The 72,089-nt window shown below is 39.8% G+C and overlaps 1 protein-coding gene across 1 annotated transcript; it reads right to left on the bottom strand.

The window, feature by feature from the left end:
* Positions 1-25,889: 25,889 nt before the first annotated feature.
* Positions 25,890-60,169, bottom strand: PCP4 (Purkinje cell protein 4). Its single transcript, XM_010172177.2, has 3 exons — positions 60,161-60,169; positions 56,599-56,650; positions 25,890-26,691 (listed from the first exon to the last, which is right to left on the bottom strand). The coding sequence occupies exons 1-3, from the start codon at positions 60,167-60,169 to the stop codon at positions 26,564-26,566; spliced, it is 189 nt and encodes a 62-aa protein (XP_010170479.2). The 3' UTR covers positions 25,890-26,563.
* Between the last annotated feature and the right edge of the window lie 11,920 nt (positions 60,170-72,089).

The raw sequence follows: 72,089 nt of genomic DNA, 5'->3' as shown, positions 1-72,089 counted from the left end.
GTCTCCATCCTTGGAGGTACTCCAAATTCAAGCGGACAAGCCCTGAGTCACCTGAGCTATGCTGGCCCTGCTCTGAGGAGGGAGGGATAATCCCTGAGGCCTCCTCTGGACTAAATTATTCCATTATTTCAAAACAGAATTTCCCATGGGAGCAGAATATGTTCCAAATATGGTAATAATGTGGGATCCCAAAAATCAGGTGAAAGTTTGGGCCTCCAACTCCCTAAACCTTAGTTTCCTGCCATAAAGGGTACAGGTAATTGCTACTTCAGCTCACAGTGACCTCGTGCAAAGAAACTCAGAAAATTTTGTGGAGCATTTGGACATTGGTGACAGCATTTATGAAATGCAACTAAAAATCATTAAATTTCCAGGGAGCCAATGAATAATTTTGTGTTCAGTTCAGCTTCTGAACAGTGAATTCTAAATAAAATACAGGTAGTATAAACAAAAATAAGGAGAAACTTCCCATTCATAGAAATAGGAGAGGGCTGGGAAAGAGGGGGATATAGGCTTATGAAGTCAAAACTTGTGTCATAACACATTTCATCACGGAAGAGCAAGTACCATTAGTACTGCAGGGGTATCTAATTCTGGCATTTCCAACTTCAGATGGTTGGCTTTGCAACCTAGTTATTTTTGATGTGTTATATAGTGTGCAGAAACTTCCTGATGTTTTGCTAACGAATGACCTTGTTTGAAAAGAGCATCCAAGGTATCTTAATGACTTTCAGATAACTTTTATAGCTGATGTTTTCAACCAGCAGGATACTCTTGGGTCCAGATCTAAATATATTCTGTCAGAAGAAGCATCAAATTTTTTAAAAAATAATGCTTTACATGTTTACAATGAAGGATGTCAATTATATCTCAACATTCCCCAGAGTACTTGAAAATATCTGCTGAATCAATACTTTTTTTTTCTTTTTTTATAAGGAAATTTAAAAGACAATACTTATAACAAAGTATGTTGCTCTGGAAAAAAACCTGTAAAGTTGACTGATTTATATAAAAATTTCAACATTTCCTACACTTTTAGCAAAAGCTTGCTATTTATCCTTCTTTTTCTATTACAGTATTTACTATGTGATTTCTACAGATGTTATTTTTCTTCTGCAGGTAATTTCTTATGCTGTTTGAATATGTCCAGAGTGTCAGTGGGTTTTTACTCCAAGACACCTTCATTCCAACACTCTTTATTCTCAAAATAGCATTTCTACAGATACAGGAACATCCCAGTATTTTCACAAACTAAGAGTATTGACCACATCAGAAGATGTCAGGTATAGCCTTAATTCTTCAAATAATCCCCTTAAAAGAAGATTCAAGGGACAAACACAGAAATATCTTTGACATGTACAGCCAAAATGCTTTCCAGATGCAAAGACAAAACTGTATTTATGGTGCACTTCTATCATTAAAAATGAGTAGTGTGGTCGTGCTGTTAGTTGATGGTTTGGGGTGGGCTGTGATGGGTTTACCTGTGTGGTGTGCTCCAGAGATGGTGACCAGGGCAGTGGTGCAAACCTACTCCTGGAGTAGGTTTGCACCTACTGGGGACACTCCAGGAGCAGTGACTGATGCTGCCCTGCACACAGGGGGTCCCAAGGTCAGGTATCACTACAGAGCAGCAGGACTGTGGGCTGTGACGCTGAAGTCATTGAGGGCTGAAAACACTGCTGCAGGCTGGTACATGCACGTGGCTTTTTTGCTGGGTTTGGGGTCTTTTTCTTTTTTTTTTTTTTAATTCATATACATTTTAAAGGTTATGAGCTTTTGTGACATTTCCTTTTCTCTTTTCTTGCTGGTGGTGGTGCAGCTGACAAATTGAAGCCCAAGTGTAATCCAACTAACCAGTTACTGAAGACCTCTGATTTCTCTTCTTGGCTACCTCTGAGACCTGGGCAGCGTTAATGTGGTTGCTCACAAGTGCTTCTGAATGCTGAATTTGACCACAGTACACACAGACAGCATCTGTCAGATGGCAAAAACCAGCTCCTGACCGACAAATAGAAGTGTAGTATGACTAAAAATAAGGATGTTAGGTACAGCTTTTAAAGCTAGTTGATCATATATCACAAGAGAACATCCCATGAGGCTAATCCTAATTGACACTAATTTCCATCCTTTATGAAACCTTTTTAAACTGTCATTACACTTTTGGGACCTGTTCAGAGCTTGTCTGTGCTGAAGTTAACCTCCCAAGAAGCTACAACTTGTTCAAGAAGGTTCTTTCACCAAACAGAGGGAGATCCCTGCTCCCCTCCCCTGGGTCCCATATAATGGGAGCTCATGTAATGGGCCCCAGCTAGTAATATCAAATACCACTGTTTTTCCAGCCAGTGACATGATATTGATTTACACTACTAATAAAACTGGTCTCCCTCTTTTTTTTTTTTTTCTTTTTTTTTCTTTTGAGGGCAGGGGTGGGGGAGCAGTGAGGAGAGTGATGACTGTCTACAGATACAGACACAGATTTGTATCTCTATGTATAACGCACACTGTTTAAGTTACAGGCACCTATGTATGTGCACACATATTTAAATTCATATATGCTTGTAATATAGCCAGTATGTCTTCAATTCAAATACAGGAATTAGGTATTATATTATTTATACATAAATATATTTTAGGTAAAGTGTATGGGGAATACCTTTTATTAGACCAAAGGCTGGAAAAATAGACATATTTTCAAACAGATGATTTATTTTTCAGGTCATTTTCAGGGCTCATGTACCCCAGACTTGTCTTTCTTCCCTTTTTTATGCCAGCTACACCAACTAATGATCGTATCCTTCCCTGCAAACCTTGCTTCACCTAGTGGCCTTAGCCCATCACAGCTACAACAGAGCTAGTGTTACCTGAACACAAACTGCTGCTTTCTCAAAGCTTTCTCAGGGACACATCAGGCTGCCCAGGCCTGAAACAGCTCCCATTTCTTACCTATGGAAAACCACTGGTATTTTCCTGGGTTGTCTTTGGTTTATTTGTTCTCCCATGATTCCAAATGCTGCAATGAATAACACAGCTCCTCTGTTCGGTGAGGACACAGGGGCTTGAGATCTGCAACTGCCTGTTGGGACTGAGGAGAGAAGGCTTAATTAAATCTGTCCATCAGCAGGTGAAAGGCTTCCCTTTTCTTTACAATGGGAAGATACACAGGTAATTGCCTTTTCGATTTATCAACTCCTGTTTCAGGGCTGCTGTCACAAGGCACAGTTGTACTGTACTCTGGGTGTCAGGAGGAAAAAAGGAGGGAAGATGTTGAGGATTTTCTCTGGCAGTCCAGTTTGGAGGACCATCTGAACAGCATCCTGGGAGAAATTCAACAGCTCTACAAGATGAAGCTCAGAAGCTGAACACCTTTTTTCTTCTGTAAAATCTAACTAAAAGTAAACCAGATTCTGCTGCAATTAATTATTAAGAAGAGTTCTTTTAACATCACTGTGATCTGGCTTAAGTACAGACAGGGCAAAGTGGTTTCCTAAATCTTATTGACTTCCCTAAGTGTCCTATTAGAGGACAAAAATGTGAGTTTATAAGCAAAAATATCTGCTGGAGGAAACCCAAAACAAAGCAAAATGAGTTTTGGTGAAGGAAAGTAGTTAAATGGGAGCTCCCGGTGCAAAAAAAAAAAAAAAAAATTAAAAAAAAAAATTGCAATGCTTTAGTTTTAAGTGGCTTAATAAAGAAAAATGTTCTCTGACAGTCCTGTTATATGCCAATGTCTGTGGGGCATAAGGGTCTGCATCTGGGATCATGTATATGTTCTATACACATGTAACAATATAGACAGCATGTATAGCCAACTGCCACAAGTCATCTCTGCACTCCAGAGTCAAGAGAGGTGATTCACCCTCTCCTTTACTCTTCTTATGCCCTGGTGAGTATTTCAATGAGTCACAGTTCACCATCTGCCTTAGGAATTGACTGTGCAATACTGTCCATGATAGAGTTCATAGAATCGTGGAATGGTTTGGGTTGGAAGGGACCTTTAAAGGTCACCTAGTCCAGCCCCCCTGCAGTGAGCAGGGACACCTTCAACTAGATCAGGTTGCTCAGAGCCCTGTCCAGTCTGACTTTGCATGTTTCCAGGGATGGGGCTTCTACCACCTCTCTGGGCAACTTGTGCCAGTGTTTCACTGCACTCATTGTAAAAAATTTCTTCCTTATATCTAGTCTAAAACTACCCTCTTTTAGTTTAAAATTATTTCCCCTTGTCCTACAGGATCTGCTAAAATGTTTGTCCTCATCTTTCTTATAAGCCCCCTTTAAGTCCTGAAAGGCTGCACTAAGGTCTCACCAGAGCCTTCTCTTGTCCAGGCCTTTCTTCATAGGAGAGGTGTTCCATTCCTCTGATCATTTTTGTGGCCCTCCTCTGGACCGGCTCCAGCAGGTCCATGTCTTTCCTGTGCTGAGGACCGCAGAACTGGGCCCAGTACTCCAGGTGGGGGTCTCATGAGAGTGGAGTAGAGGGACAGAATTACCTCTCTTGACCTGCTGGTCGTTTCTGGTGCGGCCCAGGATGTGGCTGGCTTTTTGGGCTGCGAGCGCACATTGCTGTCTCATGTCCAGCTTCTATCCACCAGTACCCCCAAGTCCTCCTCCACAGGGCTGTTCTCAGTAAGTTCATCCCCCAACCTGTACTGGTTGCCCTGATCCAGGTGCAGAACCTTGCACTTGGCCTCATTGAATCTCATTAAATTCACATGGGTCCACTTCTCAAGCTTGTCCAGGTCCTTCTGGATGGCATCCTGTGCCTTAGGCTTGTCAACTGCACCACTCACTTGGGCTAGTATACAGCAGCTGGAAAGCATCAAGCACACATAGGTTTGAGGATAAATAAGTTCAATAACTCAGTGATTTTGAGTATTCATCAACTGCTTCATTAAAGACTAAGGGAAACACTTACATACAATTGTTTTCTTTATGTAGTAAACTAAAAAGACAATAGATGAAAATATGAGAAGGCAACAAAGAAAGATAGCAGAAGTTAACATACCAGTCCTGCAAATGCTGCACCAATTTTTCTCTGTTCTTCCAGCAGAATTTTTATTTTCTCCAGTTGTTCTTCTGTGCAGTGCTGTGTAATTCAATTTCTCACAGCCTTATTAGTTTTGTTGGCAAGGCTTTTACTTCTAGTGGTTGCAACCACAAGCCTCAGATTACCAAGCACAATGAGGGTATGCCTAAAGCCCAGGCTGTGGAGTTCAGTCTCCAAGGCAAAGCTCCCAGTAATTCAGTACAGCCAGTACTTTTTGTAATGGATCTCACATAAAAATGTATGGGTAGTACACACTCTTAAGTGCTTTATTAAATGGATAATGATATAGAAATGCTTTAGGGTTCCTCTTCTCTTTACCTTCCTTCTTGTGCACTTCAATATATGACAGCAAACAATAGCTATGTCTAAAACAATTAATTAGAGGAAAAAAAAATGTAAATACAGTTCATAACTGAACTGTGTAATAGACAAAATTTAAAAACAGAGCCCCTGCAGAGAGTTTCAATATGTTTTGAATTAATGTTACTTTTAGGAAATAACTAAAATAAGCAAAGAACCATATTTAGTTCATACCTGACTGAAGATTTAAAAGGCCTTGTCAAAAACTATTACTGTAAACATTTGTCAAACTTAAAACACTATTTTCTTGAAAAATATTTTCTTAATTTTTTAAAATAATATTTTTTTTCATTTCCAGCAGGGCAGTACAAAAAATGTCTGTGGAAAACTGTCACAGTCAGTATTGGCACTGGGCTGACCTCTGTAACTGCAGAATTTGGGAACAAGAAATTACTCTTAAGTTTGTTTTAAAAGAGCTTCAAGAGGCAGCAAAATTAGGTGTTTGGTGGGCACATGCATGTGCACATGTGTCTATAACCAAGGATATAAATGAGAACATTTTTCTTTAATATGAACTGTTGACTTCAGTAAATCTAGTCATGGAAAAGGGTCTGAGTTTGTATGAATTATGACACTTCATGCCAGTTGAGTGAGAATACCTGCTTATATTCTCCATTTTCTTTTTTTTTTTCCTCATTTTTCCTTAATAGTATTTTTTATAGCATAAGTAATGGTATCTGCAGTGACTGCTTTGTTTGTATGTTCATTCCTAAAGAATGATGGTCAGTCAGGCTTTTCAATGTTTATAATCAGAAAGAACCTTGGAAAGCACTACAGCTGTAAACTATATGCTGTGTATGCTCGAGCTAGGACAGGTAGGTGAAAAGATACAGTGTCTTTAATTTCCCTAATGAACATGGTTAATCTTGTCAAAAATCAGTGTAAATTAGCTTCCTAAACAAACTGCATTTTACAGCTAATCGGAGTGCTTGGTTACCACACAATTATTTCCTAAATGGTGAAAATATATATTAGCATGAATATTCAAATAAGACTGTGAACCATTAATAGACCCAGTAGTTCTACAAATAAAATTGTGTGACTTTTAATATAAGTTCTTCCTGAAAAGAAGTTTTCTAACAGAGGGCCAGAAATTATATACTTACTCTAAGAAAAGGGGAGGTATCTGTTGTCTTGAAGGAAAGCAACTAAATAGAGCTAGGAGATCAATCAATTTTTCTGCCTGGATTTTCAGGATTTCTGTTCTTTACCATTTTCAAAAGAATAATCAAATCCCCAAATGAACTTGAATAAAACTGCTTGTTCTTTTGAGTTTGATGGACTAGCTATTTTTAGTCAGGTTTAGTCACTAGGAGCAAGTTCTTTTTTTTTTAGAGACATTTTGCACAGATCCTTAAGGATTTCTATAACATTTTAGAAGCACACTAAAAAACACTCTACAACCCTTCTGATGCTTTTAAAATATTTTAAACGCTTTAATGAAAAACTCCACAAAATCTCACCACGAAAAAATGTTATATGTGTAAGAATACTAAAACACTTGTATTTTAGCCCAGTTACTGAATTTTTTAGATATATATATATTTTATCCAAAATCTGGTACTTCACTTTAATGCACTACAAAATAGTTTAGCCGACTTTTATTGTATATCAGTAACTATCAATTTTGACTGTGTTTAATGTAACTGATTGATAATTTGATCCATTTTCAGTTTTATTTGTGCTCTGTCTAAAAACTGAACCCTAAGCCCTTGGTTCCTGCATACTACTCATGAAGCAGCAGAACGTTTTTGGTGTATGCATGTGTATACGTGTATGTGTATATATCTGTATGTACATATATGTGTATATATACACGTGTATGTCTACTTTAATACATAAACACATCTTTAAAAAAAAGAAAGAGGGAGGCATATGTCAGTATGCTCAGAGTAGTTCATACTATTTGGGCCTGCAAAAATGGTCCATTTGGGTTGATACCTTGCATATTGAACAGTTTTGTATAGCACATTTAGAAATGTGCTACATTTCTAAATCACAATCGTAGCAAATAAATATTGTGTAGATTTCTATTATACCCTGCCCCACAAATTTTCCTTCTATTATTTCCTTCTTATTTTCCTTCTTTTTTTTTTTTTTCACAGAGGAAATTCACGCACAGAGGTTTAAGCACCAAAACCTGATGTTTGCTGCTCCTTTCCCACAGGCAGGCTGAAAGTGCATGTTTTTCTTCTTAGATGGTTTTTATGACTTGGAAAATGGATATTGCAGTCTCAGTCTGCAATTGATGCATGGTGCACAGATGCAATGCCTTGGAAAACATTTGCATTGACTATCATGATGTTTTCCTAATTAGATGCTTCTGAATACAGATCTATTTCCAGCATGGTTTTTACGTGGAACTACACAACAAAATCAGTTCAAATGGCAGTTTAGCTTACCCAAATGCCATCAACAGAAGTTTAGCTGAGATAAGTTAAAGAGACGGTAATGTGCTCGTAGCGTTAACATTAGCATTTCATGGCCTTTAGCTAGCTCAGGCAATAAATAGACTTGAATTGTGAAAAGTTTCCTGCTTATGCGGACAGAAGGGTGTCTGATGGCTGAAGGTTGATTGCCACTTCTCATCTGACATTGTCACTTGCCTTTTCTGACAGGGTTTTGAGAACCTTAACCACAGTCGTAAAGTATCTTGCTCTCCAAGAGAGCGTTAAAGGTTGGAAGTAGAACAAAGGAAGGTAAAATGGGGGATGGATGTCAAAGAAAACTTGCTTTGAATAAGCTTATGGAAGAAGTAGCTTGGGATGCAGTGTCTCTCCCTCTTAGGTTACTGATTGAAGTGATGGAGGTTTGCTGATTGAAAACCAGCCAGCATGCATCATAATTAAAGGTTTTTCACTTTGTCCTTCAACAAACAGCTCATGTGAAACACAGGCTGTAGGGAGAGCAAGATAATCTCTGTTACAAGTTCTGGTGAAACTCAGAAGAGGTACCTATGTTTTCACATAACATCCTACTCTTCCCACCACTGCTGGAAGCAAAAATGCTTTTAAGTACCTGGAGCTGCATATATAAAGTACAGCTGAAGTATGATTTTAGTCTCTGCCTCAAGCTGGTTTCCTAGAGCCACAGACAGGCAGGGACCTAAGTGATTACACTGACAGAAGTGCTGAGCAGCCAGCAGCCCTCCCCACAGTAGACGAGTACTGATTGAAAGTGTTTCTTCTAGAAATGATCCATCACGACAAGAAACATGATTTCACCCAGCAATTAATGCTGTGACTTTACACACAGGAAGGAAAGGGACAGTGCAGAGCTGGTAGCATGTGCAGAAGTGATGGGAAAGCTGCTCTGGTAGGACAAAATGGTGCCAAAAGCTGAGTTGAGATGGGGTCTGATGAGAGGAGAGAAGAAGGGAAAAAAGAAAAATCTCACCTTTCTGGAAGTCAAAACTGTGTTGAATTGATGTCATTTTGTGTCAAATTGTGTCGCTTTCTGGTTTTGGGGTTTTTTTTGAAAAACATGGATTGCTGCAAGTATTGGGACTAAAGAAGTATTGTGGCAGGATAAAAGCTCAAAATGGAGGTATTTCAATAGGTGAACTATATCTTCCCTCAGCAATTGTGTATTGGTGACCCACACTAGGGGTATTGAGGGAAGGGAGGAATGACAGGGGTCATGGGATTTATGGCTCTCTATTGCCTGCGGGTGGCATATTTAACAAAATAAAAAATTGTCCAAGGTAGGAAAAATTTCTAGTCAACAGAATTTCCTCAAGGGGGAGAAAAAAAAAATAAAATAAAAGACACTTAAAATCTGAATTTTTCCCAGGAGCACTGTATGGAATGACATCTACCTTGCTTTAAAGGACCACACTTTCTTTCATTCATGTACCAAGGGGAAGACCAAATCAACCACGAACAACCTGCTGCAAAGATTCAGCCTATAATGTATGCCAAGACCTGAGCTTTCATCCATGGTGTCGTCCTTCTAGTGGGCTCCTCAGCAGAGGTCCAGGCCAGAGTTTTGCTGACTGACACCCAGGCTCCACCACCTTGAAGAGTGGAGATCAAGCTGCTGGGATCTCTGCTGTGCCCTACTGCTGAGCGCCTAGCTGATGGAGGACTTGAAGATCAGCTGGAGAGGGGCAGAGACTTGGGACTACCTAGGGAGTGATGGTGAGAGCTTTCCCCTTCTGCTACCACCTCCTGAGGGGCTGAGCTATCTGCCACATGCTGCTTCATTTCTCTCAAATGATGTCATTGCTTGAGAGCAAATACTAAGATGTTATCACAAAAAGTTTACACGTGCAGCCTTCTACCAAAAGGTCCTCCATTTTCCACATCATTTATATAAATGTGTCTTCAGCCACCACAAGAACTGCAACTACATAGAGCAAAAATTTCAATTCTGTTTCAGCAGATTGCAGTTAAACACCTGCTAGCTTTATCCTGGCAGGCCAGGCTAGGATTGCTCTGGTATTTTACTGTAGCTTAGTGTTTCATGAGCAGTTTGTTCCATGAATTTTTTCAGGCAATAAATACTAGCTGTGTGTGGCAAGGCATCTGGAGCCATTTGTTAGTCCAATACACAAGGGAAGCAGAAGAGTCAGCATGACCATGGTCTAATTTTGAGGATAGGTTTTATTTATGTCAGCTGGTCAAACTACATGCTTTCATGTAGTGTGATTGCAAAAGTAACTGCAGTAGTAATGATCCATCAATATGGGAAACTGCACCTCCAAAAAGAAGAAAAGGCACTGCACTTTCTGCAATGAGTACATAGATGATTTTGCATAGCAGAGGAGAGAATAGCCAGGAGATTTAGTACAGCTTCATCAGAAGCCATTCCAGTTCCTCAGCGTGGTACTGAACCATGGGGGATAATTGCAAGGCAGCCTGCAGAGCAGTTCATCAATATAGATCTAGCATAGCTTGTGAGAACAGCCATTTAGAAATCATTTTTGTTGCCTAGAAACTTCGGAATACAGAAGGCAATATGACTGCTGTAACATAAAAATACAGCACGGTATAGTTTGCTATACCATGCTTGCTCTCATCAATAATTAGACAATGACAAAAGGTTGTTTTCCGAGAATTTTCATGCCTTAAGAAGACAGACCTTGATAGCTAGTGCATTTCATGTGTTGTCATCAACATATCAGCTCCTTTTCTCAGCTGAGGAGTTAAGCAAAGACTTGTTGTAAAGAGTGGAGCTTGTTTTTTCTGATGACTTAAGCTAAAGCAATATCAAAATGTTTCTAAAGTTTATCTCTTGGTACACAATTAGTTGGAAGGGGAACAGGCTTGCATAAATATTTTCAAGATTGAAGTGAATTGTTAGCAGTGTTCATAAATACAATCAGTATACAACCAGAAAACTGTCTGTTGTTTGACAACATAACATGATGTGAAGCTAGTAACACTAGAGTTAGCTTTGGAAGAAACCACTCTGCCTTCAAAATATTAGGAGAAGGGATTACTAATGCTCATTTAGTTCATACATGGCAGAAACAGCAAAGCACACTCTCTCTAAGACATCCATTTAATTTTAAAGCTGATAAGACAGGAGTTTCCATCACATTTCCCTCTCTGCCAGCAGACTGTTCACGTCTGCCTTGAGAACTGTGAATTTTTGAGGCAGAGAGTACACAGCTCTGCACACAAAAGCACATGAAACTTAAAATATTCTGCAGATACAACAAATTACTTTTTGGTATTAGTTTATATTTGCTAAGTTGTAATTCTTAAACCTCTTAAACATGGTGAAGATGCAGATGGGGGAATGCTGCTTTTTTAATACTAAAAACTACGATAACCTTAAAATTAGAACAATCTCATCTTGTATGTGCTGAAGTTTGACATAATGCATTAGCTGAAGGTTAAATTACAACAAAGATGACAGATTACTTGTTCATAAGAGTAACTCTTCTCTAAAAAAATTATGCAAAATTACTTAATTGACTGCCGCACATTAGTTCTCAAATAGCTGGATTCACATTCTGATTTCTGAGAGGAAAATTTTTATTCAGTATTTGAACTACATTTTCTGAAGGAAGGAAAAAGGCAACTTTAAAAACTGTTGATGTGTGCAAAAGGGAGAAACTTCTGATTGATTTATGTTTGTTTGTGCCACGTATATGTGAACTGAAATACTAAGTAAAGGGTGTGTGTATGCTGGGTAGGACATGAGGAATCCTGTATTAGAGAAGGTCAGGTTCTATTTTCAAATGGCTTAATTTTTCAGAATTCTAGCTTTCTCTTGCACTTAATAATTATGGCATTTGCTGTGTAAATTCCTAACTCAAATACTTCAGCAGAAAGATGACCTTGCCAGATTGCAGAAATATGCTAAATATTAAATCCCTTAAGGCTTAGGCTTTGCTCACACATGCAAAGAAGTTTCAAGAAATGATTATGAAATACAAATATGCATTACAGTTAAACTGAACTTACATAATATCTTAAAGAAGAAAGTAAAATTTATAACTACCGGATTTTACATGTCACAGCTATAGGAAAATTCAGGAAAAAAAAATAATCCTGGGATGCTAAGGGAAACATACTTCTCCAAAAGATCCTCTATTTTTCATGTTGTTCCTTACTTTCACCCAAGAAAGGCAGTACCTCTCTAACCAAAGATCTCTGTCACTCATTTCTCCTTAGCCAGATGCCAAGGCAAACAGATCAGCCACCATTTCCTCCAGTTATTCCTCTCCAGGAATTCAATTAGAGCAAATAACTGTTTGGTGAATATACTTCCCATTAGCTTCCCCTGGACCTTGAACTAAGTTTCATTTGTAAAGCAGAATTAACTCACTCAGGAGGGTTCTCCAAAGACTAATTTCTTTATAAGGTCATGCATGCATTTTTGAAAGAACTGAAAACCTGCGCATGAGGAATTATTAGAGCTTTTACGTGAAATGCAGATTTTGTACATATCAAAATATTGAATATAAATGCTTTTGTCTTCCAGAATTTTTAAAATGTGCAATCTATATAGCTAAACATGACAGTTGGATGCACTGGCCAGAAACTCACCTCATATCTAAATATTTCACATCTAGCATCTTTTTAATTTGATCGTTTGTACACGGAAGAGAGCTAAAAATAACATGTTCTCTGACTGACAGTTTAGTTAATGAACTTGATTAGGTAATCCTGTAAGGTCTGAAGTTAAATACCATAGCTAAGAAAAGGTATTACCTCTGCTTTTCTTCTTACTCTGATGTCACTAAGTGTAACTCTGCCAAGACAAAAGACAAGGGTAGTAGCCCAGTGCCCAGAAAAAATCCCAACTACTTAAATTGTTCCATTACTGAAGTACAAAGACAATCATCCATCAACACGTCAACAAAGTTTTAAAAGGTGGCTCCTCTTTTTTTCCAGGAGAATAGTGCTTTCTACGTGATTCTGGAAACTATGCTAAAAAACAAAAGCAAAAACAAAACCAAAACAACAAAAAAAGGTGGGGGGGGGATAATAAAAAAAAAGAACTTTTAAGCCCAGAGAATGGGACTTGCTTCTTATTTTAGCAATGCAGCTGTTACTGAGGTAGGTAGCAGAGATGCAGTACACTTTTCTAAAACTTCAGCTGAATGCAGAGCTTCTCATGTTGCACTAAGTGGGAAAATAATATGGTTGTTCTGCTGAGCAGGGTATTTAGAAAGAAACCTCTCTGAGATCAATTAATTTTGCTGATTATATGTAGGTGAGAAACAGATTTCTCTAAAATTTGGTCCTGGATATTCAGAGAAACAGACAGTGTCAGGCTTTAGCAATGAGCTCTTTTTCCTTCTTTCTTTTCAGGTTAGAGGAAAAAGGATTCTGTAAAAATTTGAGATTTCTCACTGATGATTTTCAAGTGATTTTTGACTGTAGAATGAAAATCCCTATGGGGGATTCACCACGAAGTGAAGCCATAAATATCCTGGGTTATATAATAACAGCCGCATATCCTCATTAAAAGTGATGTCTTCAGAATCATTTACTAATTTCACATTTTCACCCAGTTTGGTGAAAACTGATTTGCACATAGTCAACCTCCAATGCCTGGCCTCTGTTGCTGAGGGATTTATTAGATGGGTTTCCAAGTCTCCATTAACTGTGACTTTCCAGTCTATTAACTATTTACATCTGGTATCACATAAGCATTTCTAACATAAGCACTGCTGTAGTGAATGTAGATACTACATAAATAATGAAAGAGCAATGGATTGGATCAACTTCATCTGGAAACGGGATAAACTCCTCTCTGTCTCAGACAGGAGCTCTTTCCATAGCACCACACTGAGGTGAGCTTCTTGCTGGAGAAAGAGGCTGGATTCTTTCAAGTTTGTTGGAAGGCGGCTTGCTTCAGCCACTAAAGCCTGCACAGGACCTAAATAGGCAACAGGTCAGCTTGGTCTGTCCTCCAGAAAAGAGAATTTCAGCACCAGGAAAAGGTCCTGTTCCTCCAGGGTGCAGCTTTAAAGCTGGGCTCTGCTGAGCGGTTGTTGTCCCATGTAACTGCAGAAGCTGAGAAAGACATGTTCCCTTGTCGAGCTCAGCCTTCTCTAATACAGCAGAGACGGCGGCAGCAAGCTCACAGGAGCACATTCACAGGCACGAAGATTACCAGGCTGCTGCACTCTTCCCCTGATGATTGTGGATACCTGACATTCATCTTGCACTTTGCAGTCCCAGAAAAATGTCTGTAACAGCCGTATCTCAGCAATACTACTGCGCCTGCCAGGAATTACAGGCACCCCTGCTCTGAGCTTTCAAGACACAGAGGAGGTTTGAGATTAATTCAAACAGCAGTGAGGAAAATACCTCTTCCATAATATCAATTCTTTCTCAAAACTCTCCTTGCAGGAAAATCTTGCACAACTGCTAATAGATGCAGATATATAATGAGACAGAAATTGTTTGCTTTTATTTTTGATGCAACAGACATATCAAAAAACAATCAGATGTCACTGCAGTTATGTCTATAAATGGATAACTAATAACTGGAAGCTGGTGCAAATTAAGTCAGATTTATTTTGCTTTAGGTGAGAGCTTGTTAATAACAGTGAAATGCACTATGAAGAGAGGCACTGCTAAACCTCCCTGCTTGGCAGAAACCCCATCCATCACAGAATTGCTGCTGTTGAATATAGCACATTTACACAGTCTGGGAAAGATTTGCAAAAGCACCCAGGAGATTAAAGTACATAAGTGCCAATGACTTTAAATGGTACTTGCTTTTGCAAATTTAATCCCCTGAGACTTCAGTAAACTTAATAACACATAAAAATACAGTCTGAAGTGTGATCCAGCTTTACATAGGCTTGGCAAGACTTGCTTTTGTTTTAATTTAACTGATATTGTAAGGAGAAGACAAAAATTATTGCTTTTTCAGAACTTATCAGACTGGAAAGTAGCCTTTATAACACTACTTAACTCTTAGGCTCAGTAATAAAAGTGTTCCTAAATGCTAACAGATAAGATGCTTTTCAGTGGAAATCAACAGGTTAGTTGAATACGTCAGAGAAGAGACAAGCAAAAGGAATTAACCAGCCTTGACTAATCACCTCACCTAAAGAATACTGCTGCTGACAGAGCACATGAAAATGGATTCACAAGAGGGAATAACATAGCCTAAAACATGCAAACAAAAGTAACCTTTTAAGGTTGATTTGCATCAGAGGCCTCAGCCTATTGTCTAAAAATAATAATGTTGACTCCAGCAACCCAGTCAAGCCTTATCCGTAGTGTATCAACAGAAAAACTATTCAACTGGGAATGTTTTAGCAAGAAGCATCAGGAAAATCAAAAGAGTGAACTTTGGTTGCTAGGACAAAGAAAAAGCAACACAAGTGCCTGCCTGTTCATGCCACAATAGCTAAGGCACTCCCTGAAAGACCCGCAGCAGCTAAGAAATGAACTTTCTGTGTAAATGTGTCTTCCTTGGCCACGTGGTTTTGTGTTCCTGAAATGCAAAACATTTTTCAGTGGCGTTTTGTGAGTCTTACATCCATCACCTACACATCGTCAGCTATTTCCAAGGCAGAGATCAAGAAGGACACCCCAGAACTGGCAAGCAGGCTGCTGCTCTGCAGCGATGTGAATTGCAAAGGGCACTGGGTGATGTCTTCAAGGTTTTCTGATTAATTTCCTTTTGAATTAAGCAGTTGCTTCCCCCCACACACACACACTTTGTGACCTATTTTGCTATGACTTAGGTCCTATTGTGTAGGAACAAACTGCCTGTGGGCTGTGCACCCCTGCCTGCTGGCACGCTGCACCCACCAGTGTGAGAAACTATGGACTAGGGTATTGTTTATTAAGATTTATGTTAAGCTCAATGTAAAGGTTAGGCAACAAAAGATATGAAATCGCTTATGCAAACAGCTACCAGACACCGCTTGTGTAAAGATAAGATAACCGCAACCAGATACTGCTTGTGTAAGATAACCGCCAGATTTCCAGGAACCGACAGAAACAGGACAAACAACCCCATATAAGGACATATGAGTGAGGGGTCAACTCGCAGAGTACCTCCACTACTTCATGAACACGGAAATAAAGATGTATAAAAAGGGACTGTTTGAACTGCTCAGTACGGCAGTTGGCGGAGCGCAGACTCCCCTGCCGTCCAGCGCTGTATTTGCTCATATTCTACTTGTTATAATTAATAAAACTTTAATTGGATTATGATCTGTGGTCTCAATTTATAACACCAGCAAGAGCAGGCTGTGAGGAGGCTGAGTTTTAGGGCACTCTCAGCCAGATGTGGAGTGATAAATTTTGAAGTGATAACTTTCACTACTGGCTGCAGGGAAGCACATCCAAGAGTTTTATCTTACCTTTATGCAGCACATCCTTGCTTGCGCTGCAGTCCTGCAGCCCAGCCCCCTGCTCCACACTGCTAGGCTGCTTGCGCAGTGAGATGGCACACGAAGCAAATAAAATTCAAGGGCAGAAATAAAGTGTAAGTCGCGCTGGTGCTCCCAGGGCTATTCTCCAGCACCTGCTTTCCTGTGTAGCAGCTGCACATTGCTGGTGTACGTTTGAGCCAGAGCTCTGACTGTGCCTTGGCACTGAAGGAATGCTGTGCAGATGAAAAAGGGAGGTTTATCATTTTATGTTTGTTTCCTCAAAGGAGAATTGTCTGCTTCTATGCAGGAAAAAAATGACATCAAGTGTATTTCCCTCCTCACTGGATACTTTCAGGATTTCCTTTACTCTTTTTACTTGTACTCTCTTTTTTCTTTGTTGCTAGTCCTAACCTTGAAGCTTTGGCAGCTATAATCTATAAATACTATCGAACATTACTTATTTAAATTAGTCTTACTGACCACAAATCTTGCAGGATTACAATGTCAATGTGCAACACAGCATCAAGATAATGGACTTTTAATTCAGATGATGGGCACTAACTCATGTATATATGTAAAAACGGAGCAAATGTAGGTAGCTCTCTAATGCCAAGAAAAACTTACATTAATGGAAAGTATTTATTTAACTATGAAACAATCATTTACTTCTTTTGTATAAAAGTATATAGAATATGATGCATAATGCATGTTTTTCCCTTGTGTGCCTCCGCACAGTAATACTGAAAAGAGCAGAAATGGAGGAGCTAATCATCCATCTTTTTGCTATGCAGCAGATGTCAATAAACTGGAGTTTGTGTTCCATTCTATTAAAATCCCAGTGTCCCAGGCAATAACCTATCTTTCAATAAATGCAGGTCTAATATCCATTGAGACGTGAGCTAATGCTGAGTGGGAAATGACTTCTGTGTTTACCTACTTCCAAATTGTATTTTATCCATTTTCATTTACCAGATAAAAACAATTGATTGCCTTAACTTATCCATTTTAAAGAAAAAGCCTCTATGATCAGGGAAACATTGATGGCAAAAGAATTCTAGTGAAATAAAATTGCTTTCCCTCTGAAAAATGATTTTAATTTATCCAAATATGATGTGTCCCTATTTGCTTTCTAAGCCCTAGATGCAAGAGATGTTTTGGGCATTCTCCAGAGACTGTGGGTACCATATGTCAGGGCAAAGTCTAGAGGGCAAACTACACGATGACTGATCAAACACTGAGATTTTTATTTTTAACTCTAAGACAGAATTTACACAGCACAGCTGTGATCCCTAAATGCCTGCCAATTGCCTTGCGTAACTTGAGCACATTGCAATGCCTCAGCTCTTGCAATATTGCCCAGGTATCCCCTAAAGACAATATTATACTGTTTAGTTTTACACAACTGAATGGGAAATATCTAAGTAATTCATTATATCAGCAAAAGTGTGAGTGGGAAATTAAATGCTCCAGCTCTTCAATATTAGGTAATCACTTCCCTTCCCCACCACCGCTCCCTCTCTACCCACCCTTCCTGCTGTAACTCTCTACCCACACACTATTCCCCCTCCTTAATGCAGTGTCATTACATATGTCCCCTTCACCTTTCCCATAACCCTTCCCTTTCCACCACAGCAATCATCTCCACTCACTGCTGCTCCCACACTTTGCTACTGTCTCTCACTTGTGTGTCCACTTTGTCCTCTTCCCCGGTTGCTGGGGCCGGACAAGTAGTGCCTGATGCTGGGACCACTCTGGTTTTTAGGGGAGTGTATTGACTCCACAGCCCTATGGTTGATCAACCAAAAAATCTAGTGCTGGTGCTTATTTTTGGACTGCCTGGTGTTTTGACATTGCAGCTGGCCTGTTCAGGTCAGCCAGCCGCCCAGCCAGGCAGGCAAATGGGTGCTCCCATAGCTAACAAATTACCCTGTAAGCAAGCCCCACCTCGAGGCTGTGCAGGACCAGACTGAGTTTTGTCTAAATATCTGATAATCAGAGATTTAGAACAAACAAACAAAACATAGCCCCACAAAGGGGACCTGTGTACCTCGAGGTGATATTAAAGTGAGGATCAGACACATTTTCCACATCTGTCTTGAGGGTAGTGCTGCATCACCTGTGCAGAAGAAGGGAAAGTGGAACTGCACCAACGCTGGGCAGGGCACAGCAAAGCAGGGACACAACCAGCAAGGACCCTGCTGCTGAGAGGAGCCAATCTGCTGCCACCACAACTACTGAGTTTGGCCACACAAGGAGGAAGATATGCCCATGCCACACAAAGAAATGTGTTACTGCAGCTTGTGTGTGTGATCTGGAATATTTTAATGTGTTTGGGAGAGACGCCACTCTTCTGCAGGTGTGTCAATTTTCCCCTTGCTGTAGTTGTTATTATTGTTGTTGTTGTTAATCATTGCCACCATCTTGTGGTTATTTTTTTATATCATTCACTATATTAAATGTGGACTTGGCTCCCAAGAAGAAATGGCAATGGTTAAAGAAAAAGAGTGATATCATTATGCCAAAAGCTGCAAAGTAAGTACAGAAAGCCACTATACTCCGTGTACTTCATGAGGCCAAAAGATCATCCCTCACACACCTTCCCTCTGTCACATTAGTCTTGAAGACTTCTGTAGGAATATTTATGGTGGAAACTACTAGTGAATGTGAGTAATAGTATCAGTTTGGCCTTTGTGAAAGAGCATTAAATCACAACGCCCTGAGAAGGGGCAAGAGTCCTCAGGCTTATTTCAAGAGCTATTTTTAGATATGGATATTCAGACTTTTCCTATCAAATAATTAGTCATTACAAGTAAAGGCAAGATAACTTTTGAGAATAAAATAGGAAGCATTGAAACCTTTTCTGAGCTTCCAAAAAAGGTTGATTCTCTGCACCTGATTGTAATAATTTATCAATAGGAAAGAGAAAAGCACAAAAAAATGTGAACCAGTTACAATTCCTGCCCAATTTGAAGGCCAAAGAACTGCAGATAAAGACATTTACCTGGATTTCTGCATCATCCTAGTATTGTAGAGGTGCAATGGGACTATAAAATTAAGAAAGCTGTTTTACATCCAATATAGTCTCTTGTGGAAAAGAAGGAGAAAATCCTGACTAGATAGAGAGACCGCAGAGAGGCCCCATATTTACGGGAAATTGTGTTCTGACTATAAGCCAACAAAATAATGCTGTCATAAAAAAATGCCAAAAGCCATATAAATTTGTGGCAAGGGGATCTTCAGTTGTAAAATAGTCAAGATAATTATGCTGCTGTGCTTGGCACTGGTTACGTTTCATTTGTATGGCTGCATTTCATTTTGGGCACACGGATAAATTGGCAGAGTTCAAAGGAGAATAACAAAAAATGATGAAAAGGATTGGAAAAGAAGACCTACAAGATAAGGTTAGGGAAACTGGGTATAGCTGGTCCAGAACAAATTAATCTAAATGGCAGGAGGGAGGATTTAGGTTAAGTACAAACCAACCTTTATAGCTTTAAGAAAAGTTCAGCCATGGAACAAGCTGCCAAGGAAGGTTTTACCATTACTAAAGATACTAAAAGGCAGGAGACCATCTGTCAGGGAGAGTTTAGGGATTAAAGAAAAAAAGAAGAAAAAAAAATCAGTGCCACAATTTAGAGTTGAGATGAATAACCCATTTTTGACTAGACTTTAATGGACTAAAAGTGGCATGGCTTCTCTTTTTAGGGTAACTTCCTAGATCTTTTCACTGTGAAGATTGTCTTGATCACATAAACCAATACAAGTCAATTCTGCTGATTTCAGATTGGGAGGGATATCTGCATTTGCATATTTACAGGAGATAGATGCCTAAATATTAATTTAATCATATGAAAATACACTCTTCTTTTTTTTCCCATCAGGCTTTGAACATACGTATAAAGCTGATATAGAAAAAAGAATATTTAAGTTAGGTTAAACCATAATTAAAATCTGAGGTATGTCATATCCCTTAGTATTGCAAGGAAATAATGGGCCAGCCCAGGCCTCCCTCTTGGCCTGGGATTTGTGATACCCATATTCACAAAGATTTCAGATCAGGTCCGAACTGTGGTGAGTGGTAAATAGTCAATAATAGATATAAAGGCGTTTCTGCATTGCCATTACAGTTATGGCACTGAGATGACACTGGGGTCTTGAGAACCTCTTGCAGCCTCACAGCAAACTGTTGACTGTCAGAAGACACCTTAGGAAGCTTCTCCTTGCTGCAAGGCACCTGCTAGCTTGTGGGTCTTCAGGAAACATCAAGCAATCTAGCCCAAACAGCCTTTGGTGGCGATTCAGCTGAACCACTGGGACATTATTTTGGAAGTTTCCACAGTCAGTTGTCAGGTCTAAAATGGGAACTGGCAGGTAATGGCTGAGGGTAGCAGAAGGCACCTCAGACACCTCTCAGATGCAGAGGCCTCTCGTTATGTCTACATGAGAGCACCAGCACTGAGGGCTAGATATGCACCACAGCCATGTCCTAGTCATGAGCTAGTAAACTGCCTGGATGAGTAAAATGTCCTCCCTCCTCTACACCACCCTCAAGCTTTAGTTTCCATGAAGAAGAAACTGTGACTCCAGCTGGTCATCTGAGGTGAAGGAGCAGGGAACATAGCCATTGGCAGCACTCTATGTCTCACGTGGGAACATCCCCAGCTCTGCTGCGCAGTTCCTTGGGATCCTGTGGGTTTTGGACCTGCATTTGGGAAGCACCAGGTGGCAGGTGGGATTCACTGGGCTGCACAAACACCACCTGGCAGCAGCCAGCTTCATGCTGGAGAGCCTGTGCTCCTTTGAGGGGTCAGCCCTTAAACAGGCTGGACACGAGAAGTCAATTACCTGAGACAAAGAGAAATCACCTTCAGATGGCTCAGTAAGTTTCAGCAGCACTTTCCCTTTTCTCCTTTCCCAGCTGTGCTCCTCTTATGCTCAGAGGACTCCCTTCCACCTGTCTGCCTCCACTGCATATTCCGGCAGATGTTTTCACTGACATATTTTGGCTGCTGGGCTCAGCTGACGTACTTTGAAGCAATTTCAAGCCGGCTGCAAGCTGAAGTGTAGTGCCAGGGCTGGAGCAGAGGACAGAGCCACTGCTGATGCCCGTTTCAGTGAGCAGGCTGGTGGGCAGGCTCTGCCACAAGGAATCCAGCTGGGACCCTGCTGCACCCGCCCTGGACCTGCCTCCGGGACCTTTCCCATTTCTTGGGCTGGAAGCACGGCATTGAGCTACATTGTGTCACAGCTCAGGTGACCAAGGGCAAATAAACCAGGGGAAGGAAATGTCATTTGTTTCCGTGGGGCATCTGACCTCCATACACATGACCAAAAGCTATCTACACCCCTCTGTCCTCCCTGGAAGGGACACTGGGATATGTGGAGGGATAGAGCCCTAATGTGGACAGGGAGACTGCAGGGCACTGCGGGGCTGGCAGCTACCTGGGGCTGGGACCATGGGAGCTCCAGCCAGGAACCTGGCAGCCAGGGAGCCCCAGGTCAGCTCCAGCCCTGGGCATTGGACACCTCCCATGGGATGGGTCAAGGCCAGGACATCAGCCCAGGAGTGGCCCTGGCTCAGTGGGGCAATGGCTGGGCAGGAAAGGGTTGTAGGGAGCTGGAGGCTGGCCCTGCTGTGGCATCACTGGGGCAGGAGCTGATGACCTGGGGAGCTGGTGTGGGGCCTTGAGAAGGGTGGGGGAACCCCAGGGGGTTTACATGGGGTCCTGGCTGTGGTTAGGGTGGGGGGAGTCCCAGGAGTGGGCAGGGACAGTCAGGGCTGTCAGTGCCCTCATGGCCCTGACATGACTTCATGGGCCTAAAAGAGCCTCTGTAAAACTAAGGAGCAAAGAACAGGATTTTTCATCTAGAAAGCAACAACATCACAGTTTTTCACCTCATTTTTCATCATTCTTCTTTTCAGATGATTTTTAAGAACATTGCACAACATAGATGCTGTTGGAGTCCCACCGGTGAAACCCCACTCCTGTGAGAACCAGACATGCCATCCCACCCTTGTGGCTTCTGTCCCTTAACCTGTTGTTTTTCTGCAAGAGGACCTGACCATGTGTTCCCAGACTGCTTAACTTCTCTAAGATGCATTCACCAGAGTCCTGTCAAAACTTCTTGAAAATCCAGGTGCACATGACCCACCTATTTACTCCATCAGTAACTGCCAGCAGATTTGTGAATCACAGCTGCTGTCAGGGTAGTGTTGACATATTACAGTTTTATTACATCATACCATAGTTTCTCTCAAGCTACCTAATGAAGACAGTTTTTGTAAAGCTCTGAATCCTCCTAGAGCCCTTTCTAAAATCTGTTATTAATTCACCACTGCCCATTCCCCTGGAATTGAGGCCAGCACGAGCAACGGATTGAATAAGGCAACTGCTGTGTATCTGAGCTCCTCTACAAGACGTGGGTGACCCTCATCCAGTCCTGGCAATCTGTTGTGAATAATTCTGCTGGGTTACTCCAAACTCTCTTCAACTGGCAATTCGGTTTGACGATGAATTCCACAGATTGATGTATTACAAAAAAGACACCTGTTGTGGGAGCCTCTACTCTGAGTGTTAATGCAATATTCCTTTCTACTTTCTGCAAGACATCCACTTCCCCACATTCCCACAGTTCTCTAGTAGGCTACCAGTCTGAGGAGCATTTGAAAAAAGTTTAATTTATAACTCTCTACCTTCAGTAACTCACAGGTTGGCTTTGCCTTGCCTTTCTGTGTTTAACTTGATAGACACATCCTTTGCTGTTTTCCTCATTTGGGCATTCTTGTGCTTTCTGATGGTGTTTCTTTACTTCTAATAGTCTCCTCTGCTGTTTACTCCTACAGGTTGTTTTATGGTCTGGGCAATGATGTGAACAAAGGATTTCTAAATTTCAGGCAATTGTTCTGATCATTTATTGAGAAGCTGAACACGAGCAGACAATGTGCGCTTGCAGCCCAGAAGGCCAACCGTATCCTGGGCTGCATCAAGAGAAGCGTGGCCAGCAGGTCGAGGGAGGTGATTCTGCCCCTCTACTCCACTCTAGTAAGGCCCCACCTGGAATACTGCGTCCAGTTCTGGAGCCCCCATCACAAGAGAGACCTGGAGCAGCTAGAACAAGTCCAGAGGAGGGCCATCAGGATGATCAGAGGGCTGGAGCACCTCTCCTATGAAGACAGGCTGAAAGAGTTGGGGCTGTTCAGCCTGGAAAAGAGAAGGCTCCGGGGAGATCTTATAGCAGCCTCCCAATACCTGAAAAAGAAAGCTGGGGAAGGACTTTTCATAAGGGCAGTTAATGACAAAACAAGGGGAAACGCGTTTAAGCTGAAAGAGGGGAGGTTTAAATTAGATATTAGGAAGAAATTCTTCACTGTGAGGGTGGTCAGACACTGGAACAGGTTGCCCAAGGAAGTTGTGGATGACCCCTCCCTGGAAGTGTTCAAGGCCAGGCTGGATGAGGCTTTGAGCAACCCGGTCTAGTGGAAGGTGTCCCTGCTGATGCCAGGGTGATTGGAACTGGATGATCTTTAAGGTCCCTTCCAATCCTAACCATTCTATGATTCTATGATTTAACTGTAGGTTGTTCTCTTTTGGGACAATCTGACAGTTATTTGGGTGTATGTGGTGGGAGTGATAACCCTGTTTCCTGCAAAATCTACTGCTCTGAATAATCTTTGATTTATCAGCACAGATATCCACCTAATTTAAATTTTGCTTTCCATGACTTGGTTACTCCCAGCTAGGTAGTGCCAGTTAACTACAGATTTCAGTGAGCGTCTGCAAGTTAAAACACCCATATAATACCTGGAATGTTTAAGTGTTCTCTTTCGCCCATCTTAGTGAAGTTCCTGGTTGAATCAAACTCCTTTCCTCATTTCAGCAATATTCAGATAGGTCTTTGAAAAGTATGAGCTAGTGGTAAGAAAGGAAATTAAAAACTGCCACCTTGGATATGAACAAAGGATCAATGAAAAGCAAGACTCAGGAATGAGAAAGCTCTCCTCTTCTGGGAACATGAACTGAATCTGTGATGCCAACAAATTTTCATAGAAAGGAAATTTTCTGACAGCCACAATTAATATCCAAATTTGATACAGTTCACTATTTCCTCATTGTGTTTCACTGTGTATTAAGAATGTATTTGTAAGATGCACTCTGAACTTCACATCAAAGAATAGCCCTGCTGCTGAAGGAGCCATAATTCATTTACTAACAGCCCTTGTTGCTGTGCTTCAATAATGTAATCATTTTCTGTGTCTCAACCATATGATTATTCCTGTTGTGTAGGAAATTTAAGTCCAACGAATGTCAGATCAAATATAAAAGCTTAGTGCTTACCCATAGCTTTTATTCAATTAAGTAGCCATTACAGAGCTCATGCTATTTCGAATGACATAAAGCAGAACGCAAATGCAGTCCTTTATTACAGATATATGTTCATCTAAACAAAATGGCACCAATACAATCCAAACTCATTACAATTTTTAAATTATTATGCTAAAGTGATTATTATATGGTGAGCAGTCTCTGTGAAAGACAAGTGGGGAATCTGTGGCCTCCACAAACCACAATTTGAGCACAGCAGCAGTGTTACTTGAGGTTTGTTTGTGAAATTCCTAAATCCAGAGAAACAGCGCTGCTAAAATACACTCCTAGAGTGAAAGCACTGAGCTGCAGCTTGGAGAACTCTGACTTTGCAGCTGATGTGTGGGTAAGTCAGTCATGTGTAGGGCCAGGACCTGACCCAGACAGAGGTGCCTAAGGCAGGTTCTGGGCAGCATTTAGAGGTTTATCCCCAAACTAGGATCTAAAATGCCTTGTTCATTCTCATCTGATCTTGCTGATCTTAAGCACCTTGCACATCATCTTTCTACATTGCCCACAGGATCCATAAGGCATCTGCTCAGCATCTCGGAGGGTTCCACCTGACCAGCACATTCCCACAGCTCCTATCACTCACCATCCGGTTTGGGGTCCTCACTAAATTGTTGCCCAGCACCATAAGAGCCTTAAACTGCATAAGGTTGAGGGCCTTCCCTTTGCAGTCTCTCAGCCCGGCTTTCAGGCACAGCTCTGCACCCCTTCAGTATTGCTGCTATGGTAGGCTCTCATGAAGAGAACTCCTAAATTTGCTGATGAAGCCAAGAAAAGGATGAGATTTTTTTTACGCATCTCTGTGCAATGCATGTCCCGCTGGCTTAATTTAAATAGCTCCTTTTTCTGAGTACAAGGTACTTGTTTAAACTTTTTCTGAACCTTCCTCATGCACTACATGAGCAGCCAATTCCCAATCAGGTCCAAAGCCACGCAAGATCCTTAGATCCAGCCTAAAACTGGTCTGTTACTGTTTTACAACAGGGAGAAAATATAAATACTTTCCAATTTAAGACAGACATTGTTGTTGCTTTTTGTTAATCAAAAACTGAGCTAATACAGTGATAAAGGGCTCAAATAAAGTTGAATACAGAACAGTGCAAATGGAGACAGGGAGTCTGTTATGATTTACTCATCAAATACTGAAAATAATATGAAAAGAGAGATGACATAGAAGTAGTTACTGATTACGTAGACAGCAAAAAGCTGCATCAAAAAAAAAAGAGTTTAGAGGGTCAGTTTCTCTTTTTACAAATTTAAAAAAAAAAAAAGAAATCAAAAACTTCCAAAGGTTTCTGAACTGGGTTTTGTATTTTGTGTCCAATTTATTATTGTTTTTCCATAGCAGTCAATGTGGTCCAAGTGGGGTAATTCTGAATGTTATCATGCAAAGAGGAAGGACAGGGACAATTTCCCCACTTAAGCCACTTTATTGGCATAATTTCAAGACAAAAATAAACTGCTCACTGCTACCTACACCTCTTCCCCTCATGCCAGCTTCTGTCTGCAACTTTTTCCTTTCAGCTCATTAGGAGAAAGTAATTTTATTGTCACATTTGGCTGGCAGCTGGAATTCTCCAAACGAGATAAGCAGGGCTGAGATGCGTGCTTTCATCTCTCAGCAAAAACTTTGTAACATACGGTGCTGTTATGTCTCCAAGCTTTACGCGAAGAGGAAAACAGGCATCTGGGCTGGGGTCATTTGTAACGCTGTGGTTGCTGGATTAATATGAAAAGACAGATGAAGGCAGACACTTTAATTACTTCACCCTAACTTTTTATTACAACATCAAGTAAAATGGTGAGTTACAGAAGATAATGGGCGTGAAACATCTGGGATGAAGTCACACACAAGCTCATGGTTTGTTATCTGCCAGTGGGGCTTTAAATATTGATAATTTCTGTACATGCATCTTTGTGTTATTTCTGATTTTCTTGATAAATCATTTCAGGATTACTTTGTTTTAAGCTGTGAGGTAGCTACTAAGACTGGGACCCCGCTTTTTTCTTCTGGAATTTTCTGAACTGCGACTGTATCGCCACGGCCGCCCGCTCTGTCTCTGGTGCATCCATGTCTATGTCAAATTCCTCTTGAACCTTCTTCTGCTCATCTGCTCAAAGAAAACAAATCAAAACATCAACAGTGTTTTTCAAACCGATAATCACCAGACAGCACAGGTGAAAAACCCTGCCCCTCTCCTCTTCACAGACACAGCTGTGACAATGGAGAGCATATTCAGAAAAAAACCTGGGATCAGTTTTGGCAAACGCAGCTGATCAAATCCCCCACCCCCTCCCAACAACAGATTCTGGGAAAACCCGTTGGTAGCTAGGCACCAAGGAGTGACATCCAAATGGTGCTCAGTAGTCACCGAGCATCACCCTGATGTCTGCGCAAGTCCTCTCCTGCCCGGGGAGCTAACAGTGAAGGGCAGAGGGACCCTGCTGTGCCACCGTGCAGGTAGAAGTTACTCATATGCCCATGTTTACTCTAAAACAAAGGCACCTTAAAATATTTTAAAGTAGGGATTAAGACCCTGTTCCTATCACACCTCCTGCATTAGAGGATGAGATACTTCCTAAGGCAAATTTCTATTCTTTTCACTTGTTTTCTGCCTCAACCCTTTCAACACGTACCGCTCTTTCTCTTTGAATCTTTTATGTTCAATCTCTCTGCCACTGTGCTGCTTCCCTCGCTTCTCTCCGGGCTCTGTTGTTGCCCTTCAGCCTTGATCCTTGTCTCTTTGCTTTCCTTTATTCCCTATCCTCAGCTTTTGCTTCAACTGCATTCAACCTCCATATGGACAATACAGCTGTCTTTGCTGAATTTTGCTTCATTCACCTACATGTTGAAAAGTGCAGCCCTGGGAAAACTCCTGCCCTCATTGCAAAGATAACCCTAATCCTCCTGGACTAACAACATGAGAACACACATTCACGCCACTAACTTTATCATACCACTGAGTTTCTCTTCTCTATAAACTTCTTTGTTAAACTCACTTATATAATTGTTGTATCCCAGTCCTGCAGTGAACATCATGCCAGGAGTCTGCAGACAGCTCTACTTAAAACAGCTGTGTTAATTCACCCAATTTGAACCGCTTTGCTTTTTATTCTTGAGATTAATACCTCCAGGATGCTCATCCGCAAGGACTGTTAATGTAAATCAAGGGAAACACTTTCAATATATTATTAAAATGAAAAGAAACTTATTCCCCACTCTCTCCTTCCCACTAGAAAACAGGGATACTGCTTCATGATTTGAGCATGAGAGCTGCAGTATTTCTTGCCTTTACTTCTTTTTTTTATTCAGAACTCCATTTTCATGTTATTTTCCATGACCAGAATCCAATCTAAACTGGTATAATATTTAAAGGGAAGGTTTTGGTATATTCCATTCAGATTGTATTTTAACTACAATAACCAAATAAATGCAGCCATGTTAACATAAAATAAATGTTCACTTAATATTTTGTTTAACTTAAAAGAACATTTAAGAAGAAAGATGAAAACGTAAGAAGAAAGAGAAAGTCTGAAGAGGAAGAATAGCTTGAGAGCTTACCAAAACTTTGATTATACAGTATAATGAAAAGTTAGGTTACCAAAATGAAGATTTTATGGAAGAAAATGAATCATACTAACATTATGTCATAGTTCCACAGCCATTAAATCCAAGAATCTGCATCGTGTATGTAACTATTGAAGCAACACAACCACCTTAAGTACAGAAATACAATTATTGCCTTATTACTCATAGAGAAAGGGAGGTGAAGGTCAGAAGTGACTTCCTTATGCTCACAAGCTGTGGACACAGCCAAGGAGAAAACTGAAGACTCCCATTGAAGCCATGTTATAAACTGAAACTTAGAGTGGCTTGGTAAAGAAACAGAAATGTCTGTGCCAGCTCCTAAACTAGTAACTATAACACAACAACTCTTTGGGAAATTTTTCCTATTGCCAGATACCATCTCCTCCACTGTGTACACAGCAGAGAAATGGAGATTTTTTTAAAAAAACAAATTTCAAAAGGAATTATCATTAGTACTGTTTTGTTGGTATTTTGAGGGGTTGATTTTGATTCAGTATTTAAAGGGAACTAAGACAAGAAATTACAGCATTTTATATGAAAAAAACAAAAAAGGACTTTAAATCATCCTGTAAAAAACTAAGAATTGTCAGTCAGAACATGTAAATATAGACTTTTCATTTTAAATTTTTGATTGGAAAAAAAAAATAGCCTGATCAGTTAGCTCTAACAGTGACCACCTTGTAATACCAATAATAAAATAAAAACTGTTCTACTTGTCCATATGTCAGAATCTCTCCTCTATTAATAGAATCCTATTAACTCATTCTAAAGAGAAGAATATCACTTATGGAGAAATACTCATATTTCTTATGGAGAAATATTTTATCAAAATGTTTATACTAGCAATGTAATAAGCATTTAATCAGATTTGAAACTGATGAGACTAATGTCTTCTCCTTGCTTGATGACTTTCATTTTTGTTGTAACACTCTGAGTTTCAGGTTCCTCCCTAGCCACTCACTAGACACAGCTGTCAGTCTTAACAGTAGAAAACAAAAGTGGAGTTTATGCATCAATTTTAGCTTTTCATTATATAAATTACTGTCCTTTGGAAATATCAATAGGGAAAGCTAAATGGATGGATGAGTAGACACAATTGGTTTCATATCTCTTGATGAAATCTGGCTTGTACAACTCATTTCCTATTACTGCCAAGTCCTAGCAGTATGTTAACTTGCAGTAGTGACTCAGCAATCTTACATTAAGCTTTTACAGGCTTAAGAAAACCCAGCATTTAGTACATTTTTTCTCTAGGATGTCCAGGCCAGTTAACCTTTGCTTGATGCAAACCATCATCACTGCCTTAAAATCAGTTGTACAACAATATTTACCATAACTGAAGATGTACAGTAATTTACTGTATCTTAAGATCTATCTAACTTCCTTTTCTTTTTTGACCCATTCTTGTTGAAATCAAAACCAAAATTCCTTATGAACTCTTTCTGCATTTCTCTTTTTCCCATCACTAAGGAGAAATGGTAGGATGAGAGGTTTTCAGTCATGATTTAGCCATGCAGATTAAGAAATGAAGTGTTCAAAAGGGCCAAGACATTTATCTGGGTAATAAAGAAATTCATTGTTAGCTTACAGGTGGTATAGAAATATATGTATAATGATTACACATATATGCATAATGTACATTATAAACCAACATGTATGTAATCTATATATTACATAACTGTGTTTTCTTTGTCCTACCTTTCTATACACATGTATGGTATACCCACATTTGAATATATACAAAATAGATATGAATATATATAGACATATTTGCTTAAAAGAGCTTTAAGTTCTGTGTTAAACTGAAAAGAGAGGGATGAGCTTTTTCCTAAATTTTGGGAGTGGATTTTCCTGGAGTTCTCCCCAAAATATTTTCTGTTGATGACTGTCACAACACAGATATTTTAACAGATGGCTTGTCAATCTGGAGAGAAAATTAAGTGGTGGTATTCCTTCTTCAGCTTTGTCTATGCTAAAGGAAAAATATTTTAGCTTTTACCTTGAGTTGCTTTACTAAAAGTAGTCTAATGATTTAAAATGTACCACACCTCACTAACGACACTGTTTTTGTTTTACTGGTTAGTTAGAGTTAAGAGCATGAAATGATCTTTAAGGTCCTTTCCAACCCTCAACATTGCATGATTTTATGAATTAGGAACTGACCCACTTCATTACAGTGAAAACCAAGCCTGTGCTTGGGACCTGCACAGACTAGAGATGACCTCACTGCACCAATATGAGTGACTGACAGGCTTTTTGCACCCTTCCTACTATCCATGCACCCCACCCTAGCTTTTACCTGCCAGTAGTGGTTCATGTATCTCAAACATGCAGGTTATTAAGTTTGAATGTTCAAATTATGAAATTTATGCAGAGAACTGAAAGCAAGCACTTAGAATGTCCCTCCTTCATTCACTGTCTCCCACCCCTAGCTTTCCTTTCACAAGGGATCACTAGCTTGGAAGTGATCTGAAAACCCAGACTGCCACTTGCACGGGCTTTACTCTTGGACTTGCTTTTTTCATTCCTACTGGTGGGGGGCCAACCATTCTGTCTGATAACAAGTCACCTTTTTCTAAGCTACCTTCATGTAGCAATAAAAGTAGATCTGGGTTCCCTCCCCAACCTCAGTCACATACACACAATTTTGTTGATATCTACACTTTCTAGACCATGTGCAGATTTCTTCCACGTGGATATTTGAGGATCCCTGGACTACCACAAGCCCACATGAGGAAACTAGGAGGAACAAGATTGTTGTCAGTAGACTTCAGTTCACAAGCTACTTGTAATTTTGAGGGATTCAGAAATAAAAAAGGGTTGATAAGCACTGGCCTACACTACCTGCTTTCTGAGGGGATTTGGTTTCATTAGCACCATAAAAATTAAAACCCCTAACCTTTCTCACTACACTTAGCTATTTCAGGGCCTTCCTTGAAAAATTTCTTCATACTTAGTCCAAATTCTCTCTCCTAGATAAGTGACTCTCACTCTTCTTCTGAACATGCCATGACAAGCTGGGGGAGTTAGTACATGTCCCAGCTGGGTTCTGATCACTGCCACCATGGGAGGTGAGCAGAACAATCCCATGCCAACAGTCACAGGTTGGCCATAACAAAAGTCTAGTATCTGATGAGTTTTTCAAAATAATGTGTTTAATGTGGACTGACTCTGTCCATGTGTTAATTCAGGCAAAACTGAGTTGTGGTGGAACAAACTCCTTGGAGCACTACATCAACTGCTTGATGAGTCCCACCATGATAAGGGGCACCCCATGCCCCATCACCAGTTTTAGCACTACAGATTACTTTGCAGGACTAAAGACTGAGATAACTTTCAGGGTGCAGATTTTACTTCAGTATATGCAATAGTCATCCCAGCAGAAGAGCCTGGAACAGCATCTAATTAGCTGTTTTCCAAATCTAACATCCTGAAAGCTCATTTTGCATCTTTGCAATTGAAAAACATCTATTTATTCTATTTCCAGATGAAACATTAGAATTCTGTCTCCGTAATCTGCTACAGTGCCTCATAATCCATTGCAAACACAGGATGGATAATGAAGCTGCCTGTAACAAGGAAAATAATTAAATCTTACACACAAATCTACCCAGCAAACTCTCAAGAAATGTGGTGCAAGTGTAATTATTCTCAAATATGCCTTCAGCTATTTTTTTCATTTACTTTTCAACTATAAAGTACAATGAATTGTGACAATCTGGAAAAAGAAAACACTGCTTATTCCATATGGGCCAAAAGCCTAAAGCAGTCTTTTGTGACATTTGAACACAGGCTAAACAGAGTAGTCTTTCCTAAAAGTGTTCAGGGAAGGGCAAAAGCTGGTGGGATGGACTTGAGGGAAAAGAAGACTCACTCTTTATTCTCAGAACTCCTCCATCCTCCAGATGAAATAGACATTACTTGTCACCTTCTGCAAAAAACATATAGCATGAAAAATTGCATGGGCTGGAGCCTCTAACTGGCATTTCATGTCTTAAGTGCTGTCCTCCACCCCTGCCCACCCAGCCCACATCCAACAGGAATTACGGGACTATACTGAAGATGGAATATATCCATAAAAATACTGCATTTTTCAGGGGCTAAACTGCAGCATTTGTAAAAAGACTAAATGAAGTGTGGGAAAGAATCACAGTACCCCATAACAAGCCAGAAGCAGTATTTTGCCTCAGGCAGGATCATTCAAGCTGTGACAATCTTTATGCTGCTCTGATCCCAAGCTATTACACCATTCTGTCCAATGAGGCAGAACAGTCCCTAATTAAAGAGGACCAAAATGGGCAGGAATCTTATAGATGTTGACATTCATGTGGAGCATTATCTTTATCTTTATGTGATGGGAAGAGTCATTTTATCTGACTAGACTCCAAAAATCAACCAGCCAGCTAGAGAAAACGTATGGGTGCTTAGGTGTATGGAGGCCAGATTTAACTTCTTACAAGTACTAGTTTTGAAAGCCAAGAGTTGATGTGACCATTCCTCCCCCTCTGTATTCAATTGAGGGGTGAGGAAGAAGACGGTCTCATATGCTTCTGGAAGAGTCAATCCTTCTGTGTGGGATGAACAAAAATCACACCATAACTGACCTTATGGCTGAAGAAAGGAGATGGTCTACTTCTCAACAATAAAAACTCTCCAGTCAGTTGCCAGGGCCACATTACCCAGCAGGCTGGCTCTGAGCCTTTGTTTTGGTCATCCTGCTGCTTCCCAGCAGACTCTCACTTCACAAGGCATCTGAAAAGATGGCAATGTTGGGGGAGAAGACATTGCCCAAGCCCAAGAGAAGAAAGAAAGGTAGTCTTGGCATGTAGAAGAGAGCCATAATCTGATCTTGCCTCCTTTTAGTTATTTTCTAGCCTTTTCTTTTGCTGAATGAAATGCCAAGTAGAAGCCTGAGATCATCAGCTCAGCAACTATAGTTTGTTGTTCTCTGTGGTATCAGGAACAAATATCTCCCAGAGCCTTGAGCATCGCACTGGTTTTGCCACCTCACTAGCTCAGTGTATACGGTTTGCAGCTGTGGTATGGGGAGACAAGCTGCTACGAGGACTTTGCCTCAGCACCCTCTAGTTATGAGATGATCCAAAGAGAATTATTTATATGAGAAGCCTGTTATAACACAGTGGGCTGATGAAAGCTCATTAGGAAAGTATCTATGCATTTTGAGGGACAGACTCCATGATACTGCTGATGTGATGCAATATTCCCATTATCTAGAATGACCTTACTGTGTCAGGAATTTTTCTGGCCTTTCTGTTAGCTCTGTCTGCCTCCTGAGTTAGTGTCTAGGCACAAACTCTTGTAAGTTACTTTTTTCACATGCATGTTCCTGATGTGACAACATAAAACTCTATGAAATTTTGGCCTAACTTTCCTAGACTGATGCAGTAATTTAAAGCCATTGGTTCTTGTGATATTATTGGCTAATCTCCAGTTTGGTGGTCATTTGTAAAAGAACTGAATCCCTGTGAGTCTTGTAAGTACTTGCTTGACCAACACACTAGCATAATGCTAACACAGTATCAGGCCTCCATGACATTCTCTCAGTGTGACAGTCCTGTGGCCCCATGGCCTCCTCAGCCACAAGAGGCACAATCCCTTCAGTCCTCTGAGCAGTGACCATGGGACTATGCAAGACAGAAATTTTGTCTTCTTCCCTTTCCGCATCTGCACAATGGGGCATCACTATACTCTTATATAGATAATCCAACTCAAAAGTTCAGCTGCTTCATTTTTAAGAACAGAAATTTTCTCTAATTCCATTAGGAATAACATAATATTTTTTCTTCATACTCATTAAAAATGCTACAGGGTGACATACTCACTCTACGACAAGGACTACATCACTACATTTGTTCTTGTTTCTTCACTCCATAACGAACTGATATTCAAGGGCCACCTTCCAAAGTCAAGGGCTGCCTGTTCTGTTTGAGTGTCAGCAGGTAGGCACTCAGTGGCAGGGGAGGTTATGGGTTTATACAAGGGTGTGCATTTTCCATGGTCAGTTATTTGATGTTGGTAGGTGCTGGAGAAGTGTAACATCCACACAGCAAACATTTCTGAAACTGAAGAGGAAACCCTGGAGCTCAGCAGTCTCCTGTGACTTCAAAAGCACAGTGTGAAGGGAAATAAAGGTTATCACTAGTGATCAGATTAACTGCAATAGCTATTTTTATCTGAACCACACCAACTGGTCTCTTAATATCGCTCAAAGCAAGTCAGAAAAGAATGAACATCTTTCGAATCAACAGTAAATTACAATTTGGTATAAAGAAGATAACTTCATTAGACGATCAGAATCCTTTCTTCTTCAAATTGACCTTTACTTTTGCAATACAGTCTTATTATCTCAAATTTGAAAAATTAGTTTTGCAGTAGAAAATTTATTGTGGTTGTTCTTTTATGATTTTAAAAATCTTATTTTAGCATAAGGCTTTTGAAGTGTCTGATTAATCTTTTTTTTCCTAGTTGTAATAATGTGGGAGAGCAGGAATAGTATTTCTGACATAAGACAAATGAAATATCACAAAATTATGTATATTGGGTAACGTAATAAAACAGAAAGGAATAGTAATAAAATTCAGTTTACAAAAATTGTGTTTTCAACTGATGTGTTCCCAACCACAAATGAATTTATTCTGCTCAACAATTAATACAGAGAAAAATACTGTTTTTCTTTAAATGCTAATATTATTTAAGCAATCATTCTTCATTTTCAAAATAACTAATGCATCACTTACAGACTTTTAAAATGGCTTAGAAATGCGTAACTGATGCATAGACAAGTAGGTAAGTGTTAATGGGGATCCATAAGGTACTCTGGGCATGAAACTAGAGGCCATAATTCACACCCCCATGTGGAGACTAAACTTTGTGTGAGTTTAACTAGGAACATGACAAATCAAAATGGCCTCTTAGCTGTACAATCGCATCTCTTACTAGCTAAAGCTCCTTCTGAGGAGCGCTAGACTGACTGGCAAACGTAATGGGAGCCTCCGGGAGCTAAAACAAAGTGGTGCTGGGAATCAAGTGCTGGCACAGTCAGGTCCCTCTGTCACTGGAAAATTATGCCCCACTTAGCCCTAAGTCCTCTCCTCCAGGAGGGAGTGCCATGATCCTCCTCACAAATTCAGTCCGAAGTTATGGGAGTCTCTTTCTCCAGCTGCATGCATGTGGTCCCCAATGTTCCAGCCAAGTTTTAAATGGGAATGATGATGATGTGTTTTTAATTTCCTGTGCAATTTCCAGTTCTCACTTCCTCAATAAACACTGTACCTTTAAACAGTTTTGCTGTTTGACTGTGGAAAGAGCTGCCTTTCAGCACTGTGTGAAGCAAGCCACCCTCTTGCCTCGCTAGTCAACTGCTTGATTAATATATGATCAGTTACTTTCCTATTATGGTAGCATTCAGGCACTCCGAGTCATAGCTGGGAACCCTAATGTGGTTACAATTGCAGAACAATAAATTCTCCCCACTCCACTGCCCCTGACTACTATGACCTTTGCAAAAGCATCTTCAGCAATAAAGTTTAAAATAACAACAGGAGAACTTTCTCAAGGCTACCTCCTGGGCTATGGCTACACCAGCACACTACCCAAGGCCATGGTATAGCTCAGGCACCGTCCACAGCTTTTCTACAGCATGATGCATGGCACAGCCACTGGCACGGCTGGGACTGCTCTGGCCTGGCAGTAGCCAGTTCCTGCCTGGCAGTGGCCGCATAGCATGGCTGGAACCGTACAGGGTCCCTGCAGGCAGGGTGGATGAGAACATCCTCGGGTTTGAGGAAAAGAGAGTTTAGCCCTATTGATGCAAGCCATGCCATGCCACTTTGCATCAGTCAGACAAAAGGCTTTAGTCCATTTTATTTTATAATAGAGATGTAGCATCTAACACTTCAAAACACTTTGTAGCTCTAGACTCCTAGGGAACTGACTCAAAATGAGTTGGCATTTGCTATTAATTATGTGATGACCAACAGTACCTAAAAGCCCTTGCAAGGAAAATGCAGAAGAGGGATGTTCATGTTCCAATGTGATATTGCCTCCCTTGTGTTGCATAACAGCCTCGCTTCCCAGGAATGCTTGCCCTTGTCCATGCCCTTTCTCTTTACACTTTATAAGAGTAGCTAGGGAATAAGCTCAGAGAAATGGCAGTTATCACAATATGCCACACAGAAGTAACAGAAAAGGGAGCTCAAATTCATGCACTGCCAAAGTGAGATGAGCTGGGGAAGATGGCATAAATTACAAAGGAAAACCTGTCAATCAGAAAAAGGAGAGGAGTCAATCAAAAGAACCATGGCATGGAGTCAGAAGTTGTTTCTCTTCACACACAAAATGAAGAAAATTAAGAGCGAGATTTTGCCCTGCTCATCTTCAAAGTGGAAAATAAGGGCAGTTTCTGGGTGTCATTGTATACCAGCAGATCTCTGTTATCACCTAATGAGAAAGCTATTTTAAGTTTTCACAGTAACTTTAATAAAAACTGTTACATGAGAGCTTGAAAAGTCACAGTGAGAAGATACTCTCCTCTTGCAAAATCCATCACCAGGTTTTAATTACAAAGTATTTAACCGCACACTCAGCAGTGGACAGTGTAAGGTACAGGAACTGAGCTTTGCCATGCAACATTACACTCTTAAGCAAAGGAGTCATTTCAGTACCTTCTAAGCCTTATCACATGGTATCAAATACCACCTTGTAAATAAGATTATCTGTAAGAAGCATTTACTTTACTGCATAGATTAAATGTAAGAAAGAAACAACTTAAATTATGTCCAAACACTGCAACTTTTATTTGCATGCACCAACACTGTTCTGTGTTGGTAATAGGATAATTGGCACAATCCCACCATGGAAAAGTCACTGCCCATCTTGCACTACATGCCAGCTTGAGAGTGCTTGTGGAGGGAATTGGGCCATTCTCAAAGTCTTGCAGATAGAAGTGAAGCTTGTAAGGTTAAAAGTGCCCAAGGAAAAATCTGGAGTCCTTTGGAGACAGAAGAAAATTGTCATGGGGTACCTGATCCCACCCATAGACTGAGTTGAACAATCGTGCTCTAAGAGATTCTTTTGGAAGTGTAGTTTGTCACCCCATCATAAAACCAAATGCATCCCATCAGTAGAGCCCCAGCGATGCAACGGATATAAACCCTAGGCTTCTGGAGCAGCTCCAAGGTAGTGCAGTCCACAGTCTGAGGAAAGACCAGCATACTCTGATAGACATCAATTTACCATGAGGCTTGGCCTGCCAGTAGATCTTATATGCTCCTGCATCAGTTAGTGTTAAAACTTCTGCTCCAGCATCCACAGGTGCAACCAGATGTAGTGCTGATGCAGCCCAGCCAGTAATCTTACTGGATGCTCTGTATAGCGGAATTCTCTCACAAAAGGTACAGAATTTTAACGTCTCTGACTCCTGAAAGCAGTTACCCAGCAGCAGTTTCCCAACATAAAGCAAAGAAATTCTGTTGCAGGAGGGTTCTAGGAAATTTCCACTGTTTTCTTTTGCTTGGGCTGTTATCCAAACAGAATCATTAATTTGAGTTTACCATGACTCCATTGCACACAAAAAGCCATGTTATATGTTTATTTCCCCTGCAGGCTGATTTGCTTAACTTTCTTAGGAAGAGAAGGGCACCTCAGGAGAATGCATGATAGCACTGAAATAGCAGTAAAGGGGAGACAAATGAAGATTCTGTGGTAATATAGCTCTGAAAGAGGATGAGATGGAATTATTTGCTGGAGAGTGTTGTCGGTGTATTCCAGGCTGTCTTGCCCAACAGTCATTTGGAAAGCCATGCTACGTGTTGTGCAGAAGCTCATTAGGCTGAACATTTTAAAACTGGATTCTAGATAAAAAGCTCTGTCCAGTTCCTGAGAAAAAATTACCTAACACAAGTTAGAAACATAGAATCATTTAGGTTGGAAAAGATCTTTATGATCACCAAGTCCAGACATAAAAAAACCAAACCAAACCAAAACCACACTTACAGGTGTTTACATGGGAGCTCATCAGCAGCTCACTTTAGAAAAAAAACAATGGAAAAACACAGGTATTTTGAGGGTGCAATTCATCTGACCTACTTTAGGCAGACATTTTAGGATAGCATGAATCCCACCCCTGAACCGCCTTCCTATATTGTCTTGTTCTCTATTAACTATAAAGGGAGTTCAGGGTGACTAGTTCAGATGTAGACATTGATACTTAATCAAGTGAGTAACATTCCCTGAGCCTGAGTGGTGCCTGAACTACGCTTTGTAGAATTTCATACAAATACACTTATCTGCTATTTCATGTTAAATTCCTTCTCATCAAATAAATTATTTAGCCCTTATGAAAGGTACTACACTGAAACTGTAGCAGCTAATAAATCTTATTTGTTTCAGGAAGGAAGAAAATGAGAGAGGCATACCTTCTCACACTACTCCATCTGTGTGCTTCCATCCCATTCCTAGCAAGGAGAGAACAGCTCACCTTCAACAGAGGGTCAAAATGAACATTTGTTCCCTCTGCTGAGATTGCCAGTGAAGTTGCTAGTTGCGCAGCTGACCTGGATCCTCTCATGTTCCCTCAGGAGCTGACTGAATAGTCTGCCTACATTTCTCTTTTTATAGATACATAGTTGAACAGACAAAAAACATATGTCAGCACCTCTTGCTATCCTTTCAATTTATTTCAAGGATAGTGAATTTTTGTGCATGTATGTGTGTTTGCATGCTAGGGACAGACTATTTCATTCTCAAAAGCCTTTTTTTTAAAGTGTACATCAGTAAGACTTCTTATATTTCCTTAATAAGTGATTACAGTTAACACTAGGACGAGCAATATCAAATGCTTCATACAAACAAGCAGCCAAATGACAGTTGCTGTAAGAATTATAACTGAATTTGCAAGCTACTGCAAACATCAAATCTCTGCTCTGCTATTTAGCTAATAATGAGTCAGGTGGTGGCTGCTGCCATTCTGCTGGAGAGTGGAGTTGTTCAAAGGAACCTTGTTGCACCTAGCATGTGCCAAAGGCAGACATTATTTGGCTGCAGGACTGAGACTACCTAAAGGAAAAGAAATACAATGGGTGAGTCAGACATGCTGAATGTGCTGGAGAAGACAAGTACCTTCCAAAAGTTATTGATAGCCATGCTTCTCATTGCTAATCCAAGCCAAGGAAGGACCCCACTGACATAAGATTATATTCTTCATGAAGCGCGCAGAAAATCATAGTGACCACCTCCTAGTGCAGTTCCCTAACACAAATTTCCTCTCCTTCCTTCCTGGGTCCTGTGCAGCACCTATGGGTAAGGAGGGGGCACAGCTTCTGCACTGAAATCTTAGCTGATGTGCACTCATTAGAGAATTCTGATTTTACAGGACAAGTATAAGCACATGCTCTTTAAATGCCAAAGCAGGCAAGTTACTGCTTCATTATTCCTTAATGGAAGAAATACAAACCCCCCATACATCTTTGTCTTTTTTTTTTTTTTTTCCCCTCCCCTACTGTAGAAATTGATGCTAAGGTTAATATGACTATTGGCTCTGAAAAAAACATGAGCATAGCTCTGCTTTTCCACAAATTTCCTCTCACAGACTAATAGAAAAGACCTTATTGGCACACAGGACAATTTAGTCTTTGACATAAGGGAGTAAAAAGTGGTAATGAATAGATTCTCTGAAATAGTGGGGAATTAATCCAGAAGGGCAAGGTGTCCTTCTTGGCAGCTGGTTCATTACTTATAGACAGTTACTGTATTGTGAGACTAAAGCCTGGCATTTTAACAAGTCAATACCAAAGCTCTGTGGTATTTCTCGTCCCTGATTTTAGTGTCTGTATTTATTGAGTGAGGACTGACGGTATAGGGTAATGTAATTTTCCAAGCCTTGTCAAAGTAGCAGAGATTAATGAGAGAGGTCATGTACCAATGGCACTAGACAGTACTTCAAATCCTGCTTCTCCTTTTTTTTTTCCTTTTCTCTATCTCATAAAAAAATAAAATTCCAAACCTTCTAGGTCCCAGGCACTGACTCAGCAACATCCTCCTTTGAACTCGATGCTATTTCAGATAAAGGGTGGAGGCGCTGCACTCCCATAAGAATGCAGTTATATGTCCCAACAAACACCAGACTAGAGTGTACATCATTAAGGCTGGGTTGCCCTGTGCTTATTTTCAGGTGTGTAGCAAGAAGGAGCATCCACCTTTTCATAGCCTATGTATTGATTAATCACACCTACATATCTTTTTTTTTTTTTTTTAAAAAAATGTTGGTAAAAGCAAGAATGGTTTTCCAATAAAGTCCCAGTAAGAGGACAACATAAGCCCAAATTCCTTGCTCTTTATCTGTATCAGGAGGTTATGGAGCAGGGAAGTGAAAATGGTCTGATTATCCTAACGGTGCAACTATCAAACCCACACAGCTCAATGAAGACACAAAGAAATGTCATACATGCTTGAAGCGCAGTGCATTTCCGAGCTGTCAGTTAAAGTGGTGGCTATGAAGTACCACACTGGTCCACCACCCAAAGCTGCCTTCCAACCCTTAGGACTGTAACAAATTACTTTTGTCACCTGGAGCATTCTCTGCCTTTTCCTTCTCCAGAAGGGACTGTCATCCCTTTCCTCCCTCCCAGCCTGGTCCAGCAGCACCTCCTTTTGCTTGGCCATCTCACCTAACAGGGTTCACACATGACCACCCTTACTGAAGCACCCTTAGCACAGCCCCATTCACCTTTACAATATATACGGTCTCAAGATGAAAGCACAACAGTGATCTGTGTGCAACGTGTTCCCCCTGTATGTCTGTGACTGCCTTTGTGCCCCCAAAGATCTCTGCCTTGTGCTGAAAAGAATTACCACGACAGTGAAGCAGAGAAATGGCATTAAGCTGTACAGGGATTTTGGCAGGTGGTCACTACACATGTTCAGTCATTTGTCAGTTGTTTTTTTGTTTGTTTTGGGTTTTAAAATAAAAAATTAGGAGTGGGTGTTGATCCTTTATCTCAAGCACAATTACAAAAAAAAACAAAAAACCACACACACAGAAAAATCCAAAAAACAAAAAACAAACTTTCACACAATTTCCAGGCAATGAATTAGGAAGTGCTAGTACAGTAAACCTCAGCAAGGTTCAAAGAGAAATTATTTGCTATAAATTTATGCTTTCATACAAAGCTACAAATGCCTTTTATCCTTGCAGATTCTTAAGGTCTCCCTGAAACTCAGATATTGTTGGAGTGGCTTGCTTTTAAATATAAAATATTTTAAATTAAAGAAAAAAAAAAGCTGTATTGATGTGAGGCTGTCTGGAAGAAAACAAGGGTTCTTATCCATTCTATCTTTGTTTTCACCTCACTAAGTTTTCACATGGTGACTTTTTAAAACAATTTTATCAGGAAGGATATCCATTGATTTAGTTAAGTGCTGCAACTGCAACTAGAGAGTTATTAAACCCAGTGCAAGATAGTTTGACATGAAAATCTAACTGAGGCCAGGGAATAAAGTTTCCCTTTTGCTTCAGCTGTATGTTTATTGAACACACACAAAGCTAACTTAAAAGAATATCAAGGTTGCAAAGCTGAGCATGAAAAAGTTAGTAAAAAACAAACTCCACAGATATTATTACACAATTAAGTTAATTTTTCATAGACATCTTTAATTCCAGAAAATCGTGTTTCAAATTCTTGACATTGCAACTTGCATAGTCTTAGGAGTGCACTGTGCTTCCTAGATTTAAAGAAAAAAAAATATATTCTGCTACAACATATAGATACCCATATGCTTCCTCAGCACAACTGCTTGGAACTGCTAGATCCACGATATAGACCTCTTGTTGAAGTAACTGATGGTGGTAGCAGGCTGTTGTTCTCTACGTGAATTAGCAGGAAATGCGATGAGTTGCATATTTTACTGGTGGGTTTCATACACTGACAGGCTTGGGGACTTCATTGCTCACTGATGTCTTCAGATGCAGTGGCTATTTCTGTTCCACCTCATCTGTATAAACTCAGGGCTAGCCTCATCTCTTCCCCAGCTTAGATCCTCATCATGGTTCCAAACAGACCTCAACAATGCTGTTTCTTTATGTGGCTAGTTGTGATCTGCAGAACTGTACCAGGGCACCCACTAACCTCAGAACTCCACCCCAGCCCCTTCCCACACTAGCTGGCTCCTGACCTCTGGTTCCTACATCCCAGTTCATATTCTTCCCTCCCAGTCTGTTTCCATTCACCCTCCACAATACTCTGGAGTTCTTGTCTCTTGTTGAGACTTGAACTCCATCATTCCATCCTTTGACCTCCCTGCTCCAGCTTCTGTGACCATCTGGTTCCAAGGCAGGAGGTATACTTCCTCCTAAGCAACTGTGGTGTCTTGGGAACACAGCAGGAGCACCACCATGATCTTAGCTTCATTTCCTTGCCAAAGTGTAGCTTTTACAGAAGCATGTAGCAGCAGTTAAGGAAAACTGTAATTTCCTTAAGCCTTGCAAAGACAGTGTTGGTTTAGTTGTTTTAGTGCTTACTATTTACTCAGTAATAATTGAGTTTTCATTTAAAAAAATAATGTACTGCTTCAGTGAACACATGCAAATATGAGACTTGTCTTTCTAAACATTTATAACTTGTCCAATTTTGAAGACAGAAAAGTCACATCCCAGATGGCAAATCCTACATTTCTGTTCAAAATTACAAAGGCTCGAAATAGTAAAAAAAAAAATAAGCCACCAGAAATTGTTTTTAATTGCTAGACATGCTAGCATTCTGTTCAAGCCTCATTTTTGGAAACAACTAGAATGACTGGACTAGATGATCATAATGGTCTTTTCCAACCAAACTGTTCTACGATTCTATGACTTTGCTGAACCCTTCCAAAATAATTCTGCTTGAGGCAAGCAATCAACATGACAAATCTCAGCAACTGGATGTTGTCAAGGTTGTGTACAACTGAAAAGGGAGGTTTTAACCAGTAGAGTTCAATAGCACTCCAGTCAGGAGAGATCCTACCTCATCACTGTGACCTCATCAAGACCATAGCCGTGCAACTGCACACAGGTCTAACTCACCATGTTTATTCCCCATACTGTGTGCATTGGTGTACAGGCACTTCAGAGAGCACCCCAGCACACCAAGTTCCTGGAAAGGGTTTGGGAATTTCCACATAATGGTGCCTTTTATGCACTTCTTTGCTGACATGCAAGTGCTGGAGGTGGCCTCACTTAAGTCCCTTTTTTTTTTTTTTTTTTGTTTCCTGTGATCCCTTCCTGTTGTATCACTCCACGCCCTTTGCTCAGTGAACCCATCACATAACTCCATGCCCTTTGCTCATCTCGATATAAAAATAAATTACTTTACAGTGAGAACAATCATTCACTGGAACAACCTTCACAGGGATTTGATAGAGTCCCCATCATTTGAGGTTTTCAAGACACAAATGGACAGGTTGCTAAATAATCTTGTCTAAACTCCCTTTTCCATTAAAGGTTGGACCAGATGATCTTTCAAGGTCCCTTTCAACCTGGGCTGCTCTATAATTCTAAAAAATATTTTCCCTTCTCTGAATTTAAGCTAGGACAGGCACTTTTTAAGTTCTGTTTGGATTTACAGACATGTCAGATTGTCAATAAAGCTGATCTTTATTGAAAGAAAGTGTCTTAGATGACACACATGGTTGGCTAACCTCAGATCATTACTTCAGACCATGTTTTCTAATCAATGTATTCATTTTTCCTTCCTCTGTTTCTAAGGATTACAAGCCCTGTGAGCTTACAAGGTTAGCATCTAGAAAGAGGACTAGAAACTTCATGCATTTCCTCTGCATCAGAAAACACAAGCTAGGTTAGTGCAATGAAAGATTTAAGTTAGGACTCAAATGACTGGCACTGCAAATGTTGGCATATACAGAATGCACACCCCAGAATTAGTCCCTGTTGCACTATAACCCACCTCACTTGCTTCACTGCTCAAATTTTAAACCTGAGTGTAAGCAGAACCAATTAAATATTTTTTTTTCTTCTCTTTTGCTCAGGAAACCAAATATTTACTCCTTCCTTCCTTCCCAAGTTAGTAAGGCAGACAGAGTGAACAATTAAAAGCCTTCTTGTTTCCAATCCCACTATTTTAAAGACTGCTTTATCTCTTTCTTAACTGTACTGCTCTTCTTCCAGATGTTTCTTTGCTGCCTGTTCACCCGCCCCTTGCTTAAATCTAGTCTGGGAAACAGTACATGTTCTGTGAGACTGGAGAAAAATGAGAGGCCTTGGGTGAGGGTCAACCATGACTCCAAATTAGAGCATTAGTCAGTAACCTTCTTCTGGGGAATGTATATTCTAGTAAAGATACAGATCAGACCTTTACCTGAGAAAATATAAGGGAAAATTAGGTAGAGGGAGAAGTAGCACTCAACCTAGCTGTGCTGAAGAGACATGAAGGTCTCTAGGGGAGAAGAAAGAATGAGGAGCGAGACAGAAACACAGAATAAGGGAGACAGTAAGAAAGCAAGGCAAAGAAACTGCTTGTGGAAAAGATGAAAGGAAAACTTCAAGTTTTATGAAGAAGTGAAGAAAGTAAGGAATAACTAACTTGACCCATTGCAGCAGCCTGGCCTGCCTCGCAGAGAGGACCAGCAGCTTGGAATCACTCCAGAGCATCCCACTGCATCACATTGTTCATCCCACTCTCACGGGCACACTCACTTGCTGCCTGTGAGAATAAGGGGTCTCACTGGCAGAAGACTGTCTAATTATACAAAACAATGACTGGTTAAAAGCAATTTGCACCAACTGAGATTCTGAGTCTGTTTTCTGCTGCTGTGCAACCTCTTCTGACAAGCAATAACCAGAACAATTTTTTTATTTTTAAACCAAATCAATCAGACTTTCTCCCAAAACAAGCTGCTCAGGGGGTGGAACACTTTTTTTTTTTTTTTTTAACTGCCTGAACTGAAAGTCTACATTGCTTTTTGTTTTGTTTTCTTGCACGCTTGGTCAAGCTTATCAACTGTTTGTCACATCCAGACAGCATCACTTACAACAACAAAAAGTATCCCTGACACGGCAAGATGAGGCTGGCCGCTCTAGGCTGAATCACTCACTATCTCAGCAATTGTACTGAAATGTTAAGCCGTGATGAACAAAAGTGGAAGCTGTACTCAGCCTCTTGCTGCTAGGCCAGAAACCTCACAAACATAGCAGAAGAGAAGCAGCTGCTCTTTATCTCAGCTCAGGTTAATTAGATTCTAGCTTCTATTCTGCAAGTTCAATCAAGAGAACCAGCCTCTAAACATGCTTTGTGGTATTATACAATCCTGGAGAAAACTATTTACAGGCATAGAAAATTACTGTGATGTACTAAGATTTGTGAGGAACTTGAATCTAGAGTCGGATTTATGGTAGTTATAAAACCTTTCCATGCCAAGTTTCGAGTAAATTTAGATCTATTTATACTTTGGGGAAGAAAACAGTAACAACTTAGTGGTCTTGCATAGTAGCCACTCCAAAAATAAGGGCAGTTGTGGATGTGCTTACATTAAGGTTCATTAAAACCTGAAATTTAGAACCAAATGGAGTGGGAGTTACAAGCTCATACAAACAGATATATGGGGGAGAAATTAAAAAGAAGCTCTAGTATCCCTTGATGCAGCTCTCTTCACTGTTTTGTGTGCAGCATCTTTTACTGCAAGAAGAAAAAAAAAAATAATAAAAGGAAGAAAAAAAGTCTTCTAATTCCATCTCACTCTGGACCTCAGCCAGTCCACTATGTAAGAGAGAAAATGCTAATGTTAGCAGCAGTAATCTTCTTAAAATGAAGAATAAAGACCAAAAACCTACACTAATTCTGCTACATCCAAGAGTGGCCTCTAGATTGCATTGTTCACAAGGTCTGCCTGTGGCATGAGAGGAATGGAGGGAATAGCCAAAAACTACAGTTTCTTTTTGATGTTCTTCCATAATGGAATGGGTTTTAGCTGACAGACCTCCAGAGGACTCCATCTTATGACTCAGTCTCTTGCTTTTTTATTTATGTCATCCCTCATTTAAAAACCATAAACACTTAAGCAACAGTTGTGAAACTTCCCTAGCATAGGGCCACAGTTTCAAAAAGGTCCCACAGTTAGTGAAGATTAGGTCCATCAAACCTCCTGGACATAGGGAGAACAGCTTCAAGTCTTTCAGGTCCCAGTGGGCACATGACACTGGCCTGGCTGCTGGTGTGCTAAGCATATACAGTATTGTTTACGGATCCTTAATCTCCAGATTTCTTCCCAGAGTCTAGCAGAGCTATTTCTTTCTCTTGAATTTCACGGGGAAAGGAACTTAAGCCAAAGGCTTAAGTTCATCTGATATGAGAACAAAATGGTGCTGATGGATAGAATGATCCATGACTGATTGGAAAAGCCTGCATCAGTGCCCTCTGCTGACAGTATCTATCTCCCATTGATGAAAAGGTCCAAAACCACATCTTCCATTCATCTTATCTTCTTGGCTAAAAGAAGCCAGGAATGGTTTTTTTCCAGCTTTTCCTAGGCAGCACAAGTCTTCACCTCCCAGAGGCAGACCTCACAAAAGATATACAGAGTTTAGTTATGAATAGATTAATTGTAAAGGTCACTAAGAAATTTTTGCTAGTGAAAAATACAGCTGTCTGCTTTATGAACAAAATCATTAGATGAGATCATAATACACCTGTGCTTTGCACTGTCTGCTAGTAATTAGTCTGTTGGCTGCTAGACCAAGAGGAAGCTGCTTCAGCCTCAAATCCAGCTGCCTCAGCTCTGTCTAGACATCCTTCCCTGTGTGGGTTCTGGCTCCGCAGAGTCATTTGTGGAGGTTATTTGAGGTGAAATGAGGAGGGGTGTCTGAGCCTCACCTGTACTGTGTGAACAGCCATCTGTATAAATCAGGCTGGGAGTACAGGCGCTCCCATCATGTACCAAGATGTGGCCCAGACATAACTGGAGGTCTCGTATTACACGTGCATCCACATCCTTTCTCAGAGGTACCACACCTGATAACTTGACTTAGCATAAAAAGGCCATTAGCAAATCAAAACATTAACTCTTAGCTGTCTGGCTATCAGTATGAGATCTGTAACTCAGATAAGAAATTGCAGAGCCAGGGTAGTACTGTGGGATTAGTACAGACATCATGAATTCCAAAATCCTACAAAATGTATTGTTTTTCTGGCTCTTAGCCTGGATTTTAATTAGTTTATGCTAATGAATACATTTGTATATGTCCATCTTTTATTGTCAGCTTTTAGAGGAGCTATGTAAATTGGTCACTGTGGAGTGCCAGTGTTTCACTAAAACTTAATAATTAATGCTTTCCTCACTTAGAGTCAGTCAGCAGTCTCAGGGGTTTTTAGGTATAAATTAGAATGAAAGATGAGATACTTGAAATACAGTTAGAGTACTCATTCATCAACCATGATTAAATAATGTTTAGTAGGGTCTCTCACTAAAATAATGTTTAGTGAGACCCTAGAGAAGTACTGAGAGATCAGTTCCAGTCTCCGGACTACCCACAATATCTCTCAGGAGCTGCCAGAGCACCCTGCCCGATTTTCCCCTGTGACTCTTGAAATGCTTTTTCCATATCAGGTGCTGTCCATGTTTCTTCTTTTCTTGAGAATTCCTCCTTGGATAATATGTATTTTTCTCAGTCCTTCTTACTCATAACCCACTGTGATCTGGTGAAAAAATGAACCAATACCAGGTGCACTTGACCAAAATAAATGCTTTCAACAGATCCGGCATCCTAGACCTCAAGCCATGAAATATTTGTATGTTTTCACACCCAGGTTTCCACAGAGAAAATGGCTGGAAGAGCTGTCCTGAGGCAGCCAGGATAAGTCAGATCTAAATAAGGATAGAGTTGCTTGAGATAGGATTAAGGAGAAATTAAATGCCCAGGTCCCAAACTGACATTCTGAAAAATGCTGTTGAGCATCCACTTAACTTCAGAGATACAGGCTCTATAGGATTTCTCTTCTATTACTACCCACAAATTCCTCAGCCTTGATAGAATTGAGCAAATCAGAACTCATTTTACACCTAAATCAGATTAGGATCTATAAACACCAGGCTCTCCAGAAAAGCTCATCCTGACAAATATCATGTCACAAAAGAATAGTTTTCTCTCTGTCGACAATAAATGGAGATTTAGGTGTCTCACACACATACACAGACACAGCCAGACAAGAGGAATTGCACCCCTATTACAGTTCATTATTATTAACGCTAACAGCTTCTGTTCAGCATAGGAAACCAAGATACATGTGGGCTGAAGTGCCACTTTGAAACACCTTTCTCCTGCACTGTATGGGCAACCTGGGCACTTTACATAAGGTCCTGAATCCACTCTGAGCACCAAGGCTGAAGGTGCAGTGTTGAGCTGGTTCCCATTGTATTATCTAATTCCTTTTTGGAGTCTTAACTGCTCTTTGTTCTTGTCACTAGTTCAGCTAAGGACCAAATTTTAATCATGTCTAACACTCCCGCTGTTCTAAATTCTGGTGCCTGCTTACACAAGCGAGCCTGATAACACCAAATTAAAAGCTAATATTGGAGCATGGAGCTAAGTGCATTAAGACAGCTGTGTGTTACAAATTTAAGTCTTAAAAACTTTCAGAAAAAATAATTAATCATTTACCGAATTACTAACAGACAAGGAATTCATAAGTGGAAAAGCATTTTCATTTCATTTACAAAATAAGTCTTCTGGAAAAGAAAAACAACAGAATAAAAGTCTATCATATGAAGTAAGGCAGACAGTGTATACAGTCAAAAAGAAAAGTGGTGTTTCTGCAAGAGTAAATCCTGGTAACCACTGTTATGCATTGATTATGTTCCTTTTTCATTTTTCACTTCTACTAAATCAAAAAACATGCTACTGAGCTACATTCACTTCTTGTAGCCTTTTAACTACCTGTTGTTGAAAGTCTGAGAACATGTGGAAACAGATCTGCAACTCAGGCAAGTCAGTCCAGCTCCATGGACTTCCAGTGTAAATATGCTAGCTCATATATGCCATTGACTAGTCCTGACACATGCCCAAACCACTTTTGATGATGTAAGGACAGATTCATTTCAGAGGTAACATCATCGGTTTTACTAGGATTATCCAAGCTCTGGCTTGGGCCCAGGTCCTTTATTTGGGTTCCTACCAGCAGTAAAGCAGAACTAAGTGTTCCTCCTCTCAGAGTATTGGGGACAGCACGTTTTCAAATGAGTGCACATTTGTGGAAGCAATCCAGTGCATGTCAGCTACATGCAAGTGATGGAAAGAAGTCTCATTGTCCCTGGTGCATAGTCAAGCACCACACTGATAATTACAGACTGATTTCCAAAAGAAATATGGCAGTTGTCAAAGGCATAATTTCAGTTCTGCCTTTCCTCATTAACACCCAACAGAAACTCCAGCATATTTATGGGTCGTCTAAAAATATAAAAACCACCAGTGTCACCAAAGCTTTATTAATATTTTTTTCTTAATTTACAACTGACTTTTCATTCCTAATGACCTAGCCTGATGTTTACAAACCAGCTTCTCAGAAAGGATTAGGGCTTCTACTCAAGTGCCCAAACACCCACTGAATTACACATCTCCTAAGTTCCAGGGTCTCAGTGCTACAAGAAGCTGGATCCAAGTCACATTGCCATTGTTAAAAGGACAAAGAAACCAAGACAAAAATCTTACTGAACAGGGAAGTAGTGGCTGTCAGCTAAGGGCAGAAGCCAAGAGTCAGAAAGGCCAAACCCAGAGTGTAACAGGCCACAGTTAACACAAATATTAAAAAAACAGGGACAGAGGACCATGTCAAGATCGTCACGGGTATCTTAAAAAGGCTTGGGTCTTGGACTTAAACAGTGCTCCTTCTACCTTTATTTTTAGACACTCCTTTCTTTGAGGCAATTTCACTGCTCCTCCATGTTCTCATGGAACCTGATTTGCCTGACAACACAGTAAGCTTTTGGGGTGGGGAGAGAAGGGGGTGCACCATCTAACACAACAGGGCTTTGATCCGCTATTAACTACTGAAACTAAGTTACAAGTGAGCATAATTCATGATTATTTCCTTGGGCTACAGCTAACCTCAGTACTGCAGGAAAGCTGCAGCTCTACTGATTTCTACCTCCTGCAAGTAAGGATATATATTTATATACATGTATTCATTTCTCACATTCTCAGAAATGCAGTTGAATTTTTGGGTGCATTCAGTTTGAGAGCATCAGATATAAGTAGGCACACAAGAGTCCTAAATTGTATGCAAGCACTGTATGCAAAATAAAGATCTCATAAATTAATCAAGTTATTCTCACAGCAAGCTGGAAACAAAGAGATGGCCTGAGGCAAAAATTGTTATTGTTATCTCTATTTTTAAATACTTGGAAGACACCCAGTTACTATGATGGTGAGGACCATATAAGTACCTAGACAGATTCATTTGCAGCAGGAGTGGTAAGTGTGAGGGTTTTTCCATATCAAAGGTGCCAGCTAGCTGCGATCTTTTCCTCTACAGGGAAAAAAGGGAGAAATATTTTTAAATAATATCATATTTAAGTCCTTAAAAAGTGAGCTTAAAAAGCTGAAATTATTCTTTTATGGTTGTGCTGTTCTGCTCTGTTTTTTCCTTATGGGACTTCTGCATTTAATTTGCTCTCCTGGTACTCTTTCATCAGATAGGCAACACTTACATTCCTCTCCAGTGCAGTCCCAGGAAAGAAAAAACCCCAAAACAACATGAAAGAAAAAGCTGCATAATTAATGTTATATATCAACATACACAGATTCCCTTTATGTGCATATGCTATATTCTTTGTGTCAGTAGATGGACTTATTTGGTAGTCATGAGAGTAGCGATACACAAAATGAAAACTTGCAGGGAATTCCAGAGAGGAGGATTGGCCAGACAATGAGCACTGCTGGCTCTGCTAATTGATAACACTTAATATAGTGTTGGTTTTTGTTGGAGTTTTTTGAGGGCTTTTTTAAAGATGATTCTGCCTAAACATTTAAAAATGAAAGCTTCTCATTACCAGATGAAGTGCAGCAGTAGTGCACAGTATCAAACCTGACTTGTCAGGTAACAAAAGAGTAGGAACAGTATCTGCTCTCTTACACGTACTATTTAAGTTTAAATTAGATATATTCATCACTTTAAACTCAGAGGATCCTCTCCCTAAAACCAGATGGCCACTGCATATGTACTGACACGTGTGGGGGTAGGTGAAGTTTCAGTAAAGAAGGTGTCTCAAATACACAAAAATTGTTGCTTTAAAAGTTTGTTGCTAGATAAACAAAGCTTGTTGATATGAAAGTTTTTGTGAACAATCCTCCATTGTCATCATTGCCCCAAATAAATAAGCACAGAGTATTCCTCCTGAGAGGACTTACACTTATCCCTGGCCTCAAGAAATGGAAATTCACCTAGGAGAGGAAATTAAGTTTATATATAAATCCCCTCTCCTCCTTTCAGCATCCTCTCTAGGGAAGATCTCTGAACAATCTGAGCCTTATTAAAGGCTTGATCTGTCTTTAGCTGAGACATGTTGGATACCTGAAGAGATGAACAGACCTTTATCCTTGATAAACAGACCAGTCCATGCAAAGGAAGAGATACAGGGCAGGAGAGGACATGAGACATATTTGGTTTGGTTCTGTGCAAGCTTTATATGTAGCTGTCCCCAAGAAAGTGCCTGAAATGAAATGCAGCAGATAAGGTTGTTTTTGCCATGCATAGCTATGTCTTGAGATGGGATTTGTCTAGAACTGTTTACTTTGAATTCTTCTCTTAACTCTCATGTGAAACTTTCAGCTACGGATCATGGTGTTGAGTTCACACAGAATTTTTACACCTTCCTCTGAGCCTCAGCAATCTGTACATGACCAAACACAACTTATGTAACTATGCTGATGGTTCAAACACTTTTGTATTTAGCCTTTGAGAAGGTGTTACGTTATCTGATGGTTGCATATACTTCTAGGAATGTTGCTGAGACACAGACTTCCTATTTTAAGAGATGGGGATGAAGTACAGCAAATAATTCTCATCTCACTTCCTAAATCCCCATTAGTACAAGCTAGGTTGTATGAGATAGGACAGAATTTGATCCTGGACATAGATTGAAAGAAGTGGAAGAGACACTGCATTACTGTCTGGGAGATCATATTCCATGAAGCTCCATTTTCAAGGGACAAGAAATTTTAGCAGAACACCATAGTGAAAAGAGAACAAGAGAGTAAGAACATTTTCCTCCCAACACAACCTAATACCCAGGAAAGCTCAGTATTAATTAAGTTTCATATAATATTCTCATTCTAACTTCTGATTTGTGCTGTGAAGGTGCAATATCAGAGAGAAGCAGTCTGAGAGGGTAGGTGCTTCCTTTTACATTGATTCAGCAGTTGCTTGCAAGATCCATTTCCTCTTTTGCCACACAAGCTATGTTTTGTGGGAAAGACAAAATGCACAGGGCACTGCAATGCTACAGCTCAGTCGCTGTCCTTCCCTGTGATTAAAGAACGTGACCTCTAGACCCGGACAGATACAGAAAACCATGTTCCATGAGATCTTTTAAATATTTATACAAATTAGCCTCATGTGTTACCTCCCTTTTCAAAATCTTTTTTCCACAAGTAAGTTTATTTGTAGGGCTTTTCCCAAAACCAGTATATTTTTACATAGTTATTGGAGAATATTAGTGGAAAATTAATTTCAAGCTCTTAAACAGATATTTATATTAGACCATATTACAATTATGTTCCTGGCCTCTAGCCAGGAATTAAAGCTCTATTAAGCTAAGCACTGTACATAAATAACTATGAAGATGATTATTCACTCTGCCAGACCTAGCAATCTTTTATTCCTGAGTGCAGTGTGCACAGAGTACCGAATTTCCCAAATTCCTTGAGTAGATGAAGTGGGTGAATGGACTGTTGATTACACTGTAAGATGCATATCCCTCTACCAGAAAATCTTACTAGAGATCTCTATTCTACCATGCGTGGTTGTTTCACAATTCCTTATCATTACTGTTAATATTTTCTAGAAGCATTCAGATTTAAGTGAGTTTAGATAACTTCATTTGAGTTGTAAGAGATAAGATTTTACTTTAACTTTGCGGGTTTTTTATCCTTATGTAGAGGCATCTGTTGGTGTACTGTATGGATAAGACAAAATGCATTTATTCATTTATAGTTTTCTGACCACTTCAAAGCCGAGATCATACAGTGACAAGACAAATGCTTGTAGAGAGAATGAGTAGAAACTGAAAAGGGCTTCACTTTTTCAGTACAGCTGACCATCTTGCCATGATTATGGAGGCTTAATCCACCATGACACAAGTTCATGCAAAACCCATTCATTTTCATTTCACTTTAACCCAGGAAGTTAGAATTCATCACATGAAAGCACATATTTTATTATAAATATTCATACTTCTGCACAAGAAATCTGATATTTCAAGAAAATTATTTTAAAATATCAATTAATAATCACATCTTACATACTTTCAGAAGAAAGTGAAATCTATTAAGAGGAAAAAGAGTGATTCTAAATTTGAAGACAGAAATAATTGTTTCTGATGCAATTATTTCCCTGCCAGTTGCACTAGGTTGTACAAAATAGATTGTATGATAGCAGCCTGCAAATTGCATAGCAAAAAAATGCAGGGTAATGTGAAACAGAACAAGAAGTGACAAGTGTTAACCTACAGAGAACTTTGTGACATTGCCAAGGTAGTAAGAATAGTGAGGTACTAACATCCTGTTTTCATTTAGGATGCATTTGCAAACATGATAGGTTAGATTAACCAAACCAGGTGAGCAAAACAGAAATTACAGCTTCTTATCCCACACTGACTCTATTAGACCAAGTCCGATTCATATAGGAGGGGGTGCATGAAGACAGCACTGCTGTCTTCCCTTTGTATTTTCTACCATAGATAACATTATATAACAGACTTTACAAGCTAAGTTCATAATGGTATGCACAGATAAGTATGTCTTGGCTCGCAGTTAGACTTCAGGTCCTTCAACACCCAATGAGGTTATGGCAGCTACAGTTACATGGCTCTTATGTACAATAAGTTGTTTTTATACAGATGCTTCTGTATGCATAGTATTATTGTTAATTATTAGGGTAGTGTTTCTTTAAAAATACTCCTTTGACCAGTTTTCACCCAGGAAAACTAGTTTATGTAACTTACTCCCAATAATAAATTTGTTCTTCTCACTCTGAAAACAGAATGAAATTACATAGGCTTCCCTGACAGCAATATAGTATGTTTTGGATGGGAAAGCTACTCAGCAGTACACAGCACCCACTGAAGCTATCAGGAGCTCTACCATTGACTTCACTAGCAACTGATGAGAGCACACTGTAGCGTAACAGTCAGTTTTCCTTCGGAAGATATGAATCACCATCTGATTTTGATCATAACCTGTAAAAGGACAAACTTATAACTCATTCAAAAGGTCAAGATAGACAAACAGCATCTAGGGCTTGACCAGCATTCAGTGAGGTCACTGAAGGTTAACAGCAAAACTTTCAGTGTGAGAAAAAGTTACACCAACACAAGTCATTATTCAGTATCTATAATACTGAATATAATTCTGCTTTATTTTCATGAAACCATGTGGAATGGGGAGAAGAGAGGACTCCATAATATTTCCCCTACTGCTCCCCTATTTTACATAGGAGATAAGTTTTTTGTTATAATTTCATTACAAAAATAACTGGTATCTATTTGTCTAAGATTAACTGTGCATCCACCTGTTTATATTAAACCTAAAACTATGCTACAACTAGAATCCCTTTGAGAAAAAAAGAATTTGCTTTTTAAAAAGGCTGCAGTATCAGTAAATCTAAGCTAAATTTGACAACAGGACAAAATTATTTGGGAAGAAATACAAGCCAAGTGAGCTCAGTTCATAACATGCTCAAACAATAAAGAGAAAAACATGCTTCCCATGCTGCCTAAACGGCTGACATAATTTTGTCTGCTTTCCTTTCCTGTTAACTTGAGAATGCAAATGGCTTTGCTGTCAGGGTACATTTGTTCCCACTAATTCGAGACACTGTAACAAGCCAAAATATTTATTTCTTTTTTCCACTCTAATTTGTGTTTTATCATATTAGGAACATCATCTACATATTTCATTTACTGTAACATTATGCAAACAGCCCTTATGGGAAAGTCACCTCTCTGTAATAGGAAAACTAAGTGTAAAGAAGTCACTTAATGTTTTAGGATGTGTTACCTCAAAGGGCACAAATTCTGTTCAGACAGACAAAGGCCAAAATGCATAGCCAAAATAATTGTTCAAATATCCCATCTTGGAAATTCCTTGGCTTTTCAGAGGAGAGACTTAAATTCTGCCTGCTTTTGAGTAGATGGGCTACCAGAACATTTTATTTTAATTAGAACTGGATGATCAAACAGAAGCAGAGAGTATTCAATCCTCACCCTCTTCATGAATGCCTACAAACTGATGCTGCCTCATATTCAGCTGGGTATATAATAAAGCTGACCAAAATGTTTTCCTTTGAAAAGTGTCTCTGATGGTAACTGGATTTTAATCAAGTGATCATTTGTGTGTAAAGCATTTCTGCCTCCTATAGGAAATAAAATAAGATTTCAGCTAAAAAACAATCAGTGTTTTCAATGAAAATTCAGTTTGACTTTCTTCAGAAAAAAATAATCTATATTTTCCAATTAGAATTCTTTGTGCCACTTAAGAGGCAGAAATTGGTTCCTACCAGCCCCTTTGTTAAAGTCCAAAAAAACCAACCCACCAACATAAAACCACAATGACTCACCCCTTAGCAGTGGAGCATAAGTCCAGATTCACTCATGTAGAGTGCAAAAGTTAGGAGCCTATTTGCCATATGGTCCTTCCAATGTGAGCTGCTCCATCCACAGCATCTCTAGCAACACCCAAGTGAGCTCTATGCAAGTGGCTTCTAACTTTGGTATCTTAGTTATGGGCCACAAATCATGCAAGATGAGTCAGACCACAGAAACTATGTTTATAAACAAGTCCTTTGTAACTAATTTACTTTTGTTCACCTTCCCTATTCACATAGCAGCTGCTCATAATACATAACCTAATCTCTTGGTATACTTTTCACACCTACCTAACACTATCTTCTTCTAGCCTCATTTGTATCTGCACTGCCTCTACAGAGTTCTTTGGTTTACCATAGCATGAGCTCAGAATCAGGTTTCATACTTTAGTAGATTATTTGAACATACAAATACAAAGAAGAAATCCCACTGAAGCCTTTCCAGTTTTTAAAACACATTCAAAAGAAAAGATAAGGCCATCACTACCTGACATCTATCATTACAATAAAAAATATTTTGGCTCAATTTGACTCAATATTCTCCATAAAGAAGTACAGTCTACCCTTACCATTTTCACCAGATGTCTTGTCTTTTCCATTTGTAGCTCTGGTTCCTTGTCTCTATTAGAAAAATAAAAAAAGCCAAAACAAGTGGTTAGAACAAACTTGAATGTGCATTTTCCCCTTGGAATTACTAGCAGTTACAGCCTGATTTCTCCTTGATACCTTCGATAGTCATTCACCCTCAAGCAACATTGCTTTGAAACACTACCAGCCAGAACAGGAATGCTCAGTACTATTTAGGTACAGCTGTATAATTATGTGTGTAACTGTATGCAATTATCACATTAGTGATGCAATATGTGTAATTAAGTGTCTAGCAGTGCAAGGGTATAAGCTACAGTAGGACATCTCTTCAGGACCCTGCTGTGTCTCCATTTCCACGACTCTTCTGACCTGACTTTGGCCAGAAGACCCATCTTTCCACTTTGGCCACAAGTGTAGATGGAACTTCCCACTTCAATTCACTCTGTCCAAGGAATAGCTTCATGACTTTCCATGAAACAAACTGATTTAAGTCACTCTACTAAGTTACATGAGGTAAACACCAGTGCAGTCCAAATAATTATTTACAGTGGCAGAGCCAAATTAGTGTGGTTACACTACAAGTTACTTTTCTAGCTTAGGAATGGTCACTCTGAAAATTATACTGCAGCCCCTAGAGAAAGGATCTCACAGGTGGAACTAAAGTACTTAGCAAGTACATTAAAACTTGCATTTCTTATGCAAAATTATTCACACTTGCGTGCATGACTGAAAGACTAAAGAATTTGTCCTCTAGGGTTGTACATGAAAAAAAAAATAGGAGTATTAAATTCAGTTAATAAATTTATCTGCATTCAGCCATCACAGGCAGCACAACCTCATGCATCAGAGGAGTTAACAGCTGCAGTAGCAGTGCAAACCAAAAGGTCTGTACCAAACTATGGACAGCCATATCTATTCTCATATGAAAATGCACACAGGGATACCTATCTGAAGGTATTTACTCTAGAATATCTGGTTAAAACCTTCTCTGCTGCTCTGGTTTCTGTCCATCTCCCACAACAGTGGTATTTTCAGGGTATTTGTGTATATGGAGCTAATAATGACGTAAGTACAAAGTCTTCTTGTGTACTCTTAGCTCTTCTTATAGAAGCTAAAGGGGGAAGAAAGCTCTTCAGACCCCTCAGGAGAATACAAAAGAACTATGTATAGTCTACTGTGCATCCACAGGCCAGTGGTGGGGTTTCTCATATTCTTCTACATGGTAGACTTCAGTGCATATGTGTCTGCTCTACTGGCTCTGCCTCATCTCTCACTACATGCAATGAGACAGAGCATCCCTAGAGAAAACCACTCACTATATAACCACAGCTACAGTCTCCCCATACAATGGAAATATATTAGTTTCTCCCTGGAGCTTCAGAGCTAAGACAGAAGAGAAAGCTTGGCCAAGAACATGAGAAAAATGGGCTTCCAAAAGGATAAACATCTTTTACAAAAGCATAAGTTACCAAGAGCCAGAAATCAATAAATCCACCCAACAACCAGTTTTGCTAAAGATATTAACTTTTATGCCTTTATTTAAAGTTTGGTTAATATTTCCATATTTTACTTTTAATCCACATTTTAAACTAGATGTTAATGTTAATTTACTGGGACCTCCCAAAAACCAAAAATACTGGATTTTTCCTATCTGTAAAATGGTAGCTATATTGCTTTTTCCTCCTCTGTTTATTTTTAAATGCTTTTTCAAGCTGTCATGTTTCCAGAGTGTTTCAGGCTGTGCTACTTAGTCTTTATGAAAGCTCCTCTTTCTTCCCTAGGCTATACCTGTCAGGTTCAGTCTGCTATTTAGGCAGTGCTAGAATATGGATCCACACATTTATTTCATGTCTCAGGATTTCCCTTCAAGGAAGCCAAAGAAAACAATTAAAAGACTTGGCTTCGGTCAATGAAGGTTTTTCTATTCTTGAGATCACAATTTTTCGTTAAGTCTGAAATCAGTGTCAGTATTCTACAGCCATTCGATTGGTGACCACTGGACATGTAAAGAATGAAGCCTGAAAGTCTGCCAGACAAGTTTCTGATAGCCTTTCATTCAGTTATATACTTACTTTGATCTACAAGCACTGTGCTGTATTCCAAGTGAGTGCAATGGATTTGAAAGTGAAAAATCAGTTTCTCATTAACAAGGCATTGAAACTTATGAAAAAGCCACATACAATGTGACCATCCACCTGCAAAGCCTCCAGCCTTTTATTTCAATACATTCAGTGGCCCTATTTTTAAAAATGTTTTCAAGATGCTGGTATTATCAGCAGCTGGAGCTTTTGCCTCTTTCATCACCTTTCATGATGCCACCACAGACTGCAAAGCAAAGCTTAGCTTTTTGAGTTACTAGAGGTATTTTCAAGCAGCCATGGATGAAAGCCCTATGAAAACTGATGTAACAGATACTGTCCTCAGATGCAATAGACCAAATTGATGAAATACAAGAAAAGAAATATTAATTTCTGGTTTTTGTTTTTAAACAGAAAATCCCCAAGTTGTTGACCATATTTTAAAAGATAAAAGCAGTCTAATGCTTTCTGTTTCCTATCACTTGTGGGCAGCTTCCTTCATTCAAAGACTGCTTCTAAAATTCCCAAGCATTTTTTAAGGCAAACACTAGGACAGAAACATTGAATAAACTTTCCACTAGGCATCAAAGAAGAAACATCAGAACCAAAATGAACATGAGTGCAAAACTGCGATGATTATACAGTAAAACAGGATAAACAGTTTTGTTGCTGTGTTGCGTAGGAGGAAACATAGTTTATGACTGCTTGGGGCTACATTAATTTTTAACTCAGTGGTTTTACAGAACATCGAAGGCACATTATTAAAAATGTCTCCAAAATCAAAGTCACTCCCAATTTGTCATATGAGGAAGGAAAAAGGACTACTGCCATATGATTGAAATCCCAGTAAGAACAGGTTTACTTTCCTGTTAAATTCTCAGTGCTATACACAGCAGCTAGTTAACATGGTATGAAAAACTGTACTAAATTAGTCCCCTAGGTGTACAAACTAAGGTCAAAAGTGAATTTGAAGCCCAGAGGACTTTTCAAGAAGAATGTTAAATTACTGCAGCAGCTTTTCTACTCATTCTTCTAGCCCCTCCTGTACCCCAAAGCCTAATTTTTGCCTTTAATCTTACATTCTGTTCTGGTCTTAAAATAGCCTGACCTTTTCAGTTATGCTTCCAATTAGCACCTCAGTGTTAGGTATTGTAGCCAGGTGTTGATTACAGAATTCTGGGGGGCAAAGAGGTTGTTTATTTTTCAGTCAGCCAGAGAAAGCCCAATATCAGGGACATGAAACTGCCAGAAAGTTCTCTGACAAACAGGCCCTTACAGTAATAACATTATACTGCTGCTTCATCTCAATGCAGGGCCAACAAGGTGTAGACAGCCGTATCCCAGTAAAGCAGTGGTTGCAGATTTTCAAAAGTATATTGGTTCTACGTCAAGGAATGAAAGAGCATCCAAAGGCAGAATAATAGAAACTGTGGAAAGTTTTTTTAAAGTGAACAACAATGTAGACTTGACTCATAACAAAAGAATAATTTCACTGACACATATGAAAGGTTATTAGGATGTTCTGTACTCATGGACAAGAGGAACAGCAGTGAAGTCTGTGCATACCCTAAGCTTTCCATAAACCTTGTTTTGCTACCAGGTCCATCTCTAACAAGAAGCATTACACATGTGACAGAAGGAAATACATGTTGGTACAGTGCAGCATGAAAATGGCTGCGGGTCAGCCAGCTGTGTGCCAAGCCAGCGTTTATTCTGTACTACCATCTGTTCTGCACACAAATTTTTCTCTATAAGAGATATAAATTGAATCAAACTATGTCATAAGCACCTTATTTTTTCATTGCTTTCTCCTTTTAAATAGAGTTCAGCTGCTTTAGTTTTAAAACAAAAAAGTACTGAAAAAATACATTTTACAAATGTATAAAGTTTCTAAATAAAAAGTTTTACTTTTTGCAAATAAAAACGTCACTTTAAATATCTGCTTAAGGTCTTTCCATGTTTTCCAAGTAAGGAAAGCTTCTTAATCAACAGCAGAATGATCAGGAGATACAGCAATTTCTACCTGCTGTTTTTCAGGTCTAAGTCTTAATTCCCGTACAGTTCCTCAAATTAGGACAACTAGGGTTGCCTTTATCCAGGAACAATGTAAGAAACAAAGTTCTTACAGGCTGATCTTTACTTAGTGCTGGTTGATCTTTGAAAATACTGAGAGTTTTAGATGACTGAAGTAAGCTCCAGTTGAGGTTTATTAGACTATAGGCATAGGTCGATCCCAAAGCATACTTAGCACAACCATTACTGCATGAAGGTTCACAGTATATTTTTTAGTTTCCCCTAGTTAGAATTTTGAGGACATTGCATTAGCATGCGTACTCCTACACACTAAGGAATGAATTAGAGAAATCTGGATTAAAAACTCAAAACAGAAGACCCTATTGAATGTGGAACCTACATATTTCACAGCCTCCTTTTCCATGTACTTCCTGTCCAGTCATATTATAGTCAACTCCTCTGGTTTTAAGAGCCCAGAGTTTTGCATGCTTTTTAACAGCATGTATAAGTTTGCTATTTAAAAAAAAAAAAAACAAAAAACCAAAAACCCCAGGAAGATAACATAGTTAATTTAAAGGGAAATTGAGGGAAATACCAGCTTTTGCCAGTAGATCAATACACTGTGCACACATGCCACTTGAAAGTAATTATATGATGAGGTGATATCCTGAGCCCACTGAAATAAATGGGAATTTTGCAATTGCTTTTCTTTCATGCTCTAGCAAAGAACACAAGCTGTATGTCAGTAACTAAATGAAGATCCAAAACGTAAGCAGGGGCAAGAACCAGGCAGCTGTGACCTGGAACAGGTGCATACACTCTATAGAACCCAGGATTTCAATGGGATTAGGTTAAGTTCTTCTTTACTGGATATTTCTGTTTCACTAGGTTTGACAGTCTCTTTCTGATGTCATGCATTAATTTGTAACTATAGCACTCAACATTTCATGCTTTTAGTTGTGAAAAACATTACTTTTAACCACAACACAATAAATAATTCTGCAATAAGAAGGAGAGCAGATATTACTATGTTTAAGATAGAAGTTCAGAGGAGAGAAAAATACCCTGCTGTGACAAAGACTTCTGTTTACTGAAGCTGCCAAGGGATACCTGGACTCTAAATAACAGGACTTGAGTTTTACCACCAAAATATTTTCTAGAATTATGTATCAAAAGCATGAAGATGGACATCTGGGAGAGATAAGGTATACCACTGGCAAGCCATGTGCAAATTCTGCTGTTTCACATATTCTCTCGTATTATAAGTCTCCTCAAAACTGGTCTGCAATACAGCCAGATGGTAAAATCCAAACCAACTTCTGTGATGTACAGGTTCATTTACATCAGTAACAGCTAGTCATCTCAAGGACATCTGCAAACAGACTGAAGAATCCCAGAGAAGCTTGAATATAGTTATTAAAAACAGCATTAGAAGCTACATAAACAAACTTTCCTCACTGGTCTATCTGTGCCTCCTTTACAAGTTCCTTAATGTTTTTCCTTACGTTTTTATAGATGTGGTACTGGACATCTGTGAGATGAAAGTGTCCTTCAAAGCCCACATTTAAAGTTTGCATCAGTGGAGAGCATCTAGCCAATATTTTGCCTGAATGATAGGTAAATCTCATAATGTGTCTGTTACTTCTGTCTTACACATCATTGTAAGAAATCATAGACTACATTTTCTGGGCACCTGACAAAAAGGAAAAATATTTATCAACATTGCTTCAGTACAAAGCAGTTCACTCCTGGTTATGACCATACATTTCTGGTGACTTTCTGAAGACTACCACTTTTCCCTGGCTGCTCTCACCATAGGATCTCAGTTCTTTAGGATATGACCTCTACTCTCACTTATGAAGCACTTTCTCTGCATGCTCCTTTACACAAAGGGAATTTCCTGCAGCCAGTTTTCTGGCTGGCTTGTGTTGCCAGGGCAGCATAATATTGCCAGAGCAAGAGTGCCAGAATCCATCTTTCAGTACTGGCTGTCAAAACTGAACTATCCCTGGCATGCCAAAAACTCCTGTCATTATCTTCATGGGTCAAGCACTGTTCTACTTGACTAGCTCTTGATTGTCCTTAATTTTATTAAGGCTCTCCTGTAGCTATTTTAATAAATTAAAACTCCACAGGTGGGCTGAGATGAATGGATGGGATTCAAACTGCAATGACTAAAATTTGGCACAGTGACTAGCATTGGTTTTCTACAACTTTTGTAGTCACTGAAGGTGCATGAGCATACACACACATGCACATTGTCATCCTAGAAACCACAGTAATATTTGTAAGAAATTAACAAGAAAACTGAGGATAACTACAGATTATTTTCCTTCTAGACACTACGGGCCAATGCTTGGCTATTGCAATGATCTGACCAGGATACAGTCTCTCACAATTTCCTTTCATCTTTCTATAGAGGACACAACTTGGACCTCAGCATTCATGTCTTTGACAGTCATTTAAACTGGTGCAAATTAAGCCTCTGGGCTGGTTTCAGCTGGTACAGAGCTAGTTTTCTTCTCTTAGTAGTTAGAATAATGCTACTTTCAAATACAGAAGGAAAGCACTGTATTCAAGGTATAGCTGTCCATACAAGCTGCAGCTTGTCTGTGAAAAGCAGACAAGTTGACTGCTGATGTACTGGTTGCTGCATTTCCCAGGAAGGAGGACATGCAGGTTTAGGTACTGTTTACTCAGGGTGAGCCCACAACTGCCATGAGACAGCACAGGGAGGCATGTTGGTGGAAAGCCCTGGTCCTCCTGTTGATCTACTAGACAACCAGGCACAGAAAAAGCAATGGGAACTGAAGGAGTAACCTTGAAGCTGGAGCTCTTCAAGGTAGTTGAAAGACAGGGTTGCAGTCCCTGCTGTTGGGTTACTTTGTTTGCAATATGGTCACTGTCTGTGTAAAATATTTTATTTATGTGCCTATGCAAAATACATACTCCACCCAAAGGGCCAAGTGCCTTAATCACAGAGGTATTAGCAGGGTTGGGGCATTTCTCTCAATTTAACAGGCAAGATTTGCTCAGTTTCATCCAGAGCTTTTGCCTTGAGTTAGGTCCTCAGAACAGGCACTTCTGAGCACACACAGACAGCAGACCTTCAGCACCCAGCACACTTTCAGGTTACATAAGGAGGCACCTGAGGAAAATAGGCAGAGATAGTAATTGGGATATAAAAACCCACTTACAGTGCTGTTTTTAAATATTCTAAAAGCACAGAGAAGAACTTTCACTGTGCCCCACTTTTGCCAATGCTGGGCTGTAATTTATAAACCAGCACAATAAGAATCTGCTGATTTTGTATTCAGATTGAATATAATGTTCTAAACAGAATATTTACACCAACACCAAATGTAATCAATATAATTAGCACAAACAGTAGCTTGCTTAATATTTAGGTTATTAGCATATTTTGAATTAAAACATTATTAAGCAGTTATTTCTCCTAAGACGTTGTAATCACTTTTTTTTCTGAAGCAGGGATTAATGGAATCTTTGAAGTTAATTTTGAAAGCAGCTGCAAAAATGTATTTCCCAAATCCTGTTAATTACCATGCCAGCCATGAGAAGTAATCCCTCTTTTTTCTGTAGGAAATAGAGAATTTGATCCTGCAAAGCTTATTTATAGGAGTAGCTCATATGTGGAAAACTAGTGGTCTTCAATTCAGCAGAATTACTCACCAGTAGAGATGGAACCTCAGTGTGGAACTGTGGAATTTCTTTAAACTGCATTCTAAGTTTTGTTTAGCAAAGGGCAAAGAGGGTAAAATCAACTACACAATAAGCCTTCTCACACCACTTGCCAAAAAATTACATCAGCTCTCATTTGGACATGGATGATACAGCCTGTATCCTAATTACACTGGAAACTGATAAAGAGGAAACATCAAGGTCAGCAAAGAGGAATACTTAAATGACAAAAATAGATTGATTAAGCTAGATGGCACAAATGAAAAATTACTGAGTTTCTTAAGGTAGTCTTTCTCCTATTATTTCTTATCTATTGGTATCATTAGACCTGGCGCTACAGTTCCAAAAAGGGCCTTTTTGGGCAGGAACCTGCCTTTAAGAACTCCTACTTCCCAGTCTAACCCAATCCAGCCACACTTTCCCATCCCCAAAGCCTCATTTGTTTGGATACAGTTGTTTGCAAGGTCATACAGAAAATAGGAGCACTAAAATTGTTCAAGTTAAAAATAACCCTCGTGCAGAGCTGTTTTGAAAACAATCATTGAAATGATCCAGATTAAAAAAATACATAAGTTTGTTTCTGTTGATAATTTCAGTAATGTAGTTGACATCTCTGATCCAGAAACAGTTGTACAAGGACAACAGAACAGAAAACAGACGGTACTGTGGGGAGGAGGCACTGCAATTTTGTTCTAGGAACTGAAAGTCTGCGCAAGTCAGTGCTTCATACCACAAAACACATTGTGTTGGATCTCCCTAGGATGCTGCATTACCTCCCAGCAATCTTTACTCTTCAATGGAGCAAAACATGGTGCAACATCAGTACATCTGTGCAGCCTAAATTAGAAGCCTTGGCCACCTGCACAGGCAATACAGATAGTTGATGGCAACTGAGGGTGGCATTTGATTAGGAGCAAATCAGAACCTTGGCGATCTGGGAAAAGCACTTGGATTCAGTTGGTATCTTGGGTGTCCTTTAATATTGCATCCTCAGATAGGAAGAGTGCCCTAAGCCAATTAAGGGCTCAGGATCCTTGCCTAGGCATAATATAACTGAATATGGATGGTGGTTTTGTTACAAATATTTACTTTATATTTCATTCTTCCAAATCCTTCTGAAGTTTAGGGTAATTTAATTTACTGAGCTACAAACCCAGCTGTAATTGAGTTAGAGGCTGTCTTCAAGGGATAGCTTGGGTTATTAATGGCAAAAGTCTGCACCAACAAATTGCTTCATATCTGATCATATTGGCTATCATTATTAAAACAGACTGCTTCTTCCCAGACTGCAAGAATTCCAGCGTTTTTTCTATTGGCTTTTTTGGTTTTATTTCCAGCTGCACAATTAAAAAAATTTGTTCTCACTTTCTTGCTATTTCCCTGCATATTTCAGAGGTGAACAGATGTTGTTCCAGTCTGTTAGACTGCACTAGTAACTGGCCAGCCAAGTTTTTAAAAAGTATTATTTATGGCAGCTTCAACTCACCATGCAAAGGAACTTTCTGCCTTCAGCCTATGGCAAAGCCTTCTGATTTTCAAGACAACAGAAAGACAAAGCAGCAAAGGTGTTTATGCATCACTTACTCTACTCCTCAAACCCCCTGGCAGCCAGTCTGGTCACAGAGAGCAACTCTGAGCAGCTTCCCCAGCCATGGGCAGTTATGACAGTGACTTCTTTAAGGCTATTGCAGTAGCCAGGGAATCGCTGGACTGAGTGTGCTGCAGCCTTGGCAACGCATCCTGCCCAGGGGCTGCACGGAGATGACGCAAACCTGCTATCTCTGGCTCTGTGCCACAAGGAGATTCATGCAAGGGGAACCCTGAATTGGCTGCCAAAGCTGCCTCAAAATGGGGCCTCACTTGACAGAGGCTTTGTCCCACATTGTTCAAATCTATCACAACTGACTGATGAGACTTTGTGGGAGCTGTTGTGTTCAATATGTGACGCAGTTCAGAGCAAAGCTGTCTTGGTACTATGAGTCTAAACAGCAGCCAAGCAATTAAGAACAACCCTGCCAAACTAAAAAGGAAAATGGAAAGGTCACCTTGATTGCCAGGAATCAGGGACAGCAATCAAATACAGTCACATACAGCAAGCAGAAAAGCCAGGTCACTTGCTCTGCCCAAGAGCTGGCAGAAAATAGGGATTTCCACAGATCAGAAGTTCTGACCCTGCAGCTGCTCAGTAAAATTGATGCTGCTGTCGGCTTCATTGTCAATAGCAGATAAGAAAGCAATTTCTACCAAGCAGCTCTAAGTAGCTCCCAGGGTCCCTGGCCCCAGGACAGACCCACCAGGTCACCTGCCCTAACACTAAAAGCTCTACTGTTCCTGCAGTGCCCTAGCTGTGGAGTAAATCTAGGAAATATGTTGTCAGGCAGATTCAGCAAAAGCTTCCCCACATTATTTCAAACACTCTCCCTCCACAGTACTCTTTTTCCAGCTCAAGTTCAATGAAAATTTGCAAGTTTCTCCACTCCAAGCAGCCAGTCATTCCTTCTGCGTTCAGTCTCCCATTATGTACCAAGCTCCATTCTGCAATTTGTGCCTTGCATATGAAGTGAAGGAAAAATGTTACCCAACTAGACATTGTCATCTTAATCACACATGAATGTGGCAAACCGTCATTCAGCGCCATTAAAAAAGGACCCTAAATTGGTCCTCCAGAAAAGTCATGGATTCATTTTGTTAATATCCTAACATACACATCCCATTTCTAGGCAGAAAATAGGTTCCTTAGAAGATTAATGCAAAAAGTGGATAATAACATTCACTTAGATCCAGCTGTGTGTTGCCTGACACTGCAGTCAGACAAAAACATCCAAAGGCTTACGTGGTATGACCGCAAAAGATAATAGCCAGAATTCAGATTAATTGCAACCTGTTTTGGATTTGGGGTTTTTTTGTTGTTTTGTTTTTTTTTTTTTTTTTAAACATTAATGCTAGGTCCTTTGCTACCAATGTTTCTGCATCTGCAGATCCATCCCATAAGCCCAGTTCCAGGATGGAAATACACCAAACTTAGTCCAAGCAAAGAATAAAGGCAACACTCAGAATAAAAGCCCTGTGAAACAAACAGAGGGTCTCCTGTAATCTTTCTCGAGAGGTTCATTCAGCTTGACTTGGATGTTAGTGCTGTCCAGTAGCTTGCAAAATATGCTGAAGGAAAGAAGTGATAGTTAGCCAAGTCTGACTGGCAAACAAAAATTGGTATGAAGCTGGCCTGCCTTAGGCATTTTGCTGCCCCACTTAAACTGTGGCACATGTGTGCTGGTACTTGCATTTTTAAAGCATGCTAAGTCAATATGTTTTCTCTCTTTTCCAGTGGTAAGTGCGTATCTGTCAGATCTGAGTGGACTAGTGATACGTATAAGCAGCCATGAAGCCACACAACTTACTTTTCCACCACGTCATGTGCAGAAAACTGTCTGCCTTGCCATTCCCTCTTGCCTTGTATTCTTTTCCTCTTCCTCATTCCTACAAAGCTAATGCTTCTAATTTGTAGCCGTTTCCATCTTCTGAGTCCCTTTTACCTCAAATTTTACTGATACATATTGAAATCTGGTTCCTTGAATTCCAAATCTTACTCAGATTTTTTTCCTAAACACCACACAGTATCTCTTAAGTTCAAATAAAATGCATTCTTCAGAGTATTTCAATTAGTGTTAAAATTATGGGCTTAAAAAAGTCAACATCCAGAGTATTCAGTATCTTCATATAAAAACAATTTAATTCTGGGGGCTTGGAAGAGAAGCATATTTTCTACAAGACTAAACAAGAGAGACAGCAAGAATCCCACTACTTGAAACATTCAAGCTAGGGAATGAAAAGCCCTAGAATTCAAATGAAATACATGCTAGTGATTTTTAATGAGAATTCTTTTTCTGTCTCCGTACATCTCCCCTACTGCCCCACCCAAACTTGGACTTTAGCATTTTCAAATATGTTTTCACATTTAGCTAGGCTAGGCACTCTGGTTCATCTCAGTCAGGCTTCTCTCCTTCACCAGATTATGTTGCACAAATCTGATGAATTACCTTGTTGGCAACTGTTTGGCCCCTTTTAAAGGGAAGTCCATCTTGGGCATCCAAAGCCCATCTCCCTCATCCCCTCATAGAATAGGGCACACTTTCATCAGATCAACCCAACCTCATCCTGTTGCATATTGAAGGCTTTGCTGAAACACACACAGCTTCCTAGTAGACAGGCAAGGTACAATAGCAGCACCAGTTAGGACAGATCAGTTGAGTACATCTGGCTCAGAAATACTAATTCACTAAAGCCAAATTATTTGTGGCAAAACGCTATGACAACTATAAACACATCCCCAGAAATCATTGGTCTTCTTTCATATCCCAAGTGTTACTAGAAAAAGGTCCAATATTACCAAAATTCTCAAGACAAAGATGTCTTCAGATCTATGCAGCTTTTCCTCATCTGCTTAGTTACCCACTTGCATCAGTTTAGGAGTTAGTTATCATGGTCTTGATAGCCTTTTCCTTGAAATGTATTTTCCCCTGTAGTCAGAATGCTGACAACTACTATTTCAATGCCTGGTAATCCCTCTAGTGTTAGATTCAAAGAAGAAAGCATCATCAAGGCATACTGACAGGCAGGTGCCCTGAACAGTGGTACCTGCTGGGTACCAATGCTTATTTTGTAGGTCACAGAGGACAGATGCTAAGCATCCCCAGACATTAGCAGGGGTACTGTTTGGTTTCCAGCACTCTGCCCAGTGATTCTGAAGCTGTGCAGATCCTTAATTTCTTTGAAAGTTCTCCTCCACCCACAACAAAACCAAGACACTTCCTGTGAAAAACTGCTTCTCATGTACAATCCTACTAATTCCTAGTGGAGATGCTGACTTAACAGGACTGTTCCAGCTGTCTCACTGATTGACTCCAGAAGAGCCTGCTAACTATTGACAAGATTAACAAGCTTTAGCATAACACGGAGTCACCTTGTTTCCAGGGATAGCCATAGTCAGTGCTGGCTTAGGCTTTTCTGAACTGTGTTCCATCATTCTCAGAAAAGGTGCACCTAAAATCCCTACAAATACATCTACACTAGCGCATAGTGCTAGCCAGGATCCCTACATGTCTCTCCTTTGCTTTTAGGATACTCGTGTTGTAATCCAACACAACCTTCCCCCACTCAAGTGCACAGCAGAGCATGTGCCTTCCAAGTTTAAACCATCATAACCTGATGATTTGGTTCAGGTTTCTCTGGTTTACTACTGCAGCTTTCTAGTCCTACCAGCACTGTCCAGCAGCTGGCTCCACAGCACAGCTAGAATCAAACCTGCCAGCCAAGAAGCAGCTGGTCACAGAACAGCTTAGTCCTTTGTCAGGCATTTGGACACTACGACTCTGTGTTAAAAATACTAAATATACACTTGCATACATTTTGCCATAGTTATAGCTCTGTCTCTCCACACATTAGAAAGTTTGAAGCCCTCATAAGTGGTGCCACTCTTCTCAGCTTGCTGTCTCTTGAAGTGTCCAAAGTCAGACAAGGAGGACATTGCCTTTCAGTTTTTTGTTTCTCACTTTCACCTTTAACAAAAGAGATCTAACATCATTCTGTCTACTGTCACAGTATCAGCTGCACCACTGTTTCAGGTCATGTTTCATGTACTATATACTAAGGTGATAATTTAGGAACTTTCAGTGTCTATAAAATAATACTTTTATTTTTAAGAGGAAAGACAGTTCAGCTGTAACTAATATTCAAGATGTAGGCAGACAATTTTCATTTATTCTCTGACTAAACTTCTGTTTCTTTCTCCAAACTCTATGTTAATGCATAAATAAGGTATATCCTACTTGGTAGGAATGGATCAGATGAGATAGCACCAGCCAAAGACCTAGCCTATGTGACACCCAAATCATCTACAAGTCTGGTCTCAGAATGAACAGGCATGGAGAGTGGAAGTAAATCGTGACCTTAAATCCTGTCATTAAAGATAAGCTTCACAACTGCAACTCTTCTGCTGTTGCTTGCTCTGAACTTATTCCACCAAGATTGCCACTCACTATCAGGAGAAAGGCAGCATACATGGTCTGCCTCTTCTACCTCTTTCCATAAGGTAAGTAAATACTGATTTTTTAAAATTAAAAGTAGAGGTAGAAGGGGGAAAAGGATTTGTTAGTTATGATTTGACTTAGTTTTCACTTATCTACTAGGTCTTTATTTAGAAACCCAATGTCTAAACAACTGAAGAAAAAGAAACAGAACACCTTTTCTTAGAAAGAGGGAGAATATATGTTATTCATCTTCATTACCAGATGCTGTGCCTTGCAGAGAAGAGTGTTACATGGCTCAGTGAATTTAACGCTCTGCTGCAACTGAGAGGCTGAAGAAAGGCACAGCTTTCCTCTGATGCATGCAGCCATCTTCTCCCAATTCTCTTCAGCCAAGAAGTGGGTGCCTCATGATTTACACACCCAGTGTCTAGGCCTTGCCACTCTATTACAAGTTCTTCTGTAGCAGAGTTACAGAGAAGAGGTAAAATACATAAACACTGAGACACATTTTCCAAGCCATCCCTGAAAAAAGCAAGACAGACAATAGCAAATAGTGGCCTGGAAATCAAATATTTTTTTTTTTCAAATGAATAAGCAAACACCCAGCAACCTTTGATGAAAAGGCCACCACTGTTCCTGTTCAGGTTAACTGCTACGATACAGCACATTTCATCATGAGCATGATCTAGTTAATATAGAAACTGTTGGAAGATGACTCAAACTTCCCAATGCATTACAAATTTAGGGATATTGGACTAGAAACACAAATTTTGGGATATTAGACTAGAAAATAACATGACTTTGCAACCTGAAATTATATTCTATTATCAAGTACTGCAGTATGACAGTTGGAGTTTTCATGTTTTACAAATGCAAGATTTTTTTGCTTTAAGTTACTCTTTTACAGGGAAAGATGGTATCTGAAGCATACTATTTAAGCTAACTGTCCTTTAATAAAGTGTTGTGCTGTTTTAATCTGTTGGTGCTCTATACACTGCAAGAAAACAAGTGTGCTTCTTTCTAAACAGCATGTCTGGCAGTTTCACCAAATTACGATCAATTTCCAACATCACTTCTAAGTGCTATTTTAGCAGGTGCTTGATCCCACTGAAACCACACTGATGGAAGGAGTAGGCAAAGTGACAGATCTAAAACTTATTGTTCTCCCTTCTTCCTCCTCTTTTGAGCTGCAATTTACCACTCAGTTAATAAATAGATGTGAGTTAAAATTAAAAACTGATGTTCACATGCCTTATCCATCCCACCTCCATCCTGTAACAAATGCAGAATTCCTCCTCCACCCTGCCATGCTCTTGCTGCTCTTAGTTTTGTACCTATTGTGGGTATAGCCTCAGTGAGGCCAATACTTAACAGTTGGGGCCATGACAGTATCTGAAAAATGCATCCAGAAGGGCCCCCCTAAGACACCTCAGAGTGGGGCTGGCTCAGACACCCCCCAGGGCTGCAAGCACCACACCACACAAGAGAACAAGAGGTCCTTTAAACAAACACAGCATGCTTCCCCCCTACAAACACCAGCTGTTTGACTTAGTACTGTCACAGTTATTGGTGTACAATCCTCACTTCAGTGTTTAAATACATCCAGTTCTAAGACCCTAAATACCATTTCAGTGGAACAGATTCAACCCAACTCAG

The sequence above is a fragment of the Antrostomus carolinensis genome, unplaced genomic scaffold, assembly GCF_000700745.2.
Source record: "Antrostomus carolinensis isolate BGI_N321 unplaced genomic scaffold, ASM70074v2 scaffold14707, whole genome shotgun sequence".
Lineage (NCBI taxonomy): Eukaryota > Metazoa > Chordata > Aves > Caprimulgiformes > Caprimulgidae > Antrostomus > Antrostomus carolinensis.
The sequence above is the reverse complement of the archived record's forward strand: the minus strand, read 5'-3'. Positions and strand labels throughout refer to the sequence as shown.

Coding starts and splice junctions, on each gene's coding strand:
- PCP4 (XM_010172177.2), bottom strand. Junction 26,692..56,598: donor CAAGACATCTGGTGAAAATG/GTAAGGGTAGAC, acceptor TTCTTTGAGCAG/ATGAGCAGAAGAAGGTTCAA.